Below are 72089 nucleotides of genomic sequence, written 5' to 3'. Positions count from 1 at the left end.
AACCTTCATTTCATTTGTTTGCTGTGCTGAACTATTCTTGCTTCCATTTTGTTGGATGATTTTCCTCCAAGAATTAAAAAAACAAAAAAGAAATAGCCATCCAAATCAATACACACACACACACACACACACACACACACACACACACACACACGTTTGTTTTTCCTACCTCTGTCATTTCATTGTTTTGAAGTTAATATTCTTTTATTTCCACAATGCTGTGCTTTTATGGATCTGAAACATAAGCCACACACTTCACAGCTTTTTCCCTATGTGTCTCTGAACTATTTCAGAGATGGACATTAAATTGATTACATTGAATTGATTCTCTACATATGAGAACTGATGAAGTCAGCATAACTTGGAAGAGCTTTATTATATATTCAAAACTATATATATATATGTGTTGATTTAAATTATATACAATTTAATATATAGCTTAATGTTAATATAATTATATATAATTTAATTTAAATGGCTAATTGGTAAAAATTATTTTTTGTAAAATTTTAAATATTACTTTATGGAAAGCAAAAGCATAAAAGTAAAAACTGAAATATGAATTTGAAGCATACAAGAGAATAGATCAGAAAACTAATACAGGGCAGTACATGAATAGATGGGTGCTCCTAACTTCCCTTTAACGGAGGAGAAGGTAGAAGAAACAGACAAAATCATCACATGTCTGGGAATTACATCTTGGGATAAAGTTTTCTATAGTGAGATTATCATAAAATTAGTATCTATGAGCATGAAGGAAAATTAATATTAATGAATTAATGAACCAAGAGCAGTTCCATAGAAAACATGGAAATAGTTGGGCGTGGTGTTTGCCACCTGTAATTTCAGCAACTGGAAGCTAACAGCAAGTCTGCAAAAAGTTGAAAACTATCCTGGACTATAGATTGAAGCCATGCAGAAAAATAAAAACACAGAAACAAAAAGAACATGGAAGGATCACAGAATGGGATAGAGAATTGTGACAGATAAACTGCAAGAATCACAAAGGTCAACATGGACTCCAGAAGACCTGAACATTACCAAAGCTGGCTTCTAGTCTTCAGATAAATATCATATTGGTTTCCAAGGAATATTAATATTAGGAGTATATTGAAATTAAGACGAATCAAAAGTTCTAAAGGGAAATAAACGTGATATACAACTATCTGGTGAATGATTTATAGTTCATGTCAAAATACACAAGGGTGATTCATAGAGTCACAAAGACTTGGCTCTCTTGGTCCCCACTGCTGTCTGACTATTTTGTACCTGTTTTCTTTGTTAGGAAAGTTCTCACACTCTGTGATAGAAAGTGCATGACTTTGGTTTCCATTCCTTGATGGAAGCTAAAGTCCCATGTTGGTTAGTTGGGGCTAAACATACCCCTAATTATCTAATAAGCTTAAGCAAGCACACCTTTCTTTGATGTTGCTTCTTTGTATATACCAAGAACTATGTCCTTCTTTCTAGTCACATAAACTCAGTACTTAATCTCAAGTAATTCCATCCAGCATTTCTATGCATTTAAAAAAGGACAATATACCTCACAGTTACTTTTAATTGCATTGCACTTTTTTCCACAACAAAATGTGATTCATGGATTCAAGAACTGATCACAGGTTCTTCTTCCTCAGATATATTCACAAATCTGTAATCTTTACTTTCTCAAGGCATTTTTATTACATTCCACACAAATATTTCTAATAATTTGCTTGTTTCAAAGTAAATTAAAATGTCCACAATGTTCCTCAGAGGCAAATACCTTGAAAAAATAACGATGTAGGAAAATTTTCACTAGGTAGAAAGGCATGAAGGAGAAAAATGGATAATGTAGCATATTGAAATATTTCAAAGTTATAGTCCTGTAAATTTACTTGCTATATAAAATAGACACACATAAAGCTGCTTAGTGTCCTCTGAAAAGAATATTCAAGAAAAAGCAGCTATAAAAAAATGAATGAACCATTTTCATCCTGTTTCAAATGCAGAGATGATTATGACTTTGCTTTTCAAATACAGGACATTTGGAAAGATAGAACTACAAAGTCATAAATTTCTGGAGTGAAACTTCTACTGAATGATTAAGAAATATGCTTCAAGTGAACTAATTCTTGTCCTAAGAACTCTCTACACAAGTACAAAAAGGAAAAGTCTCTCAAAGATATTTTATTTAATTTTATAATGCAATTTGATCTTATGAATTCCCCATACCTTCCCATTTTACTGTTGCGTTTTCCACTAGGGCCTCCTCTTCCCAGAGTGACAATTGTATTTTCTGAGTACATGTGAGACAAAACGTATTTGTCTTAGTCTGAGTCGTTTTTCTTAACATGATAACCTCAAGTTCCATTCATTTTCTTGCGATTTCATTTTGTATGGATGAATAAAACTATTGTATACAACATTTTCTTTAGCAATGATACGTGACAGACACCTAAGCTGGCCCTATAACGGTGGTTATTACTAACATTGTTATACATTATATGTGAAGAATATACTCATAAGGGCAATTCGATTTCTCCTTCTTAAACCAAAAACAAACATGAAAAGCCTGACGTTTCCTCAGTTGGAATACATGAATTATTGTGAGAAAATCTGTCATGCAAATTGAATCTGTTACCTTTTCTCATCCATCACCTAATAAATCTCAGTTTCCTGAAAGGACTTAGGATACAATTTTTGAACTTATTATTTTGTGGCAAAAAAAGATAATTTTTATATTTTCTTTTGGAAAACTTCCCCCTAACTTGTTTCCTAATTTCTTGTTTAATTTTTTTAAAATTTGTTCTTTTAGAATTTCTTAAATGTATACGATGTGTTTTAATCAAACCTACATCTCCCCCCCACAACTCCTCCCAGAACCCCACTGCTTCTCCCTTCCAACTTCCAGTTTTGTCTCGTTGTTTTGGTCACTGTGCTCAGTTGGCAGTGGAATTATCTATTTCCCCAATATTATTTTTTAAGATGTTGTTTTACCTCTATTGTGCATCTTTTGGCATCTTTATAAAAAATAATGGGGATGTGATTATGTAGATTTGTAATTTTAAGCATATTTTCTGTTTATATAAAGAATATAATACTTTTTTAATGTGATTTCATTGAATCAGAAAACTGCTTTTGGTAGGACAGTCACTTTGCCAAGACCTACCTAAGAACACCAGAGTTCTGTCCATCTTTTAGTGTCTTGTTCAATTTCTTTCTCCAGTAATTTAAAGTTTTCATCTTATAGGCATTCCATCTTCTAATTAATTTTTTCTAGTTTATGTTGTCTTTCTGGGTCTGAGTATTCACTTTTGGCGTTCATCCTTACTTTTGAAAATCTAGATTTAAATCTTGAGGTTACTTATTAGTGGTGTTTTACAGTGTTTTTCTGTGGGCATTTAGAACTGTAAGTCTCCCTTTTAGATCTGCTTCCATTGTTTCCCACAGGCTTCAGAGAGTTGTGCTTTCATGTTCACCTAATTCCAAGACTATTTTTTTTTAATTTCCTTTTTTGTTTCTTCGATAACCAAATCATTACACAATTGTGTGTGACTTAATCTCAATGAGTTTGCGTATTTTCTGGTATTGCTTTTATTGATTTAAAGTTTTATTCCACTGTGGTTGTGTATGATACATGGAATTATTTTAATTTTTCAACAGTTTTCTAAAGCTTTTGAATATTTCCTAACTTTCAAGTTACATTTTTTTTTTACTTATGGCTTTTGATTTTCAAATAAATAATTGGCTTGCAATAGTTTTCTTTTACTTTTAAAGGAGAGATTTCAAGATACTGTAATCCACATTCAGATAGCATTAATATAAATATTTTAATGTACAAATTAATGTCTATGCTAATCATGGTGTTAACATTCCTAAATTCTGCTTTCATTCAGACTATTTTCTCTAAAGATTCATTATATGTGATTATGAAAATTACCATATTTTGGTGGAACATAACAGATTTGTGTTTTTCACTGTGTAATTTAGTTTAGAATATTTATGAACCAACAGTTCTAGATGTTGGCAACTTTTCCATGTACAAGCTCTGTAACACACATAAGCTACAATTTTGTATAAAATAGAAGCTCTAGCAGTACATTTCTGAAATATTATTCTAGGGATAAGTACGGTCTGTTTTAATATTAACACATAGTGTACTGATCACATAAAATAACTCTTTAAATTTTACTCAATATTTAATTAAGTTCAAATTACATGAAGCTATTTACAACTGTAGGTAGATAAATACTCTGGTGCTTGCCAGCGTTTAAAAAGAAATGTTCTTCTGAGATCACAGGAGTAAAAGAGCTCACGTATGTGCAGAGAGCTGTCATGTAATAAACTGAGACATTAACTACCTGTATCTCAGTTCCAACATACTCACAAATGGAAACTTTCACCTAGTCTTCGCAGTGAAAATGCGTTTAGAAAAGGTAATGTATTGTTGGGGAAGAAAGGTGTTAGAGCACACCTAGGCCTCACCAAGGTAAAAAGAGGAAAATACAGGTAAGGGCCATAAAAGAACCATGTAGGACATGACTGGATCTTAATCATATTCTCCCTTATAAAACTGCCAAAAAACTTTAGAACCAAAAAAAAAATCTATTCCAAACTAACTTCTTTAATGATTTGTGTCGAGTCTGTGAACACAGAAGAAAGAGCAAAAGCAAAATGAGAAAACTACAAAGAAAGAGGGGGAGAGACGGGGAGGGAGCCAGGGAGGGAGGGAGGGAGGGAGGGAGCCAGGGAGGGAGGGAGGGAGGGAGGGAGAGAGGGAGAGGGAGAGGGAGAGGGAGAGGGAGAGGGAGAGGAAGAGGGAGAGAGGGAGGGAGGGAGGGAGAGAGAGAGAGAGAGAGAGCTTGTCGTCTTTGTTACTCTTGTCTTGCTTTCCTGATTTCTTTCTTTCTTTTTATTTCTTTTTATTTTTTTACTGTTTCGGTATTCTGAGCCAGAATCTCTCTATATAGCTCAGAATGACTAGAATTTATGATGTACTCCAGGCTTGCCTCTAACATATAATTTTTATGCTTCTGAGTGCTAGAATTATGGAAGTGTGCTCAAGATGTATGTTTAATGAACAAAGTGGATTTTGAAAAGTATAATAACAAAAGTATTTTTAGTACTTACACTGTAAAATAAAACATTGAGTCGTATCCCATTGAAAAGAAATAACGTTTCATCAGTAGAGAAATATCAATCTTAAATGAGACAAACTGATGTCTGTCTTCAATCAATTGGAATCAAAGGCATATTGGTTGGTCATCTTATTTAAATACTAAATAAAACCATAGGTTTCTGATATTACACATCTGTAGTATAGGCCAATTAACATGGAAGAAGGAGAAAGTGTTGGAGTAAGTTATAAATTGTGTGGTATTATTGTGGAGACAGAAAGATGAAGTAGCAAAGCATGGGATGGAAGCCGAAGTGTCTCTGGGCTTCAAAGACTGAGATGGTGGCATGACGTCTCTTCAACAGAGTTAGCAGAGCAAAGGAAGACAGGAAAGAGCTACAGAGAGAACTCAACAGACTGAGGATGCTCCACTTGAACTTAAAATGCATAACAGTTTATCACCACATGTTTATCATCTGAACATTTAGGGCTGAAAAAGAACCAATTGAAATAAACCAAAATCACAAAAATAAAATCACCATATCCTCCATCACCTCAGAAGAGTCCTCAAAGTTTGCACAAGGCTAAGAATACTTCATACAGTATCTTTATAATCGTCACTTACATCATGAAGTGACACTACATATCATGAACCCCACAGTAGTACCTAAAAATAATACCGTAGTAGAGTTTGCTAAAATTAATATTCAAATAGCTAGAATTATTAAGTTCATTGTGTTTTCAGGGGTAGAAATTAGGTTCAGGATGCAAGATATATGGACACATGGAAAATAACAAAAAAAAATGTGATAAAATGAAGCAAAATAAAATCTTTCGTGGGGACAAAATTATAGTGTTTAAGAGGAAAGATACATAAAACTGTGGGACAATTCCAAGAACCCTAATATAAATGTAACTGATACTTGAAGGCAATGAAAAATGAAAGAAGCATTTTCAATTTTTGAGGGAAAGATTTATTATTATTATTATTATTATTATTATTATTATTATTATTATTATTATTATGTTTTGAGACAGGGTTTCTCTGTGTAGCTTTGGACCCTATCCTGGAATTCACACTGTAGACCAGGCTGGCCTCAAACTTGCAGAGATCTGCCTGCCTCTGCCTCCCGAGTGCTGGGATTAAAGGCGTGTCATACCACCTTTATGGTATCTTTTATTATATCCCAAATACAATATAGACCTGGAACTGAAATTATTAAAAGAAAACAGGCAAATTCAGGATTTTAAAATAAGGACAGAAATGTAATTAATTGATTAACTTATTTTTTTTAAATTAAGAACCAAAGGCACATTAAACAAAAGGAAACTCAGTTGAGTAAAAGTCCACTACACTAAATGTTTTCTGCACATCAATGAAGTGACCAGTCAGTAAAGAAACATCTGATGGTGAGAAGAAACACAGCCAACTCCACAGCTTACAGAGTTAACACACTGAAAAGTTGAAAAAAATCAGGAATTAAAATTTTCTGAAAACTTCTGTATTAATAGGTCCAACAAAATAGACCATTGTCATACAAATATACACAAATATCCAAAAGGTATACAAAAAACAAATTTCAAAGCCCTTCACCATCCTAGAAATATATAGCAAAGAATCAATGTACTATTGGCTTCGCACTAGTAAGAGTAGTGATTACCTACAAAATAAAATAATGAAGTCAGTGATAACAAGAGAACTATTACACACCACTGATAAGGTTGGAAATAATTACAGTCAGTCTTTAAAAACAGTCTGGAAGCTTGTCTTATATGAATAAGAGAACTCCATTGTCATTACACTGTCACTTATACTAGAGGAAAACAATCTAAGTGCTCATCAACCAATAAATCAATCATGCCAGATATACAATGGGATACTCTACAATCAGAAAAAAAAAAACAGGTCTTGACATTTGCATTATGTTTAGTGAAACTATCCAATGTGTTAAGAGTTATAGTACATGCTCTTACTCATATGTGAACTTTGAAAAAGTTGGCCACTTTAAAATTATGATTAAAATAATAGTTTCAAGACTGAGAATAAGAGAAAGAAAAATAATATTCTGTTGCACAGTAGGTTTGTAAATATGTCAAAATTGTGCTAAATATTTTGAAATTTTAGATCAGCAATTCTCAATCTGTGAGTTATTAAGCCTTTGGTAAACATCTATCTCTAAAAACATTTACATTAAGATTCAAAAATTGTGGCAAGATTACAGCTAGGAAGCAGCAACAAAAAAATTTTATGGTTGGTGGTCACCACAATACGAGGACAATTTTTTAGAAGGCTGCAGCATTAGGAAGTCTGAGGACCACTTCTTAAGATGACAGTTTTGCCAGAAATAAATGATGTTTGAAGTGATAGATTATTTTTATATTGGTTTGAGCTTAATACAAGTTATAGTCTTATGGAAATACATAATCTATAATTATGTTCTATTATTACATGGCAGTTAAAATTAATGACTTTAATACATGGTGTCTGAATTAAATTATAAATTATACATATATATATATATACATAATTAGAAAACTAAAAATAAAATTAATATTTTTAAAAGTTAATAATAAACTTGAAACATAGTTTAAAGATTGAAATAGACACTAAATGCTGAAAATAGCATAATAAACATATAATAAATAAATATATTATATATCAAACAGAAAGAGTAAAAATATATTTTATATGCAGTAAAATATTTCTAAAATCTACACCAGAAATAATGAGCATCTTAAACACACAAAACCTAAAATAATTTATAACAGATGTTTTTAGATATAAAGGAACAGAAAGTATGTCATGAAGCTAGAAAATCTTACCAGATGGAATTCTGAATCAGTGCTAAAGTCTGATAAGTTCAGGAAAAGAGAACAAAAATGTAAATATTTTGAAATGTAATTGCATATTTAGCAATGATATTTAAATGTAATCCTCGGTGTTTGCAACATATGTGGAAATGAGAAGGGAAACTACCATGTTAGAAAGGAAAGGCAAAATCAAACTGTGCAGGTCAAGTCCTCTCTGTGAGTATATGTAACCAAACCCTTACCTAGTGTGAGTATATGTAACCAAACCCTAACCTAGTGTGAGTATATGTAACCAAACCCTAACCTAGTGTGAGTATATGTAACCAAACCCTAGCGTAGTGTGAGTATATGTAACCAAACCCTAGCCTAGTGTGAGTATATGTAACCAAACCCTAGCCTAGTGTGAGTATATGTAACCAAACCCTAGCCTAGTGTGAGTATATGTAACCAAACCCTAGCCTAGTGTGAGTATATGTAACAAAACCGTAACCTAGTGTGAGTATATGTAACAAAACCCTAACCTAGTGTGAGTATATGTAACCAAACCCTAACCTAGTGTGAGTATATGTAACCAAACCCTAACCTAGTGTGAGTATATGTAACCAAACCCTAACCTAGTGTGCTGACACAGACGTGGAAGTCCAGCACTCTGGGGGCCTAGGCTGTAAGACGCTAAGTCCTGGGGTACAAGTATGGGACTCATGGGAATAATAGATTTCCTTGGAAAAGTTAAGAATAGATTATTATGAATGGGCTGGGTTGGTGGAAACAGAAGGGTCAAGTGAGGAACAGGAGAGACGTGTTTCGGGGTGGAAGAAGGAGAGAGACAGCTAAAATTAAGGGCCATTTTAGAGGTAGTATGAAAATTTAATACACTAGACATTCTGTAATATATGTACGTATATGAAGGTGGACTACGTGAAGTTGTCAAATAAAGGGAGACAGAGTCCAAGATGGTAATTTCTTGTCACCAAATGAAACTGCCAGTATTGGAACTAGGTTACATGTATTTGAGTTGTTGGCTAAAGAGGTCCCATGGGAATCACCAAAGAACCTAGACTGTTGCCAGAACTATAGGTTGTCTTCCACAATTGTCCCATCTCTGAAGACAACACCTATACAACACACTGAACATGGATGTGTTGAGCTGGTGCCAAAGAGCATACAACCCTTCATTCTAGTGTCTTTGGTAAAGGAATGTACTCTGAACACTACAAAAAAAGGAAATGTAAACATAAGTCAGCCACAAAACCTGTAATCTGCAATGTGTCCTGCCTACAAAATGTGCTAGGTCAATGGTAGTACAATGCTTGTAGAAGTAACCAACAAATAACTGATTTGACTTAAGACACGTTTCAGATGGAATCCAAACCTGACACTACATAGGTGACCAAGAACCAGGGACTAGAAAGAGCAGGGACCAATGGTAAACCAATAATTCTGATCTAAAATTTAAAAAAAAAAAGTGGTAATGATAGAATGGTTCCTAATGATATCCTGACATACTCTTAGATCAATGCTTTGTTCCCCTCTCATCAAAGAAGCTTGTCTCGGTACACATGGGAACAAACATACAGACCCACAGCCAGACCTTGTGTAGATGCTGAGAAACAGTGGGACTCTCAGCACTAAATGGGATGTCTCTAACAAATCCTTCCCCTCAGAGCTCAGGGAACCAGTAGAGGAAGAGGCAGAAAGTATAAAAGCCAGGGCACTATGAAGGCCTTCTAAACATGAGCAAAGTTCATATGAACTCACAGAGTCTGAAGCAGTATGCACAGGGACTGCATGGGTCTGAACCAGGTCCTCTTCATATATAGTATGGCTTTCAGTTTAGAGTTTCATAAGATTCCTAAGTCTAAGAATAAACAGATGTCTGCTTCTTGTGTTCTTTTAGGCTCTTTTCCTGTTTGTCCTATCCAGTTTTTGTTTTATCTTAAATATATTATATTATTGTAGCACTTAAAAAAAGAATGAACTAATGGATGGATGGATGGATGGATGGATGGATGGATGGATGGATGGATGGATGGATGGATGGATGGATAGAAGGATGGATGGATAGAAGGATGGATGGATGGATGGATGGATGGATGGATGGATGGATGGATGGATGGATGAAAACCTAGCCACTAGGGTAAAGCTTCATAGCTCAACTGTCCTTTATACCTTCTACAGAGGGAAAATGAAGTTTTCTCATGAAGTGATACTATCAGCCACTCCTGGACAGGTTACATGTTCAGGTGTAACTGTCCAACATATAATGGACTCCCTGTCTTTTTGTGTGTTTTTATTGGTTACACTTAGGTGGGGGCTGGTTTTGTTTGTGGGAGGGAAGGGTGTTATTTCACTTTGACTGTTTTTGGGAGGCACTGCTGTTGTTTTGTTTGTTTTGAAAAATAATGTACAGTTCAGGTGGTAGGAGGGGAGAGGATCTGGAAAGAATTGGGGAAGAAGAAAAATTTTAATTTTTAAATTTAACAGTTGTTTTGGGGAAGCTATCTTTATGCTGTGGGAAAAATAAATGAGAATTAAATAATGCTGGAAAGTAAAGATTTATAATATAGATGTTAAAGCAATAAGTACAGATTTCAATCAGTGAGGGACATCTAGTATGATGGTCAGTCTTGACTGACAGAGAGAAGAATGTCTTGAACTCATTAAGAGGCAGAACTCTAGGCATAATTTTGAGACTACTTCCAGAGAGGTTTAACAGAAGAAAGGATATGTGCCCTGAATTCGGTAATCCTGTCCCTTACACTGTGGTGTCACACTAAATGCAAAGTGAGGCAAGGAGGAAGAAAACTGAGAAGTGGCACTTATTCCCATCTCCTTCCTGATCCAGGATGATATGTGAGAGCCACCTCAATCAAGGGCTTGCCACTGGATCTTCGCCACCTTGATGGTGTGAATGCATCCCCTCTAAACCTTGCCAAATGAGTCTGTCTCTACTGCTTTTTCAGTTATCACACACACACACACACACACACACACACACACACACACACACACACACACACACTTTTAAATAGTTATTGAAACACATAATTAATTACATTGTCACATCAGTGAGAGCAGACCATGTGTTTGAAAGATACAATGGGATCCTAGACACTTATTGTCCTCCGGGCGGTGGTGGTGCACACCTTTAATTCCAGCACTCCAGAGGCAGAGCCAGGTGGATCTCTGTGAGTTCAAGGCCAGCCTGATCTACAGAGTGAGATCTAGGATAAGCACCAAAACTACACAAAGAAACCCTGTCTCAAAAGACCAGAAAAAGAAAACATTTAATTTTTTGAACCTTTTGCAATACTGTTGTATATTTTGTGATTTATTAAAATAGTTAGTCATAAAACATATGGGAAAATGAACACTATCTCATTTTACAATTCTCAGACCCTCCATTCCCCCCATTTTTATGACATTTTAGAATCAGGATAATGCATCATTGGCATTTGCACAATTAATCCAGGTCTTAAGTTCTTAGTGCAATATATATCTTTATTATTGGTCCTCTGTAGGACAGATTTACTATCTTCCTTTTTATTACTAATCTTTCATTTCATCCCTAGTTATACACAATGAAATATCCATGACAGTTTCACATCATTAATAGCTATAAATCATTAAACAGTAACCCAGGTTAAAAAAATCAATTTCAGTATCTAAAAAAATAACATAATAGAAACTGATTATTCCAAAGAAGAGAATGACCCTCTTTGACTAATCCTGAGGCAAATGAGATGGCCGGGTGACAGCTCAGAAACCAAGGCGCATTGGCCCTTGCTAGTTCTTGGATCAGAGACAGCTGGGAAAGGCTCTGAAGCTCAGCAGGATCTAAACTGGTTAGTACGTGGATCAGAGATGGCTGGGAAAGACACTTGCCACCAGATCTGATGACCTGTCGTTAGGTTTGAACTCACTCCTCAATACCTAAGACCCCCATGGTGAGGGAAAAGAAAATGGACCCTACAGGCTTTTCTCCAAGACTTACATCTATGTCAGGTTACAACCCTACTAAATATAAACAGTTTTTAAGATGTAGTTTTGAAAAGTAAGGTTACCTTGGAGGGAGAGAAAGGAAATATGAGAAATTCAGAGTTCCTAAGGATTTGTATGTACTATAATTAAAGGTCCATTCTCCTGATTGAACAGTTTACCACAAGGATTGAAGAGTACTGACACTTTCATTGGTTAATCTGTTTTGTTTTGTTTAGTTTTTCCCCAAATGTATACTTCCTTAAGAGCTCGAACAGAGTCTTTTTACTGGTTAGTCTGACTTACTAGCTGCGAAGAGCTTCAGGTAGAAATGTTTAAACTGAAATCAATATTGAGTCCCTGGTTGTTGATAAATAATACCTGGCTGACCTCCACCTTCTAAGGGCTCTCTTTTCCTGCTTGGCAAATACAAGCAAGCAGCTAAGGACACTCACTGACAAACATTCCTTGGCTTCTGTAGGTCAATAGAAAAATGGAGGAAGACAGACATGCCACCAACTCACGTGCCAGGCCAGCAGGATTCCAGATTTAGGTTATGTTTATGTGACATTTATCTAATAAGCAAGGCCAAACCGAATGATGAATGCTTTTCACTATGTCTGTGCACAAATGGGTTTATAAACAAGCACCTGCCATAAATCACAAAAACAGTTTGTCAAATGTAACTAGAGGCTAGATGCATCTTTATAATTACTTGAGACATCTTGTGTTCTGCTTTTACATCTCTGACTCCACTTTTAGACCAACCATTTTATTCTGCTTCAATACAATTATCCCTATTCTTTTTAAAATGTGGGTTTCTGGCCAAAATGTTTCTAGGAACATTCCTTCATTCTCTCATGAGTGTCTGTCAAGATGTCTGATTTTAATGGCATGGTCCCAATAATAAAATATAGCAGATGAATTTACCAGCTACTCTCCAAATCTCCAGTTCTTTTATATTCATCAAATGCCAGTATTTTCTTTAAAACAGCCTTTGGCCTTCCCACATCATTTGAAAGGAATCAATGTCTTTTCCATTTGAAAAGAAAATGGTTCAAAGATATCAAGTTCTTTTGGAAGAGAGTAGTGATCTTAGTTTATCCTCAGTTGCTGTGGTAAACATCATGACCAAAAGGAACTTGGGGGTGGAGGGAGAATTGGTGTAGTTGATTGACATGTCTATATCTCAGTCTAACATGGAGTGAACGCAAGGGAAGAACACAAGCAGAGGAGTAATCTAGAAGCAAGAACAAGGACCATGGGGGAGTGCTGCTTACTTGCTTGCTCTCCAACCAAGGACCACATGTCTAGGGGTGGCACTACACAGAGTGGACTGGATCCTCCCATATCAATTATTAATCAAGAAAATGTTCCCACAGACAGGCCTATCAGTCGGTCATATGGAGGCATTTCTTCAGTTGAAGTTATTTCTTCCCAGGTGACTCTGGCTTGTTGACAAAACTCGAAACAGCACAGGAAAAATGGCTTACTGCAAATAGAAAGCATGTTGCACAATATGTAGAAGACTGGAACAAATGAATTTTAATATAAATAATGCTGGAGTGGTTTAAGTGCTTGTTTTAAAAAGTATACTATGTTAAAAAGTAGTCTATCAATTTCTAACAGTATTATCTATTATCAATAAATGTTCTGAGTATAATAACACAATCTTAGTAGACAGTACAACATAAGAAATACAGATGGACAAGAGCTTAGAGACAAATTTTAAGTTTGAATTTGACTTCCTTAAACAAGTATTTGTATTTGTCTTCCCCTGTAGTAACAATACCTAATTGACACACCAGGGCTTCTCAAGTCTTTTTTTACATTGCTTTACCAAATAGTTTTGTAGTAATCATAGAACACAAAGTTTAGAACAATACAACAAATGCAACAATGCTTGGGTCAAACCATGTAATTTTCCCATTGAATACAATTGCTCACTGTTGTGCTTATTAAACACAAGAATACTTTGTGTATTTGAATGCAATGAGTTGTCACGGCACACTCTGTGATCTCTGCTATCTCTAATGAGCTCCACCTCCATCACAGTGGATCCTCAGAATGCAGATTACATATTCTTTTCCACACATGTTTTTAGCTTCCTAAATTACTTTATAACTAATTCATAATCATGATATTCCTACTGACTAATCAACTTATTTTTATGTTGGCTTAAGGGACAATAAACATTGACAAAAGGAATAATATAAATTAGTCCAATTAGTGAGTTATGTATATCGCTCAATATGTTATGAACAATTACATATGACTTGGGTTTCGATACATTTAATGTTTGAGCATTTAGATATTGGCTGATAGATTGCTGTAAATGATATATTCATATTAAACAAATTGTGTTTGCCTAATTTTGTAGTCATAATTTTGGAATTATATATTCAAAAGCTTTATTTCATTAAAAAAATATTAGTATTGCTATAAATGAATGAGGGCAAGCAGAGTATTGATTATTACAGCTGGAAGGTTCTCTGCTCCCGAGTCTCCTGGTCTTGCCTGGCCCATGGTCTCCTAGCCGCCTTCTCCCAGCTGCTTATGAAATAATCACTTAAAGGCTTAATATTATTTACAAACTGTGTGGCCTATGGCAGGCCTCTTGCTCGCTAGCTCTTATAACCCATTTCTTTTTTTTTTTTCAACTTGATACACAATTATATCTTTTTATTGTTATTTTAATTTTATAATTGAATTTAATTTTACACATCAGCCACAGATTCCCGTCCTCCCTTCTCCCACCCCACCCCGTGCTTCCCCTAATTCACTCCCCATTCCCATATCTTACAGGACAAGGACTCCCCTGGGGATTCAGCTCAGCTTGGTAGGTTCAGTCGAGGCAGGTCCAGTCCTCTCCTCCCTTCACTCAGGCTGAGCAAAGTGTCCCTGTATAGGCCCCAGGCTTCAAAAAGCCACCACATGCACTAAAGCAGGTCCTGCTCCCACTGCCTGGGGGGTCGACTGTCTCACTTATCCAGAGGGCCTGATCCAATTGGGGGCTTCTCAGCTATTAATTCATTGTTCATGTGTTTCCACTAGTTTGGCTATTTGTCCCTGTGCTTACATTGTTGCCATCTGTAAACAATATTGTTGATATTCATAATATGTCTACTGAAGATAGGTTGCAAACAGAGTGAGTGCTAAAGTATATAGGGATTTGGGGGAGAATTTTTTTTTTCACCTTTAGAGAATAAGTTATTTAACCACATGATGTGACAAGGGATAACTGCAAAACAGCTGAAAGCTTTTAACTATAATCTTTGAAATGGTAAATTTGATATTATGGATATTCATTAAAAATATATTGCATGTATAATAAAGAAGAAAACAAAGCAATTCACATGAATGGAAATAAATTATATCAGAAACGTATCAAAGAAACTAGGCATAGCAATGCCTCTGTATAACAACTGCAAACACAGACCCTATCTACTTAAGTTTCTTGTACATTTTTTTTTCTTCAGAGCTGAGGACCAAACCCAGGGCCTGGTGCTTGCTAGGCAAATGCTCTACCACTAAATCCCCAACCCCTCTTGTACATTGTTAAGTTTGCAATAAGTAATATAATTTTAATTACATGTGTTTAGTGTGAGAGCAAATGTTTTAAATATGATTTGTCAACTGTCCTTGAGCTACAATAACTAAAAGCACATGGAACATAGATGCATTCTAAATCATAGCACTAGATTGCTCAGCAGTGTCAAAATTAAGCAAGGCTCAAGACACAAATCAAATAAAAAGGCTTAGACCTGACAAATACTAGCTGGATCAAAGCGTATGATTTTTTTTAATCATATTTATTTCTGAGAATTCTTGACATAGGTTTTGTTCCTTCAACTCTGTTTCTATCATCCATTATGGTACATTTAGAGAACAAATGCCTTGGTGTAACCTAGGTTTCTGTTGATGAAAACATGTACAACCAGAATAAGAGAATCCGTACATTTGGAAATTTTAAATAGCTGACACAACATCAGTGACTGTGAGAGTCTTATTCCCAGTTGACACAGCCACAACCCAACCTCTGCACATACGGCTCAGGAAATATTTCAGGAGAGAGAGAGAGGGAAATATGTTTATAAGAGCCAGAGGACCAGGCTGCCTCATCTTAGACACTGTCTAGACATGTAGGGAGCTTCATCATGGAGTCTGAACAATACAGTCACCTGAACAAAACCTGGAGAATGACAGCATCAGTTAATGTGCAACATAGACAAGGAGAACAATGGCTAGATGAGATTCCTGATAGGTTGTTCAGTCCCAAAGGTATATACATAGAGGTTAAATGAGATCAGTGGTGTGTGTGTGTATGTGTGTGTGTATATATATATATATATATATATATATATATGTAATTAAATTAATATCCATAAATTTGAGAGGGAGTGAAAGATTTGTACAGGGAAAAAAGGGGGATAGACATTATATAGATACAGTACACATGTATGAAATTCTCAAAAAAAGGTTTTAAATTAATTTAAAAAGAAGCTTAAAATTTTAATTGAAAATTCAAAGGGGTAAAATCCTACCAAAAGCAATGAAAAGTAATAATTAGAAATAGCAGGATAAACAAAAATATTCTTGGAAGTACTGAACTTGAAAAGAAGAGCAGAGATACACATATTACAGTAAAGTGCAAAATTGCACAATATAATTAAATATAATTTTGTCAGAAATAATAAGAAAATATGAGACATTGTAAAACATTTGCCATTAAGGATTGAAATGAAACAAAAAATGCACTACCAATTAGATATGAGAAGATGCATAGTAACCAGGATTACTAAAAGGTGACTGTTTCTTTATACCTTTAGTTCTCATGTGGAAGCCTGATTTCTCAGTAAATTCAGACTGTCACTGTACTTGGTGAATGTTCATTGGAAGAAGCAAATGCTTCAACTGTGGGATGAACCTTCATTAAGTCTGACTAATTATCTCTCTTATAAAACCAAAGGCTCTTGGTAGCAGAGACTTCAGGACATCCAAAAGGAAAGGAAAGGCTAAGCTGTCATTTTTCTATTTTTATGTTTTTAATTAAAATAGGATTGCCTTACTCACCCACTGTGGTGGCTTGAACGATATGGCTGCTGTATTTGAATGTTTGGTCCTAGTGGGTGGGAATTTGGGGGTGGCTTAGGAAGTGTGGCCTTGTTGAAGGAGGTGTTTCACTGGAGTTGGGCTTTGAGGTTTCAGAAGTCCAGGTCACCCCTAGTTAGCTCTCTCTCTCTTGTGCTTGTGGATCAAGATTCTGCTCCAGCATCATGCCTGCCTGCTGCCATTCTCCCTACCATGATGACCATGGACTACCCCGCTGGAAACATGGGCCCCAAATTAAATGGTTGCTTTTAATAAGTCACCATGGTCATGTTGTTTTGTCATGGAAATAGAACAGTAACCAAGACAGTTCCTTCCCGTTCCTTCTCTCTCTCAGGTCCTCCATCTCCCATCTGTCTCATGATCCTCTGCTCTCAATTTATATCATGTTTTTAAATGATTATTGTCTACACACAAATAATATAATACTACCTATTCAGTGCATTTTGGGATTTTGTGTGTACATGGTGTCAGTGCTGACCACTTTTATTAAATAACCAATTAAAGGACTCAAAAGAGGAGCAGGCTAATTCTTACTCTGTCCATGTGTGAGATTCTATGAAAAATTTCCCCTTTAAATCTAGACTGTCTATTGATATTGTTATTCTTATTTATGCAGCCATTTGTAGCAGAGACTGCTTCACAGCAGACTTCCTGACATTCTGGATGTTACAGTCTTTTTGCTCCCTCTTTTGTGATTTCCCCTGAATAATAGATGTAAAAGGCATGACATAGATATATCCATTGAGGCTGGACTCTCCACCATTCTGTGGATCTCAACATTTGTACCTAGTTACGGTTTTCTGTGATGGTCTCTATCTGCTGTAAAAAGAAGTTCCTTTGATATGGAAGTAGCTATACTTACCTGTAGATACAAAGATAAGACAATCTCATTTAAAGAATGTCAATGGGGTGGCATGAATGAAAATGAGACCTCTAGCCTCATATCCTTAAATACTTGGTCTCAAGGTTTTGGAACTGTTGAGAAAGGATTAGGAGGTGGGACCCTGTTGGAGGAAGCACGTTACTGGCAGTAACCTTGGGTTTCAAAAAGAAATCCATTTCATTCCAAATTGTCTCTCTGCTTCTCTTCCTTGTGGCTGTTGTCTCCATGTGTAAGCTGTCATCTACTGCTCCAGCGCTGTGCTGGCCACAGTGATGTCACAACTAACACCTTGAAACGGTAAGCCAGCCACCACCCTAATAAACTACTTCTTCTATGAGTTGCAAGGGTAAGTTAGACCACAAGAAATTTAGTATTTCTTGTATTGATACCCAGTCTGTGGTGGTTTTATGGCAACTTTTGCTGCCACATATTTGGCAAAAGGATACAGAAAAGATACAAAGTATCAATTCTTTGGATTGAAAGCATCTAAAATTTCCAATGTGAACATAAAACATTTAAAGCGAACATTGTGGAAGTTCTTCAAATTTCTAAATATATCATTATTGTATAACCCCAAATCTTATTTCTTGATATAAATCTAAGTTAAGGAAAGAATTTAAACATGTGACTATTTACATTCAGGTTCACAGCAACCCTATTTATCAAACCAGAATGAGTAGAAATGATTCAGTATTAATATCAACTAATTGACAGAGAGACAATTTTATCCAATGAAGAAAAAAATGCAGTTTGAAAATCAACACATTAGAATTTTAATAAAAATAATAGAAGCATCAATAATTAATATCACAATAAGATTTCAGATAAAACATCTGATCTCTTCTTCACAGATTTACACAGGAGGGTATTTGATCCCACAGATTTGCTAGCTCATATTTCCTAATAATACCATTTTATATGGTAAACAAACTGAAATTAATTCAAACCTTTCCCTAACAATACAAATAATGAATACATTATGATAATTTTGTTAAAATGTAGGCTGGGTGGTGGTGGTGAATGTCTTTAATCTCATCACTAGGGAGGCAAAACAGGTGCCAAGATGATACACAGAGAAACCCTGTCTCAAAAAAACAAAGCAAAACAACAAGAAATATAAATATATATGTATATATGTACCATTTTAATAATAATATTATTAAATATAAATACATAATTATAAATATATTTATTTCATTTATATGAATATTTTAAAAGAAAAAATGACAAGATAACATTTACTGTTTTGATAAAATGATGTCTTATAAATAATTAAGAAAATAATAAAAATTGTGTTTGTAATGGCTTCATCTTCCTGAATGAATAATTATCCTATTTGATAATGCATAGTTTACTTTAAATTGTACAATTTCCATGTATTTTATATTGTAGTGAAAATGTTCAAAACAAATAGCTATATCATAATAGTATTTATTTCAAGAAAGTCTTCCATTTTGCTTTGGGATTTACATGTAAATTTCTTCTTAATCTTATTATTTGAACACTAGTCCGTTCCATTAACATAATTTACCTTAATATGTAATCTATGTTTTAGGTAGTTGATCAAGAAATGGTTCAGTATCATTCAATTATTCCTTATATAAATTTTCCATAATTTATAGTAGCATTTTAAATTATTTCCAAATTAAAACTATGTAATGAGTAAGCTTATTTAGTACTATTTAGTCTTGACATGATTTTATAAGTGAATATAGCTAAAGACATATGACAAAGGTTTAAAATGATTATCTGCCCAGTTTTTAAGATACTCAATGAAGCTCAAATTGAAAAACATCTTTGTAGATATATTTCAATATGCTACAATTATCTTCATTATATATATATATTTTTTTTTAGTAATCATTGGAGTGAATTTAAAGCATTTCAATTCTCAGCAGCTGTTCAATAATTACATTTAATCATGATAGTACAAATAATTATTCACAAGAAAGATTTTAGGAATGGGAACACTAATACCATTTTGTGTTTTTTTTCTGTCTAACTCCCTGCTAAAATAACTCCAGACTTTGTGGGGGAAAAAAATGTTTTTGCAGGGGGAGGGATTTAACTGGAGATGTTCTAAATCATTTCATCCGAGCTTCATGACCTTGAATGGTCACAGGTAGCCTCGCTGCTATGGACATCCTATTTGTTCAGCACCCGTTCAGTTTACCCTAATTAGATGAATAATAACAGTAACAAAACTCATGACATTTGCACAAAGACTGAAGAAGTCAACGTCAACGCCAACCTGTCATTTATCCCTATAGTCACCTCACAGCTCTTAAGATCTCAGTTCACCAAATGAGACCATTCCTTTTTTTTTTTTCAATTAAGTAGTTTGAAATTGCTCCATGTGCTAACTCTTTAGACTGTATAAAACAATTAATTATAATTAAATTTTATTTTGTATGTATTCATATCCAAGATTTTGCAGTGTTGTGTGACTTATCAAAATTTTGGTTACTTTAGAGTTATGTTTGTTATTGATTTTGGTTTATCACAGTAGCTAAATTACACACTTAACACAGGGCAGTTTTATTTTTGTTTATTTATTTAAACAGTTTTAGTTTTGAGAATTTCACATATGAGCACCGCCTCTCCATCATTCCTACTCTTCAGCTCACCCTTCCTGTTTCCTCTTCCCTCCCTCTTGTTAAATTACTATTGTTACCTGAATATATGTCCAAATTAATCTGCATCCACAGAGCTCTAAGCACATAAGCTGTTTTTAAACATAGTTCACATACTGAGTTAAATATAGAAAATCATAGTACATATTTTTCAGTTGCTATGATAACATACCATGAGCAGGGCACCTTACAGAAGGGAGTGTCTCTTTGAGTGACAGTTCCAAAGGAATAAGAGTCCTTTCCCATCCCAGAGTGGAGGCATGGTAGCAGGAAGGCATGGTGGTCCTTTCTGAAAACTGAGATCTCATGTTGTGGAATGCAAAGCATGAAACAAAACCTTCAGACTAGATATGGCCAAGACTCGTTCAATTCTCAAAAGCAACTTCCAGGAACATGAAAGGAAATCCCCATTGCCCCAGATATCTTCATCCATGATTCTCAATATCTGTCTTTCAAATCCACCTCCTCACTGTTTCTCTCTGAAAAAAAAAAAAAAGCCTCAATCCTGTGTAGTATTGTGACAGTTTGGCACTTAAATTTGAAAGTGTAAGAAAAAAAGCACAAAACTTTTCAAAACAGAACCAGTGGAACACATTGCTCCCATGAGCAGAGTGTGGAGGAAATTCTTGCAATGGATCTATTAAATTAGTGTGTGAATAGACACACCCGCTGAACTTTGCACCACAGGATACATGTATAGAGATAATACAAGAAGCAGAGGAAAGACTTGGAGAACTGAACTGCAAGAGTAAAATGGCTGAGCCGTATACCAGGTCATAAGTAGGGTATCAAGGATAAACTCTCATACTGACTGCAAACGATTTAAATCTTTCATAATGTCATAGTTCTGTAACCTTTCCTTTTGTCAGAAAATGTTACAATAAAATATTTACATAATAGCTAGATTTTAAAAGAAACTCAAACTTATGGATGAATACACAGAAATACATTCTATGTTTAAAATTTTAAAAAAAAATATATTCCTATGAATATAAATTTTAAAAAGTGACTAGGATAGAAAGAAAAACAAAACTAGGCAATGTCAGGGAACATTGAAACTGAAACAAAAATTTCCTCTCATTGGGAAACAACGCCTTATGTCTGCTGAGATTCCAATTGTTAGTATCAATATAGGTTAGAAAGCTGGATCTCATATAACACAGATGAAAACATTTCGACATAAACATTAGTAAGTCAAGTTTAAGAAGAGGCCTTAAGAGTATAAATGTTAAATGGCTGGGGCTATATCAGAATTTATAATCACTTCATTAGAATAAAATTAATGGGTATAGGAAGACATAATTTATAAAATAGCATCTTATTAATGTGTTTTAAAACTAAAAATATGTGTCAATATAAAATTGAAAATGGAATTCCTTAGAATAATAAACATATTCATCAAGATGCTACCACCTGCAGGGCACTATAGTCTGGAAACATTTGTGTGTAGATAAGGATAGGAACAGTTATGCAGCTACAGAGAAAAGGATGGGCATTTATTCATTTTGGGGTACATATGATTATTTATACAACAAATAAAAAATGTTGAGTCAACAAAAAGTCAAAAGGGCCTGGACAGATTCTGTGCTACAGAATCTAAGAGACATAGATGCCATCTAGACTACTATACCCAGCATAACTTCCAATCACTATATAGGGAAATATAGATATTTCATGATAAAACCAAGTTTAAACAATATTTATCTGGGGCAAAAGACACTTGAAGAAAAATACAATCTAAGGAGGTTACCAATAACCATGAAAACACAAGGATTAAATTACCTCAAACCAGCAAAATCAAAAGAAGGAAAACAGGCAAACACACACACCACCACCACTACCACCACCACCACCACCAACAACAAAATAACAGAAATCAACAACCATTGGTCATTGATATCTCTCAATGTTTATGGTCTTAATATTCCAATAAAAATACACATACTACCAGAATAGATGTGAAAACAGAAGCCATTCTTCTGCTATATCTAAGAAACATACTTCAACATCAAAGATAGGTACTACATGAGGGTAAAGAGGTGGAAAGGATATTTCAAGCAAATGGACTAAAGCAAACTGGTGCAGCAATTTTAACATCTAACAAAAAGATTTATTAAATTATAAAATAAATAAATAAAAATAAAGACAAAAATATTTAATATCTAACAACAACAAAAATTAATCAGATGAGATAGGAAAGGATCATCAAAGGAAAAATCAAAGTTGACATTTCAATTATTGACATCTATGCCGCAAAGATAAGGACACTCACCTTTCTAAAAGAAACACTACTACAATTTAAATCACATATTTACCTCACACATTGATAGTAGGAAGCTTCAATACCCCACCCTCACCAAGAGACAGGTCATTCAGACAAAAACGAAACAGAGAAATGCTGGAACTAACAGACCTAATAGATATTTACAGAACATTTCACCCAAATATAGAAAATTATACCTTCTTCTCCTGAACCTCATAGAATTTTCTCCATAGTTGATTACACACTAAGTCAAAAAGCAAGTCTCAACAGAAAACAGAAATTTGGAATAACTTGGTGCATCCTATCATAATAAATATGCATCCTGTGCATCCACCACAGACTAAAGATGGATATCAACAACAACAACAAAAACCAGAAAGATTATAAACCCATAGAAACTGAATAACTTCCCACTGGAAGAAAAATGGGCCAAGAGAGAAATTTCTAGAATTCAATGAATGTGAATATACTAAACACCATAAATCATGAGAAACAATGAAAGTGGTTCTAAGGGGCACATTTATAGGCCTACATTAAAAAAATAATTGTTAAAATAAGTGGAACAATGTCATACTAGTCACTTAATAGCACCTCTGAAAAAGGTCTACCACAAAAAGAAATTAAGTGGAATAGAAGGCATGAAACAATCAAACTGAGAGCAGAAATCAGTACAATAGAAACAAAGAGAACAATAAAAAGAACGAAACAAAGTGTTAGTTCTTTGAGAATCAACAAGATTGATGAACAGAATATCAAAATTAACAAAATTAATGAACACTGAAGAAATCTAGAGAATCATAAGAAGAAACTTTCAAATTCTGTACTTCTCCAAACTGGAAAATCTGTAAAAATGAATATTTTTTTCAAATGTACCACCTACCAAATTTACATCAATATCAAGTAAGCAATTTAAATAGACCTAAAACCCTTAGTGAAATAGAAGCTGCCATTAAAATCTCTCAACTGAGAATATTCCAGGGTGGGATTGTTTCAGTGCAAAATGCTACCAGATCATTAAGAAGAGTTAACACCAATACTCCTCAAAGTATTCCATGACATAGAAACAAAATGAACATTGAAAAATTAATTTTGTGAGGCCACAGTTACCCTAATACCCAAAGCAAAGAAGGTCACAGCAAAGACTGAGAATTACAGACCAATTTCTCTTTGAACATAGATGCAAAAATACTCAGTACAGTATTTGCACTGAATTCAGTAACATATCAAAAAGATGATCCACCATGATCAAGATTTCATCATAGGGATGTAGGAATGTTTCAACATGTGTAAATAGAAAATGTGATCTACCATATAAACAAATTGAAAGACGAAAACCACATGGTAATGACATTAGATGCAGAAAAAAACCTTTGATAAAATTCCACAGCTTTCCATAATATAAGTCCTGGGGGATTACAAGATACAAGGGACATGCCTAAATGTAATCGATATAATTTACAGAAAGCCCAGAAAAAAACGTTGTCTGCTTCATTTACATCAAATTAAATGGAAAGAAACACAAAAAAATTCTACTAAAATAAGAAACAAAATGAGGTTTTCCACTCTTTATACCTATTCAGTATAGAACTTGAAATTTTAGCTAAGAGTATAAAACAGCTGAAGGATACAAATTAAAAAGGAAAAAGTTAAAGTATCTTTATGTGCAAATGATGTGATAGGAAACATAAGTCATGCTAAAATTTCACCAGGGAACTGCTACAGCTAATACATACTTTTAGTAAAGTAGATGAATACAAATTAAACTAAAAAAAAAATCAGTAGCCCTCTTATATACAAATAACAAACAAATGAGACAGAAATTAGTGAAACAACACCTTTCACAGCCTCTAATAATATACAGTATCTTGGAGTAACTATAATCTAGTGTGTGAAATAGCTGATGTCTTTGAAGAAAGAAAACGAATAAGATATCTGAAGATAGAAATATCTCAATGCCAATGGATCAGTAAAATCAATTCCACATCAAAGCAAATAGCCTACCAAAAACAATCTACAGTTTCAATCAATCCCCACAAAACTTCCAATGCTATTTTTCACACATTTTTGAAATGACAGTTTCACATGGAAAAGCAAAAAACCCAGGATTGTTAAAAGAATTCTGAAAAAAAAAAAAAACCTGCTGGAAGTAACAACATCCCAATTTCAAGTTATACTGTAGAGTTACAACAATAACCACATGGCTTTGACATAAAACCAGACATGTTAATCGATAAAATCGAACTGAAGACCCAGACATAAATCGACACACCTATGATGTCTTAGTTAGGTTTTTACTGCTGTGAAGAGACACCATGACCACAGCAACTCTTATAAAGAAAACATTTAATTAGGTGGCTCGCTTACCATTACAGAGGCTCAGTCCATTATCATCATGATGGGGAGCACGACAACATGCAGGCAGATGTGGTGCTTGTGCTGAGAGTGCTACATCTTGCAGGCAACAGGAGGTGAGCTGCCTGACACACTGATGAGGCTGAAGAAAAGAGACTTCAAAGCCTGCCCCCACAGTAACACACTTCCTCCAACAAGGCTACACCTCCAAATAGTGACACTCTCTTTGGGGGCCATTTTCTTCCAATCCATCACATATGGATACCTGATCTTTGATAAAGAAGCTAGATGTACACATTGGAAAAAAGTCTGTGTTTTCAACAATTGTGCTGGTCAAACTCAATGTCTGCAAGTAGAGGAATACAAATAAATATATAATTATTACCCTGCACAAAACTCAACTCCAGGTGTATCAAAAAATTCAAGATAAAACCAGATACACTGAACCTGATAAAAGAGAAACTGGGGAAGAGCTTTGAAGACACTGACACAGGAAAAGATTTCGTAAAAAACTGAAAGTGCACTAAGATCAACAATTGCCCTTTGAACAAAGCGACAGCTTACAGAGCAAGAAAAGATTTTCCCCAACTGTGTATCCAATAGATCAGAATGCAAACTTATACAGCCACTATAGAAACCAGTATGGGAATCAATGTACCTCAGGATCTAGTTATAGCACTCTTGGGCATCTACCCATTGAATGCTTCTGGGATACTTGCTCAACCATATTCATTGCTGTTTTATTCATAACAGCCAGAAATTGGAAATAACTTAGATGTCTCTCAATAGAAGAATGGATAAAGAAAATTTACATGATGGATTATTATTCAGTTATTAAAAAAATAACATCATAAAATTTGCAGGCCAATGGATAGAAAAATAGGATAGAAAAGCATCCTAATTGTGGTAACACAGATGCAGAAATAAAAATATGGTATGTATTTACTTACATGTGAGTATTAGCCATTTAATAAATGATAATGAAGCTATAATTGAAAGACCCAGAGAAGGGTAGGTATAGAGGAAGGGTCTAGGGGAACACATAGATCTCCCTTGGAGGAGGAAATAGAGTGGATTTTATGGGTTGACTGGGGTTAACAAGACCAGGAACAGAATGATTGAGTAGTTAGGGATGGGGAGATGGAATTGAGGGAGGGAATAAGGTGAGAATGAACTAGAATTAAAGCACATTTGAGGATAGGTATGGAAACCTAGTACAGTGGGAACTTCCTAAAATAAAATGAAGGAGATACCAATGAAGTCTCCAAATGAGGAAGGAGATGGAGTCCTAGTTGGCCATCCTTGTGACCAAATGAAGCTTTCAGTAACAGGACTGTGTTACATCTAAATGAGTTCTTGACTAAAAGGGCACCTTGAAAATCCTCCTAAAACTGAGGCAGTTGCCAAGAGAACAGATTACTCTCCATAAACTGACGTCATTGGTTTATGATTGCTGAAGACAACATTTATACAACTCATTGAACATGCAAAGATCGATCTGTTGCCTACAAAGAACCTTCATTCCTACATTCTAGTGTGGAAACCTACTGTGCAATATATCAAAAGAGAAATGTAACCACCAATCCAGCTACAAAATCTTAGATCTACAATCAGGCTTTGTCTGCAAATATGTAAGGTCAGTGGAGGTACAATGCTTGTTGCAGTAACCAACCAATAGCTGATTTGATTTAAGGCCCATGCAACGAGATATAACACATACCCAACACTCTTGGGCATCCAAGAACTGGAGACTAAATATCCCAGAATCCTAGTGCAAAGCCAAATACTACTTGTGGTGGTATTGTGTTCCCCAAAATATTGTGCATGCTAATAAACTTGTCTGGGATCAGAGATAGAACAACCACAATATTAAACATGAGGATAGGCAGTGGTAGCACACACCTTTAATCCTAGCATTCCAGAGGCAGAAATCCATGTGTTCAAGGATACAGCCAAGCATGGTGACTCACACATTTAATCCCAGAAAGCGAGCCTTAAATCCCAGGGAGTGGTGGTAGAAAGCAGAAAGGTATATAAGGCGTGAGGACCAGAAACTAAAAGCATTTAGCCTGGTTAAGCATTTGGCCTGTTTAAGCTTCAGGCTTTCGATCACCAATTCAGCTGAGAGCCATTGGGATTAGGACACAGAAGCTTCCAATCTGAGAAAATTGGATCAGCTGAGAAGTTGGCCAGGTGAGGTTAGCTCATTCTGGTTCTCTGATCTTCCAGTATTCACCCCAATAACTGGCCCTGGGTTTGATCTTATAAATAAGAACTGTTAAGATTCATGCTACAACTACTGTTTTTTACTATATCTCAATAATAGATCTTGAATCAGAGAGGGTGATACATCCAGAAGTTCTTTTATTGCACAGGATTGTTTTAACTACCCTATGTTTTTGTTTGTCTGTTTGTTTGTTTTCCCATATGAAGTTGAGTATTATACTTTCATGGTCTGTAAAGAATTGTGTTGTGATTTTGATGAAGATTGTTCTGATCTGTAGATTGTTTTAGGGAAGATGGCCAATTTTACTATGTTAATCTTACTGATCCAAGAGCATGGGGAATCTTCCTATCTTTGATATCTTCTCCAGTTTCTTTCTTCAAAGACTTGAAGCTCTTGTCATACAGGTTTTTCAATTACTTGGTTAGAGTTATACCAAGGTATTTTATATTATTTGAGGCTATTGTGAAGGGTGTTGATTCTCAGATTTCTTTCTCAGACCATTTATTTTAGTGTATATAGAAGGGTTACTGATTTTTTTAGTTAATCTTGTATCTAGCAACTTAACTACAGGTGTCATAAGCTCTAGGAGTTACCTAGTATAGTTTTTAGGGTTGCTTGTGTACACTATCGCATCATCTGCAAATAATGAAATTTTGACTTCTTACTCTCCGATTTGTATACCCTGGTTCTCCTTTAGTTGTCTTATTTCCAATCTAGAACTTTGAGTACTATATTGGTAAGGAGATATAGAGGGAGGGCCTGTCCTTTTCTAATGATTGACAGAAAGAGAGTGAATGTGGATGGGAAAGGAAGAAGGGAGTAAATGGGAAGAGTAGAGAGTGGGAAAGTATAATCAGAATATATTGTGTGAGAAAGAAGTCTTTTTTAATAAAGGAGAAACGTTGAGTCAAAATAGTTCATATATTTGAATGAAGTAAATTTTCTAAATGCAAATCCATAATAAAATAATTTAAAATAATTATAATTGATAGGAATTAGATTGAGCATGAGGAAAGCTGAATTGCAGCTTTTTGCTATGGGGCACAATTATCGCTATGTAGCAATGATTACGTTAGTACATTTTAGAGAAGTGGACTCTTCACCAGCAGTAATTCATTTCCTTAGAGATAAATTGCAGCATGAACACTGATCACATTTTATATTGTACAATAAATGAAACTTGAATTTAAGCATCCAATGATACCATTGTAAAATCAGTTATTGACCTATCAATTTTTGTAGCATGTTTTTAAAGAATTTCATGTATTTTTTAAAGCTTTTAAGTAAGTATCTTGAAACATTTATTTAGAAAAAATATCAAATGAAGAAAATTTATATCTGAAATACAAAATATGATAAAAGTGGGAAAAGAGACAACTGAATATCATTAGAAATTAACAGGTACTTTTATTATTAATATTAATGTTAATCTATAGTTGTACTGGATAGTGTAATAGAGTATATATAATAATATACTATAAAATTAAAACAAAATATATATTTGATATTTAAAATGATAGATGTGGAATAATTTTTTTGTATGTTGTGAAGATGTTTTTCTATCACTGATTATAAAAGAGCTAAATGGCCAATATCTAGGCAGGAAGAGATCAGGCAAGACATGCAGATGGAGAGAGTACTGGGATGAAAAAAGGTGGAGTCACCAGGAGATGCAGGGAGAAGCAAGATGAACATGCTGTACTGAGAAAAGGTACCAAGCCATGCAGTAAAATGTAGATAAGAAATATGCGTTAATTTAAACTTAAGAGCTAGTTAGTAACAAGCCTAATCTATCGGCCAAGCACTTATACTTAATAAGTCATCTCTGTGGTTATTTGAGAGCTGGCTGGAGAGACAGATAATTCTACCAACAGATACACAAATAGCATACCTGTAACAGCTTGCAAATTATGTTGTAGATTCTATTTAGTACCTCAAGATGTCCCCAACTTCAATTTCCTGAAGAATTATAATAAGCTGTGTGGTGGTAATCTAATTATACTGAAATGTGATTTTGATTGTATGTTAATAAATAAAGTTGCCGGGGGGTCAGAGCTATTAGAGCCATAGCAAGAGTGTGGCGGTGGTGGCACACGCCTTTAATCCCAGAAAGCCAGCCTTTAATCCCAGGGAGTGGTGGTAGAAAGCAAAAAGATATATAAGACGTGAGGACCAGAAACTAGAAGCCTTTGGCTGGTTAAGCTTTCAGGCTTTGGAGCAACACAGTTCAGCTGAGAGCTATTGGGATGAGGACACAGAAGCTTCCAGTCTGAGGAAACAGAACCAGCTGAGGAACTGGTGAGGTGAGATAGCTGTGGCTTGTTCTGTCTCTTTAAATAGACTAACAGACAGGAAATAGAGCCCTGATTCGGGAAGCTGGGACACCGCAGGCGGAAGGGTGAGATTTCAGCTCTGAGCTCTGACCTCTCGGCTTTCTCTTTTTCATTGTTTCTGTGTTTCTTATTTAATAAGATGGTTGGTTACATCTATATCTGGTGCCCAACGTGACAAGAATCCATTGAAAACCGCTTGGCTTGGCGGCGGGTCCGCTTTCCCCGCAAGGGCGGCAGACCGGGCGGCCGGCTTCCTAGTCCGAGCTGCCGGCTACCTAGTCCGAGCTGCCGGCTTCCTAGTCCGAGCGGCAGCTTCTGGCCGGGCCTAGGTCTGTGAGCAACTTGCTTAAAGCCGGTGCTACAAACAACTCAGACCTGCCCTGCCGAACAGGGCCCTGCCTGTAAAGCCAACGCAAGTGGTCAAAGTTTAAGGAAGCCAGACCCAAGCCTTGACTCGGCACAAGAGGGAACACGTGGCTGCATTTAAACTTTAGCCAGCTACGCTTTCTTGTTCTCTCTTTCTTTCTCTCCTTCTCTCTCTCTCTCTCTCTCTCTCTCTCTCTCTCTCTCTCTCTCTCTTTCTCTTTGGATTTACACCTGGGACACTAGGTGGCTGTTTTGAATATCCCCTCGGATTTCTACTGTTCTATGCAGATTTAATTCGCTGGGATTTCTACTGTTCTACGCAGATTTGGTAAGTCATAAAGGAAACTATTTAAAAGACAATTTTTTTCCACATTTAAAAAAAAATGGGCTTTATGTGTACATTGGAAGAAAATTGGTTTTTGTTCGAAATATTAGGCAGTCTGACAATGGAACAACTATATAATATTAGTATTGGGGGAATTATGCACCTTATCACTATGCTAATCCACATTTTAATATTTAAAAAGATAGTCAATTTAAGTGCCAGGATAACAGCTTTAGAAGATAACAGTGAAGTTGTTTCAAGTCGGGATCATAAGGTTGTAGAAAGAAAGCCTGTTTTCACACAGTCACCCTTAATTTATCCAATTAACAGTGAAGTTGTTTCAAATTGGGATCATAAGGTTGTAGAAAGAAAGCCTGTTTTCACACAGTCACCCTTAATTTATCCTGTAACTGTACAGCAGATGCCTGATCAAATGATGGCTACACAAAATAATTGGGCTCCAATTGAAATGTTGGATTTAAAAAGGTTTAAGGAGGCAATAGTATCTTATGGCATGCATTCCCCATATGTAAAGCAAATGTTAAACTCTTGGTCAACATATAATAGGATAATACCACAGGACTGGCGGGACCTGGCACAAGGTGTTCTGGAACCCAGCCAGAGACTTCAATTTCTGACTTGGTTTAAGGAGGAGGCTAAAAATATAGAAAAACAATGGAGGGATAAAGGAATACAAGTTTGCCAGGATCAGCTTATGGGAGAAGGTCAATATGCTTCAGCACAAACACAATGTTTATATGATGTCCAAACCCTAATTTTATGTCGAACGGCAGCCTTGAATGCATGGGACAGAGTTGAGGAACCAGGAAAAAAATCTGAGTCATTTACAAAGGTGAGGCAAGGCCCAAAAGAGTCTTTTACAGATTTTTTACAAAGACTGGCTTCAGCAGTAAAGAGAATGGTCTCGGATTCAGAAGCTGGTAAGGCAATAATTGAATCTTTGGCCTTTGAGAATGCGAATGCAGCATGCAAAAGAATAATCAGGCCATTAAGGGCAAGATCTGCACCTATGGAAGATTGGATTAGAGAAACAATTAATGTTGAGGTTGATGAGCATGATGATACGTGGGTAGGAGAAGTAATTTCAAAAGGTTTGAGGAATGTTAGATGTTTTGGGTGTGGAAAGCAAGGACATTTTAAAAGGGACTGTAAATTTTGGCATCCTAGAAGCAATGTTTATTCAAGGAACAAGGGCAACAGAATGCCCCTTCCTTCTGGAGTATGCAGAAGGTATGGTAAGGGAAAACACTGGACCAACGAATGTAGATCAACAAAGGACAGACAGGGTAATCCTTTGCCTCAGTCTTCGGGAAACTCCCAGAGGGGCCTCGCACAGGCCCCCAGTGCAAATCCAGTTCAAACCTTTCCTGCAGCTATAGAGGAAATGCCTGCTCTGGAGAGCGATTAAATAACCAAATGACTATTGGAATAAATCATGCTGGTCAGGATGATGAAACAGAGAGAATAGAAAATTCAGGAGAAAACATAAAGAAAAATTTTTGGCAAACTTCTATTAATGAACAAAGACCAAAATTAATGATAAAAATAAATGGTGTTTTGTTGTCTGGTCTGGTAGACACAGGTGCGGACGTTACCATAATTGCACCAGAATTTTGGCATCCAACTTGGCCTCTTCAGGAGGTAAACGTTCAACTGTTAGGAATTGGGACATTATCTCAGGTGAAACAGAGTGCAAGATGGCTTGAATGTATAGGTCCAGAAGGACAGAGAGGAAAATTAAAACCATATGTGGCTAACATAACTATGAACCTGTGGGGTCGAGACTTGTTGCAACAATGGGATACTCAGATTAACATCCCTCCAATCTCAGAAACAAATCATAACCTAACACATGTTACTGAGAGAAATATTAGAAGATATTATTCTAATGAGTGGTCACCAGCCATCCATATTATACAAGAACAGGGCACAATAACTGATGATCTTCCAAAGACACCAATAGCTCTACCTTTAAAATGGTTAACAGACAAGCCTGTATGGGTCCAACAATGGCCTTTAACAACAGAGAAACTCCAGGCTTTAGAAGAGCTGGTAGAAGAACAGTTAAATGCTCAGCATATTGAAAAATCAAGTAGCCCCTGGAATTCTCCTGTCTTTGTTGCTAAAAAGAAATCTGGCAAATGGAGAATGGTAACAGACCTTAGAGCAATTAACAAAGTAATTCAGCCAATGGGCTCTCTACAACCTGGGATGCCTTTGCCTACTCTGTTACCAAAAGGATGGCCTCTCATAGTTATTGATTTAAAAGACTGTTTCTTTTCAATACCCTTACAAGAAAAAGACAAAGAAAGATTTGCTTTTACAGTGCCTACTTATAATAATTCTCAACCGGTTAAAAGATTTCAATGGAGGGTCCTCCCACAGGGAATGTTGAATAGCCCAACTCTGTGCCAATATTTTGTACAACAGCCATTGGAAGTGATACGTAAAAAAATTTCCTAAATCTATAATTTATCATTATATGGACGATATTTTACTAGCTGACTCAAATGCAGATACTTTAGAAATAATATTTGAAGAAGTAAAGAAAATTTTGCCTTGCTGGGGATTACAAATTGCTCCTGAAAAGATACAAAGAGGAGATTCTATTAATTATTTAGGATATAAAATAGAGCTACAAAAAATTAGACCCCAAAAGGTGCAAATTCGGAGAGATAGACTACAGACTCTTAATGACTTTCAAAGATTATTTGGAGATATTTCTCATCTACGAACTATTGTTGGGGTAAAAAATGATGAACTGACTAATTTGTTTAAAACTTTAGAAGGTGACAAGGACTTAAATAGTCCAAGAAAATTATCACCTGAAGCTGAGAAAGAATTAGCCTTGGTAGAAAAGAAAGTGCATGAAGGACACGTGGATCGTATTGATCCAAAGCTGGATTGCATTTTGGTTATTTTACCTTCTAGGCGTTCTCCTACTGGAATATTAATGCAGAGGGAAGATATTATATTGGAATGGATATTTTTACCAAATAAACCAAATAAAAAATTAAAAACTTATGTGGAAAAAATCTCTGACTTAATTTACAAAGGAAAATTGAGACTTTGTCAATTAGCAGGCATAGACCCAGGAGAAATTGTCGTACCATTAACTAAGGAGGACATTGAAAAATTATGGACAGAAAGTGAACCTTGGCAAAGAGCTTGCAGTAATTTTTTGGGAGAAATTAACAGCAAATATCCCAAAAGCAATAGAATTGACTTTGAATTTTCTGAATGCCAATGAGAAAGGAACAACAGCTGCAGAGAGACATTGGATAATAGAAAAAACTACAGAATTAAATCAGCCTATATACTTTAAGGATGTGCTGACCTCAGAATGGAAACCAGGGTATGTATTACATTGGGGATGAGGTTTTGCTTTTGTTTCTACTGGAGAAGATAAGCTGTGGGTACCATCAAAATTGATAAAGGTTCGATTTGAACAAGAGAGACCTCTTAATTAGAGGAGGTCATAGTTCATCAGCCAGCATGAACATCCAATTTAAACTAACTGGTATCAATAACACATGCCTTTTCATTTAATCAGATAATAACTTGTCAAAAGGAAACATCCCCAAAATTAGTCTTGGGGAAAGGTTTTTGTTTTTGTCTTTTAGGAGAATGAAGGTTAAGGAATCTGAAGAACACTGGACAAATGAGACAACTGAAGAAAAGGGACAAATCATCTATCCCAAGAAACAGAATGAAACGGTGTATGGGTATATATTATCTAAAAATTTTTTATGTCTTCCTAAATGTTTGTTTCTGCTTTTCTCTAAAGATTTAACACTATTGGTTTTCTAATAGTCCCAGTTCAATTAAAATTTAAAGCTGACTTTGGAGTTGGAGAATGGCTCTCTCCTTCTTTAAAATCAAGCATGTTGTTAAAAGAAAAATGCAAACTCCCTGTATCATGCCAGAATAAGAGCCATCTTCTGCTATGGTACAGGACAAAAGCAAAATTAATTAAGGGACTATTCTATTACTAATCTCAACTCTTTGATTCTATTCTGATTCTTTAAACTTTTCTTAAAGTATGAATTTTATATCAAAATTTACAAGATTAACATATAAAGATATATAGATATATATGCATTTTAAACTTTGTTAAGATATGAATGGTCATATAGAGTACTAACTAATTCTAGAAAAAAGGCTAGCTGCATATATATGTTTTTGTGTTCGAGTCTCTTATCAGTTTTCTGCAGGAAATCATGGCCAGGCCTAACATCAACTGAAGTCTCCAGAAAGAAGATGGGGCCCCACAACAACAACAATTCCACGTGGACAATAATGATATCATTAAGCTGACAAACATCATCCACAGATCAGCTTTGAACTACAAGGTGCTCAGAACATTCTTTCATGATAAAGAAAATTTCGCCCATACCCAGCAGGAAGCAATTTTAAGACTACGTCACCAACATTCCCAAAGAGGTGGTGTGGGGTGGGTGGTTTTTTGGTCTTTTTAATGGGTTTTGGGTCTGGGATAATTTTCAGTATTTAGGGGGGCTGGTTACAAGTTATTGTCAAGGGTTAAGAAAAAGGCTAAGCAAAGGAGATTAGATTTAAGGTTCTTGTTAAAAAAAAGAGAGAACGAAAGAAAGAAAAGAAAAAGACAATTACTAATACTTTACATTGGATTGAATTGTTTTATATTGTACAAAAATTTGAAACTGATATTGTTAAAAAATGTTATATGTATATTTCTAATTGTATTTATACCATTCATTTAACAATGTAATACAAATTTCTGATCCTTGAATGTTATTATTACCAACTACTAGGATATAAAGAAATGAAAGTTAGTAGTTAGACATTACAATAGGACTTGTAGTCATATTAGATATGTTTTAAAAATTGAGCAGAGATGTTTTAGACAGGTCATCTTCAAACCCTTCAGAGATCTACAGAATATGGCATTTAAAATGCTTTAATAACTTAGAAAAAAAATTTTTTGAGACATGTCGGCTCCTGGCAGTACCAATCTACTTTAGAGAAAATATGGGCATTGAAGAAACTGCATATGGAGTCAACTTTCATTTTGGCAAAAGTTAGCCACTGGACAACAAAGTATCCTCGAATCAACAGGACAAAATGGACAGACAGATCACGAAATAAGGGACTACTGATTCTTGCCAAAACAAGTGTGGTTATGGCTTTATCAAAAGGCATCTTCTGAGGCCAGGACAATATGGCCCCATCCCTGAAGTGGCCTTCGCATCCGGAAAAGGTACGGTGCCCTTTTCTTCGAAGGCAGCTTAACAGGCAGAGGGCCGATGGATTCTGTTGTACAATGGAACAGCAGCTGAAAGCTCATGCCTCTCAAAAGTAGACTGGCATTTAATAAAGGGATGTGGAGAAGAAGGGGATGCTGAGATGAAGCCATATATACACAGCCAAGAAGAATGGACAGCTGAATTTAAAAACTGTCAACAATTTCCAGAATTTAAAATCCTGAATCATGACAGGACACTAGTGGAATCCAGGTGTTTCTGGTACATGGACTGCTCTCACCCAATGTGAGATTGAACTGTTGACCTTGTGTACATCCTACTTCACAAATGAGTCTGTCAGATATACTAAGCCTATAGGCTGAAGATGATGCCCCAACACTGGAGAAACCTCAGGTGACTGCCCAGGCAGCTGGCTGTTTCTGTCAACTCACAAATTTTTTGGAAGTTGCTTGCATGCACTTCCTGTTTTTTATTTTTGTTAGCTAATATTATTTCCTTCTTGGGTCTCTGAGGGAGTTGAAGATTAGTTAGTTATGGTTGAAGATTAGTTACTTATAGTTGAAAATTAATTAGGATAGAAAGTGCATTAGATACATCTTGGATTTCCAAAATAGGATAGATAATGGAATTAGTTTCTCTAATTTGTCCAATACCTGTTTAGGTATTTATTATTTGTATATATTGTATATAGTTATTGTACTTTTGTATATAGTTTTTCTTTTGTTAGTCATAACCTTTTGCTTTTTTTTTCTTTTTATTAAAATAGAAAAGGGGAAATGTGGTGGTAATCTAATTATACTGAAATGTGATTTTGATTGTATGTTAATAAATAAAGTTGCCGGGGGGTCAGAGCTATTAGAGCCATAGCAAGAGTGTGGCGGTGGTGGCACACGCCTTTAATCCCAGAAAGCCAGCCTTTAATCCCAGGGAGTGGTGGTAGAAAGCAAAAAGATATATAAGACGTGAGGACCAGAAACTAGAAGCATTTGGCTGGTTAAGCTTTCAGGCTTTGGAGCAACACAGTTCAGCTGAGAGCTATTGGGATGAGGACACAGAAGCTTCCAGTCTGAGGAAACAGGACCAGCTGAGGAACTGGTGAGGTGAGATAGCTGTGGCTTGTTCTGTCTCTTTAAATAGACTAACAGACAGGAAATAGAGCCCTGATTCGGGAAGCTGGGACACCGCAGGCGGAAGGGTGAGATTTCAGCTCTGACCTCTGACCTCTCGGCTTTCTCTTTTTCATTGTTTCTGTGTTTCTTATTTAATAAGACGGTTGGTTACATCTATAAAGCTGTTGAGTCATATTTTGTTGTATGTATATGGTGTCAAGATTGAGCACTCTACGATGAACAATGGTGGGAAATATTAATTCTTCTCCAGCAAAGCATTCATTCTGGAGTTCTTTGTGTAGAGGGTGAATATGCTCAAAATACAGTTATGAAATTCTCAAATGCTTATTAATAAATAAATTTAAAAAGAGAATTATACTAAACACATTGAATGCAAAACAAACAGACCTGCAAATAAAAAATAATATTCATAAATGTTCGCTAGACATAAATTATTTAGAACTGCATCAAACTTAAACCACAATGAATTCTTACGATGCAATTTTCTTAAACCATGATTTTATTCCAGCAGATTTAGATTACATGTATGCTTAACTTTGCACATATGTTGCTGTTGTTGAAGACCATTTGTTCAAAATGGCAAAGAATGCAGTCTTCATACATATGCAATTAAGAAGTCATGCAAACTTTTCTGTCATGTGTCAAGGTCATAGCTAATTTTGTTTTGTTTTTTGATTTTTGTTTTTAGATACAGGGTTTCTTTCTGTAGCTTTGTGCCTTTCCTGGATCTCACTCTATAGCCCGGTTTGGCCTCGAACTCATGGAGATCTGCCTGCCACTGCCTCCCTAGTGCTGGGTTAAAGGTGTGTGCCACCACCACTCAGCCATAGCTGATTTTATAGTCCTTTGAGAGTGAACAGGTTTCTAGAACTGAAGGACTATAAGGACTAATCACAACTTGGAGGAAGATGCATGAAAGGGGATTCCTACATAAGTAATTTTTTGGGTAATTTGTTCAAATTTACATAGATTAATGATCCTAAAATAAATTTACTTGATATATTGACTCTAGTCAATAAAACATTTTAGTTGTGATTATTGACACATTATTTTGATTAATGGGATTCACAGTAACATTTTCTTACATGCATATGTATTCCTGCTTTGTAATTTCACCCCTTTGACTTCCTCTCCTCCCATACACCTACTCAAGCCCTGAAAATACTTCAAGATAATCTAAAATAATATATTGTAAATAATTCTCATGTCCCTTTAATGTGGAAACAATGACTTGTTCTTTACTTTTTAAACTTTCATTTATGTATTCATTTATCTAACTTTTATTCTCTCATGAGTTGCATCGGGGCCACAGTTTCCGCTCCCTCCACTGCTCCCTGTCCCTCCTCTTGTCCACTGTCCCCCAGACAGACTTCTTCTTTCTCATTCAGTCTCAACAATAGAACTTATTTTTAATTTAGGTTAATGAATGAATAAATATAAACAGCTTTTGTTTATACTCACTAATATTTAGAACAATGTTAAAATCTGATTGAGTAGGAATGTTATGCTGATGACTATATCTGCTTTAATTTATTCATACACAATAGTCCATAGATGTCCTTTTAGGTAAATAAACTGACTTGGGACTGGGTATGCAGCTCTATTTAGAGTAACCTACTTGCCTGGCATGCTCAGAGTCTTGAGTTGAATCCCCAGTTCAACAAAAACCCAATGTGGTGGTGTAAACCTAAGCTCCATACTTGGAACCGGAGGCAGAAGAATTGGAAGTTTAATGTCCCATTCGGTTATAGAGAGTTTGAGTCCAGCCAGGGATAGATGAGACCACATCTCAAAATTAATTAACACGTTAATTTTTTTTAAAAAGTAACTAAATAATTGACTAGTTTCTACCCATTGCAATGAAATGATTCTTAATGTATTTGTTATGCACTCTGAATTTCTCAATGATCAATCAAGCTAATCTGAAGAGAATCACTTGTTTAAAGACACCCAAGATATTTTTGAGATATCACAGCATTTGTTCCATAATATAGTTACTTTTGTAGCATTACTGCTGCAGTTCTTTTTGCTGCAGTTCTTTTTAACAGAGTCTTGCTATTACCCCGGCTGTCTCTGAATTTGGGATTCTTGTGCCTCAGTCTGTCAAGTGCTAGGATTACAGTAAGAATCTACCATACATAGAAAAGACTTACAATTCAACTTTGTATAACCAATGGTGTCACTTACCCTAAACAAAAGAATAGTCTAATACCCTAAACAAAAGAACACACACACACACACACACACACACACACACACACACACACACACACACACACAAATATATACATATTAAAGAATATCTATATACTTCTTGTGGTCAGTGCAAGCTAACTTTACAAATAAACTTTGAAAGCAAATATAAGCATTAACTGTAGTATTTTCTCTATTTTTGACTTTTGATATAGAATATAGAAATACTTTGTCTGTAAATAAAAAATGTTACATATTGATTTATAAAATGTAACCAATCTACTTGTTTGGTGGTTAAACAATGATTATCCAACAGGGGGATGTTTTTGTATTACTGCTCAGGTAGAAAATTTGCCTGACATTTCCACAGCACTTCTCCCAATTAAGAAGACAGCTGTCATACTGAAGGAATTGATAATCTATTCACATGTCACCTGAGAATGTTTAAGTTTAACAGATGTTAATTCACTAGAGAATGTTCAAGTTTAGAAATGAATGTCTCCTTGGAGTTTTGTCACTGGCAACAAGAAGAAGATAATTTATCTTGATTGTCTTTCTGGGTTTGCAATGTCAATCTTGCATGGGTGTGTGGGAAATCACAGGAAAAAAAGCAGTTTTAAAAGCAGTGTTATATAACGATAAGGAAAATTTATGGTTTACCTTCTAATATCTGTGAATAAACTGAAGTCTGATACATGTGATAAATATTTTATTAGGAAACTTTTTATCAATCCTTATAATATCTCCACAGAATCAAACATAATTTCAGAAAGCAAGTTAAAAAGTGACATAGCAAAATATAGTCAATGACCCTACATTTCTCTTAGTCTGTATCCCCTGGTTTTCCACAACACCTTCAATGCTAAATACCATTCTCCTCTCTGACTCTGTCTCTCTGTCTCTGTCTGTCTCTCCGTCTCTGTCTCTCTCTCTCCCTCTCTTCCCCCTTTTCTCTTTCTCCCTGACTTTCCCTGTCTCTTTGTTTCTCACATACACATGATAATATAGCTGTTTCTGAGTGGTTTGTAGTAATGCATTATTTAATTTTCTTTCCTTACATTTCTGTCAGCTGCGAATCTTCATTTCCGCTTAATGACCAGACACTCTGGACAGAAACAATTACAACAGAAAGCAATACTAGAATGTGAAATGAAAAGAAAAATGAGAAACAGAAACAAAACAGGATAAACGAGGTGGAAAGGAAAAAATGAAGCAAGTAACTGATTTAAGGGGGGAAGAAAGAGTGAAGTATGTAAAGCAATAGAACCCTTCTGAACATTTCCCTTGGACAAAAAGCATTTTATATGATAGACAAGCAAGTGTTTAAATAATGTTTTTAAGTTGAATTATTTCAACTGAAGGTTTCAACATTTTATCATTATGTCTTTTTGTCATTACATTTCTCCATATAATGTATATCCCTTCTATGAGATAAACCTACCTTTGATAAATCTTGGCCAATGACAGAATACAATAAAATCTATTAAAATGCTAATCTAAAAATCTATATTTCCATTTTTGTACACTATGAAATTGAATATTGGAACATCAGTATTAAGTGAACCAATGTGGTATGGAACTCAGTATTTAGCTCATACCTACCTAGAACTAGTGACAGTCATTTTGCAAAGATGTGCTTCTAGATGTGCTCAAGCACACCCAGCTTTATTTCCACACGTCTATGCCTACCTCCAGTTGACAGCCATTTTAGTTTCACATCCTCCATTTTATCACTACTTTTATGATGAACAGTTACCCAAGGTATGGAACAAAATAATTTTCTGCTATTTTATGTGCACCTTTGCTTTATGCAAATATCTTTGTATACATTCATATTTCACTTACAATTCATGGCTAATTGAATAAAACCTTAATTCTATAAAAATGAATGGAGCATTTTATGAACTGAAATTGGTCTAATATTACCTGGACACATCAACTTAAATACTAACACATAAAAGTTTTTGCATTCACAGTTCTAGGCAATTATCACCTTAACAATAGTATTGTGAAATTGTAAATGATTTCCTTTTTTTTCTTTTAGTTTTGATATCAGAATATAACATCATTTCCCCTCCTTCCTTTAAGTCCTCCTATGCACTCTTCCTTTCTCTTCCCCAAATACACAGCCTCCCCTTTCACTTATTCCTGTGATTAAGCATATATGTATATGTACAGATATATTGCTAAATATACCCTGTTCGGTCTGTACAGTGCTACTTACATGCCTGCATTCAGGACTGACCATCTGGCACTGGAAGGAAAATTGATGCACTCTTCCCTGGAGAAGATCATCTTTCCTGCTCTCAGCATTTCTCAGTTACCAGGCATTATTTTTTGTATGGTTGAAGCCTCCTGGGCTATCCCAAGCTCATTTGGTGTGACTGCTGTTGTTCTTGTAACGCTCATGTTTAGGTAGTCCTATTGGTGAAAATTTCTGGTACATAGTCATGATGGCAAATCCTCTGATCCTCTGTTTCTTAACATCTTTTTTCCATATGCATGTAATTATACACTGAATTATGTGTATTGTAGGTTTTTTTTAAAGAGAATAGTTAATGGTATGGTTACTTATGAATTTTTCAGATGTGCTTATTTTCCATTGAACTTAAGAAATAATATGTTTGAAGAAAAATCTCAATATTTCTTTCACAATGTTCTGCAACTTTATCCCATGAAACTAGAAATATAAAACCAAAGGAAATCCAAAACAAGATGGAAGAAGATGATAAGGACACAGGCAATGACCAATTACATATAATTGGGGAAAAACTGAACAAAATTGAGCAAAAAATCAAGATGATCATTTGAAATCATCAATAAAATTGATCCGAAAAAAACAGACAACAGTAAATAAAATTAGAGGCACAAAACACCATTAGAGGGAGATAAAGAGGATATATCATCATAAACTCTGAAGACAAAGGAGATGAGTGAATGCGATCATTATTTTCTTTCTAGCCTGTGTTTTGTATGTACCTAATTCAGCTACTAGTCATCCTTTGGTTAGCTCCCATTCTTATCACAATACTTCTGACCTAACAGCAACTGACTTACCATAGGCATATGAGAGTCCAGAGTGAGTAAAAAGTGATTTGTCTATGCATGAAGAACATTTACATAAAAAGGAGCTCCTATGGGCCCTAGCATTTCTAACCCAGAGCTTATACTCCTGGAGATAGTCACACATTGACTCCAGGACACATGCATGCCAGTGATTTGTATTCTAATATTAACTGGAACAAAAATAAAACAAAGGCAGCCCTCATTATCAAACTTTAGCTTTCAGTTGCCACTGAACCCTCTCTTTTGTTCTCCATGTTGTCATAATGACCACCGGTAGTAACAGCTCCCCTTGTCCCTCTCCCTCATTGAACTGTTTCCCTTTAGAAGATCCAGAGTTCTCCAATGACTGAAACACTCCTGGTTTTCTACAGTAATGTGTGACTTCCATGCACATGCATCTCATTTCCATATGTCAACACAATGACTATTATTTTACATTTTTCTATCAATGCTAGCAGGCTTGGAACATGTTTTCTTGCATCTATAATTACTGAGCCTAATTACAATTAATTCCTTAAGCATTTTAATCATCCTAAGCACTCACACCTCCTTTTAATATTAATATTTCATCCTAGCAAATCATCTCTCCAGATTAAAATCTCTCAAATTTTCCTTTCTCTTATGTTAAACAAACTACCCCCAGCAAAATGACCGAACTTCCTGCCATAAAACAAACCTTGTTTATAACCAAATACATTGTTATAAATGTCTACATAACATCTTTACTCCATATTAATATATTCAACGTTACCGTTCATTTGATAGATATTCATTGGAAATCATAAAACAAGTAGAATTTACTCTGGATGCATTTCATTCAAACAACACCTAAGTCATTGTCACAATTATAAGCTATATTTTAAATCATGTCTATCTATTTGGTATTTTCTCACCTGTAATATCTCCATCATCTGAATTGTGATACTCATTGAGATTTTTGTCTCTCCCATTCCCCCCTCACTGGGGAACAGAAATTAACATGAACAATTAACTTATGAACATTATGACTTACCATTGAGCTATACTTCAAATCATTGCTCTACATTTTTATTTGAAACCAAGCTACCTTGAACTACCAAGTAGCCTATATTATAAGCCTGGTATAGACCGGGAGGCTTAACTTAATTTCTTTTTCTTTTTTATTTTGATTTTATTATTGTTGTTGTTTGGTTGTGGTTTGAATTTGCTTAACAATACAATACATTGGTACCCTCAAAATTTAGTCTTTTCTCCTGCCATCTGATCACATTGCAAATAAAGCAGTCATGGTACTATACATCCTGCTTTAAATGCTCCATCTTTCTCATTGGTAGGTCTTCCTTCATGATGCATTGTTCTGCTATTTCTCACTTCTCAGAGAGTGATAATCTACCTTGCTATGGACTGTAAACTGTTTTGTTTTATTCTCCTTCTCTACCCCATTGCACTGCTTCACAGTAATGGTTCTGTCCCTGTGTTCCCCACCCTGTAGTTTTCTTATTCTATTCTTACAAATTATATGGAATCAGTAAATTCCTTCCCTAGTCACTATTCTCACAGTATCTCTGGCCACTGGAGCTTTTCTTGGTCAGGGATAGGATTCTGTGGGAGGCAATACTGTTTCCATTTAAAATCACTTTTGTCAAAAATTGTCATTTTTTATAATGCTTGAGACTAAATCCATTTTTCACTTGACCATAGTAACATTTAGACAATAATCAAAATTAGAAACTTGTGCTTAGCCCAGGGATTATCTTCTGTAATGTATGTTCATACTAACTGCTGTGAAATTAGAATATATTTAGGTCTAATTTTGATTCATATAAATGTTATTTTGTTACTTAATCATCTAGAAATACAAATCAAATAGAAAACAGATCAACCCTTTTTCCCCCAAATACTACATTGTTAAAGTTCATATAATTTTGCCCTCGTTTGTGAAGTACGTATGATTTCATATTTTATTTGGCTTCTATGAAGATGTACAACATTCCCGATGAAAAAGACACTTGATTTTACAAAGCAGTATATACTGAATTAAACTCTGTATTTAAAAATATATTTCAACATCATTTAACTTGATTGAGAGACTGTGCTTAGACCACTTTCATGTTCATAATCCATTTAGGTAACAATTAGATAATTTAGTTTCCCATTGTTTCCTAATGCATTCTATTTAATTATATTGTGCATGCACTTAAACATGTTTTTATTTGGTAAGTGGAAAATGAGTAAATGTAATGCACTCATAAAATATAGAGATGTTTTTCACATGTTGGATTATTTGTCATGAAGCAACATAAATTAAATTTGAACTTTAACATGTTTTATATTTTATTAGTTTGTGGTAGCATTAAGATAACATTTATTTTGTTTGAAGATGAAGTTTACACAAGGAAGAATAAACTGAACCAAATCTTCCAAATTTCTGATTCATATTACAAACTATGAGGGAAATGATCCAAGAATTTTTGTCATGAAAGCTCTCTCTCTCTCTCTCTCTCTCTCTCTCTCTCTCTCTCTCTCTCTCTCTCTCTCTCTCTCTCTCTCTGTGTGTGTGTATGTGTATCCAGTTTACAGTGTGCAAATTGACTTACAAATATACACTCTAAAAACAGCATACACAATTTTACTTAATACTCCTAACATTGTTGCATATTTCATTCTTTATCTCTGTTGATATCTAAAATCTAATGAATTAATGAATTCTATTATATATTACCGTACAATGCAGGGCTATATATGCATTCCTGGTTTTACTAATTTTCTTTCATATACACCTTTGCGATCTACAGTGCTATGCTCTCTTCTTCATGGAGTATATGAGAGATTCTAGTAGTATATATGTAGACATGATTTCACTATGCTATTGCTACATCATAATTTAAAACACTTTTTTTGTGTGATTGTCTTACAGGGAAACATATCAATTAGCCTTTCATGAATGATTTCATCATAAACAACTTATTTCAGACAAGCTATGTTTGGGAGAAATTAAGAATACATTATAACTTATGATAATATATAGAAATGCTTCCACTGTTTCATGGATATAATGGATATAAATCAGTGAATATAATCACAGATTTCTCTGCGTGAAGATAACATACTATATACTTCCTCATATACCTATCATGTTTTGTTGACTAAAAGCTACTTTTTGATTCATTTTATTTTTATTTTAAGACACATTGTAACTAGAAATAAAATAGTGATTATTTACCTATAAATAAAGCTTAAATGTAGTTTTCATAAATATTTAAGACCTTAATCAGTTTGACATTCCTACACACCAAAATGGGTATATTACCTTATTCTAAATCATCATTGAAAATTACTAAGTTTGGAGAATATTCTGATTTTCCATAAAGTTTGCATCAGTTAAAAATATAGTTACATTATTCCTCTATTTGTATTTGTGAAAAATCACTCTGAAAAATTCAAACAATGTCAAATATTTATAATATGACAAAATTTTGATTAAAATTTATTACAACAATGATACTTCATCTAAAGATTTCTGAATAGTTGGCTTATTATAATGAATAACAATCAATTTTTGATCTTAGAAATTGTTTAACTTTTCCATTAGGCAGAATCCCTGATATTAATGCTGGAAGAGGCAACCCATTAGGAGGAAATGGGTCCCAAGAGCCGGCAAAAGGGTCAGAGTCAGCCCCACTCCCACTGTTAGGAGTCCCACAAGAAGAACAAGCTATACAATATAACATATATGCAGAGGACCTAGTGAAGAGCCACACAGGCATGAGTGCCACTTCAGTCTCTGTGAGTCCCTATGAGCCAAGCCTAGTTGATTCTGTGGACTGTGTTCTCATGGTGTCCTCGACCCTGCTGGCTCCTGAAATTCTTCCTCCCACTCTTCCAAGGGGTGAGATTTTATCCCAAAGAGGGAGAAGATGTTTCACCTGGCACGGTGTTTGCGGTTAAAGCATTAGGACTTGAGTTCAATCCAAGGACCCACACTAATGGAAGAACCTGTCAAACAAACAAGGATGAGAGAGGTAGAGGAGACACTTTAATTCACCTTTGCCAGCACACTCAAGTGCATCCACGTGAACATGCACTCCCCCCCCCACCCCGCACTGCATGAAAACACATACACAGCAAAGAAAAACTATCCTCAACAAATTTCAAAACTGTAAACCATATTTTATGACTAATATTTACAGTTAAGAACATTCCTTGAATGAAATTTCATGTTATTTCTTCCTTCATAGATCCAGGAAGTCACCATTCTACTGTTTAATTCAAAATACCTGCCTCTACTAAATGTACCTCCCTATGGGAGCCCTTGCCTTCCTGTAGGAGGCAATGGGGGGTGGGTTGGGAGGGGAGGCTAGACAGGGGTGGGAGGAGGCAAGAGGGGGATCTTTGATTGGTATGTAAAATGAATAAAAATTTTCTTAATAATCAAAATATCTGACTACCGTATACTCATTTATATATATATTATATATGTGTGTGCATACATATATATGCATAAACATATATATGTGTCCAAGGTATGTATATATATATATATATGTCTGTGTGTGTGTGTGTGTGTGTGTGTGTAGTATTGGGCCTCCTATAATTGACATATTTATTGTAATATTCATAAGGTTCATTCAAGTGGCTGTACATTGCAGAAATCTCTTCATTTATAGGATCAGATAGTGAACCCTTGCCTGTATAAATGACACTTCCCTTCTCTACTCTTCCGTGCTGATGGACATTAGGTTGGTTGTACATGTTGCTTATTGTGAATCTTGCTCCAATGACAAAAGTATTGTCAACACCTTTGGGGGCTCCTAGTGTCCCTTCCATTTCATGAATATTCAGAATGGGTGACTGGAGTATCATCGGGCAGTTTTATTTTTAACCTTTAGGGGGATTTCTACACTGTTTTTCACAGGAGCTGTACTGTTGGCATTACCACCAATGACGGGCCTGCTGTTCAGAGGCCACGTGAGCTACTGTTCACCTGTTCCTTTGCTTAGCGACCCCGGGGTGCTTTCACATCTAACTGTTGGACACCGGGATGATTTCTTTAAAGATATACATGTTCGTTTAATCTTTGTACATCTGACTATGTGTGAATTTTTTTAAAATGTACACATATTTTTTAAATGAAATGTTCCATATCATAGGAGAAGGAAATATGGGGTGATGATCCAAAAACTCATGGAGTTATTGGCTCACAATTGATTCTATGCCTTTTTAAACTAGAATTTAATATTTCATGTCATATAAATATTATTGTGAAAAGGTACTTAATATGTAGATCTTATTGTGATTTTTTTGATTTTTTGATTTAAATTAATAAATTATTTTATTCACTTTACATTCCAACCACATATACCCCTCTCTTCCCTCCTCCCACCCGTCATTCTCTCCTCAGACAAGGTAAGGCCTCCAATGGGGCATCAGCAGAACCTGGTACATTCAGTTGAGGCAGGTCCAAGCCCCTCTTTAAAGAAGAAACTCTTTGTTTCATTGATTTTTTGTACTGTCCTCTTTGTATTATTTTACTGATTTCAGTCCTCAATTTGATTATTTCCTGGCATCTATTCCTCCTGGGTGACTTTGCTTGTTCTTGTTCTAGAGCTTCCAGGTGAGGTGTTATTTCACTAGTGTGAGATTTCTCCTTCTTTATGTGGGCATTTAGTGCTGTGAACTTTCCTCTTAATGCTGCTTTCATAGTGTCCCATAAATTTGGTTATGTTGTACATTCATTTTCATTGAATTCTAGGAAGTCTTTAATCTCTTTATTTCTTCCTTGACCTGTTGGTGATTCAGTTGAGCATTATTCAGTTTTCATAAGATTGTATGCTTTCTGTAATTGTTGTTGTTGTTGTGTTGAAATCTAACTTTAAGCCACGGTGGTCTGACAAAATACAGGAGGTTATTACATTTTTTTTTGTATATGATGAGATTTGTTTGTTACTAAGTATGTGTTCAATTTTACAGAAGGTTCCACAGGGTGCTGAGAAGAAGGCATATTCTTTTGTTTTAAGGTGGAATGTTCTGTAGATGTTTATTTAGTCCATTTGAATCATAACATCTGTTAGGTCCCTTATTTCTCTGTTACGTTTCTGTCTGGCAGACATGTTCATTATTCATAGTGGGGTGTGGAAGTCTCCCACTAGTTGTGTGTGGGGCTTGATGTGTAATTTAAGCTTTGGTAATGTTTCTTTAACGTATGTGGGTACTCTTGTATTGGGGGCATAAATGTTCAGAATTGAGACCTCATCTTCATGGATTTTTTTCTGTGATGAATATGTAATGTCCTTCCTGATCTCTTTTGATTGATGTTAGTTTGAAATCTATTTTTGTTAGATATTATAATTACTACACCAGCTTGCTTCTTAAGTCCATTTGATTGGAAAGTCTTTTCCCAGCTTTTTACTCTGAGGTAGTGTCAATCTTTGAAGTTGAGGTGTGTTTCTTGTATGCAGCAGAAGGATGGATCTTGTTTTTGTATCCATTCTGTTACACTGTTACATATTAAGAGCAGTAAAGGAAAAGGGCCAAGTGACTTTAAAAGGAGGACCCATCAGAATAACACCTGATGTCTCAATGGAGACTCACTCTCTCATTAGAGGTGAATTGAGTCTATTGATAGTAAGTGATATTAATGACCAATGATTGTTAATTCCTGTTATCTTTTGGTGGTAGTATGTATTTATTTCAATTCTTTGTGATTTTCTGCTGTGGGGTTAGCTATTTCTTCTTTTATGGGTGCATCTAACTACCTTAGGTTGGAGTTTTCCTTCTAGTGCTTTCTGTAGGGCTGGGTTTGTGGATAGGTATTGTTTAAATATGGTTTTGTCTTGGAATACCTTGTGCACTCTGTCTATGGTGATTGAAGGTTTTGCTGGGTATATTAGTCTAGGCTGGCATCCATGGTCTCTTAGTATCTGCATTACATCTGTCCAGGACCTTCTGGCTTTCAGAGTCTCCATTGAGAAATCCGGTGTTATTCTGATGGATCCTCCTTTATCAGTCACTTGGCCTTTTTCCTTTGCTGCTCTTAATACTCTTCCTTTATTCTGTATGTTAATAGTTTGATTATTATGTAGCAAGAAGACTTTTTGGGGATGTGGTCTATTTGGTGTTATATAAGCTTCTTGTATCTTTATAGGTATTTCCTTCTTTAAGTTGGGAAAGTTTTCTTCTATGATTTTGTTGAATATATTTTCTGTGCCTTTGAGTTGGTATTCTTCTTCTATCCCTATTATTCTTAGGGTTGGCCTTTTCATTGTGTCCCAGATTTCCTGGACATTTTGTGTTACGACTTTTTTGGCTTTATGTTTTCTTTGACTGATGAATCTATTTCTTCTATTGTATACTCCATGCCAGAGATTCTCTTTTCCATCTCTTGTATTCTGTTGGTTATGCTTGCATCTATAGTTCCTGTTTATTTACTCAAATTTTCTGTTCCCAAAATTCCATTGTTTAATGTCTTCTTCATGGTTTCTTTTTAAATTTTCAGGTCCTGAACTATTCCCTTTACCTGATTAATTGCTTTTTCTTGGTTTTCCTCACTTTCTTTAAGTGGTTTATTGATTTCTTCTAATTTTTTGTTTGACTTTTCCACAATTTCTTTAAGTGAATTTTTTATTTCTTCTTGAAAGAACTCGATCATCTTCATAAAGTTATTTCAAAGGTTGCTTTCTTCTGTTTCTTCTACATTGTGATGTTCAGGTCTTGCTGTTGTAGGAGGGCTAGGCTCTGGCGGTGCCATATTGCTCTGTATGTTCTTGTATGTATTTCTGCACTGGCATCTACCCATCTCTTTCTCTAATAAGTTCAAGAGGTGTCTGTGTCTGTGGGAGCCACTCATGGTCCAGTCTTCACTCTTGGTCCAGTCAGAGCTGGCAGATTCTCTGTCTCAGGAAGCTGCTAAGGTCAAGGGAGGCTGGGTAGGTTTGGGTTAAAACTGGATCTTGTAGGTTGCATGATCGAATGGGGCATGAGTATTGGTGGGGAAGCATGCCCACAGGAGTCTTCCCTGGTGGCCTGCAACTGGGGCAGCAGCAACTGAGGGTTAGGGGGTGTTATGCCTAGATTGCAGGGACCTCCAAAAGACCACCATGGAGACATAATCACTTATGTAAAAGCAAAGAGCCTTTATCTTTCAAGCTCAGAGCTTGGACTCTCTTTCTGATGCAGCAGGTTGAACAGAGAGCAGAGAGCTCAGGCATGGTGGAGTTTGTTTTTATCATAACAGAGGTTAGGGTGAGGGTATTTCCAATGTTCAGGATACTGATTGGTTGACATTTGTCTAGGGGTATAGTGAATGTTTGGTATGTCAGGTATTTCCCCTTACACACAGGCCTTCCTGGGAAGGGTCATCTTATGGTTTTTTTTTTTTCCTGGATCCAGGATTGTCTGGGCTTCTGAGCCCGTCATGACAGCTATGTGGTCAAGCTGTTATGGATCCCCCCACAGGGGCATGGGTTGTGCCTCAGGGACTAGGTACTAGAGTTAGAACTCTCTGGGTGGTAGAAAGTTTACTCATCTCTGGGTCCAATTAGAGCTGGCTGATTCTGTGTCTCAGGGAGATGGGTAGGTTTGGGATAGGGTGTAGGTCTTGTAAATTGCAGGTTGGAATGGGGGATGTTGGTGGGGAAGCATGTCTGTAGGAGTTCCCTGCTGGCCCTGCAACTGGAGCAGGGATGTATGGAGTGGGGGTGGATCACAGGTTGTTTCTTAGAGCTGAGGTCCTAGAGGCAGGACTCTCTGGGTAAGAGAAGAGTCACTCACCTCTTGGTTCAATCAGAGCTCTATCTCAGTAAGCCAATGAGGTCGCAGGGCAATGGATGGGTTTCAGGGTAGGGAGTGGGTCTTGGAGACTGCAAGGTCAGATGGGGAGTCTTGGTGGGGAAGCCTGCCCACAGGAGTCTTCCCTGCTGGCCAGCAACTGGGGCAGCTGTGATTTTTATTTTAATTTTTATTTTTTAATTATTATTTTATTTTATAATTAATTTAATTTTACATATCAGCCATGGATTCCCACCTCCCAGCCTCCCCCCCCAATCCACCCCCCATTCCCACTTTTTCCAAGGCAAAGTCTCCCCTGGGGATTCAGCTCAGCCTGGTAGATTCAGTTAAGGCAGGTCCAGTCCCCTCTTCCCTACCCCAAGGCTGAGAAAAGTGTCTCAGCAAAGGCCCTAGGTTCTAAGAAGCCAGTTCATGCACTAAGGACAGGTCCCGGTCCCACTGCCTGGGGGCCTCCCAAACAGTTCAAGCTAATCAACTGTCTCACTTATCCAGAGGGCCTGGTCCAGTTGCATGGGGGCTCCGTAGCTATTGATTCATAGTTCATGTGTTTCCACTAGTTTGGCTATTTGTCCCTGTGCTTTTTGATTTATAAGGAATCAACTGAACAAATTTTTAAACAACTCGATATGTTAATTTAAAGTCAATTAACAAATCCATTTGAACAAAAACCAAGGATTCTTTAAACTTAGTTGGTATTTATGAAAGCTAGTAAACATAAATAATGAACCAATTATTCCTCATTTCCTAGTACCTTAATGACACATAGTCATTTCGTAGAGAGTAATTCTTATGTTAAAATATCTACATTTAGTTGAGTAAAACAAAATAGAAATTTCTGTAACAGTATCTTGCCATTTATTTCCAAACTATGAATAAGATCTATTAACTGCTTTTCTATCTTTACTATGCAGATATGGAAAGTTTTCAAATTTGCAATGCAACAAAAGCAGTCGTTTGTCATGACACTTGGCCTGCTTTATTAGTCTCCCAGCTTAATGTGTCTTTTAACTAAATGACAGCAGTTTATTTAACTAAAGACTTAATTGGTCAAATTAAACTCAAAGCACTGGGCATTAGTGTACTTGTTAAAGCTCAGTCCTAATTATACCGATGTATTAGCTGAAATAACTAAACAGATGAGTTTCTTTCTAGTGAAAATATTGAAGACAAACACGAACCAATTTAATAAAACTGTCTAGCATGTTAATTTGGTCTTCATCACCTACATTACTTGTTAATGCCACCCTACTGTAGCTAAGAGTCTAAGAGAGTATTCATAGTAAATTCTTACTTGCAGAATACTAAGTATAAGTTCAACTGGGCAAAGCTCCCTGCCTAACTCTGAACACAGATACATTTATTTCATCATTACCTAGTGATGAATTCCCTTCCTATTTATATACCCTGTATCTATTTTGCCTATATCTAAAATATATATATCAACTTCATGATACCTTTTCTTTAAAGAAATACTTCATATATTCTTAAAATGGAAAATGTGATAAATTTTGTGGCACCTCAACATATTCTGTTTTTTAAAGGAAGAGAAATGTCTCACATTTTTTCATACTAAAATTCTAATTCACCTGTTCATAATAATTGAAAAAAAGGTGAAATTTAACAAGAGAAAACAAAGATCCTGAATAGACAAAATAATCCTCTACAATAAAAAACATGGCTGAAATTATCACCACCCCAGTTTTCAGATGCATTGCAGAAATATAATAATAGAATATCATTGTACTTTCATGAAATCAAATTTTTACATCAATGGAATAGAACTGAGGACCCACATATAAGCCCCCACACCTACAGCCACCTTGTTTTTGACACAAATATAAAAAAAGAATACATATTGGAGAAAGCATCTCCAACAAATGATGCTGCTAAGCTAGAATTTCCGGAAATAGAAGAATGAAACCAGATCCTTATTTTTCACCTGTACAAAGTCAACTCCAAATAAATCAGGGACATCTACATGAGACTTGATACCCTGAATCTGAGAAAGGAGAAAGTACAGGTAACATTTGAAGTTATTGGCACAGAGAAGAACTTTCTGAGAAGGACCCCAATAGTGCAGACATTAAATACAATTTATAAATGAGACCTCATGAATGTGAAATATAGTAAAAGACAACATTATCTGAGAGAAGAGGCAGCATACATAATGGGAAAAAGTCTTTAGAGGCTGTACATGTGAAAGTGAGTTCCTATGTAGAATATGTAAAGAAATAAAAAAACCTAAACATTAATAAAATAAACAACCCAATTTAAAATCAAGCATAATGATAACAGAGATTTCTTAAAAGATGAAATATGGGTAGCCAATGTATATATACATATGTATATATATAATATACATAATATATATACATATATATTTAATGTTCAGCATCCTTAGACCACAATGAAATACCATATTAAAATACTTTAAGAAATTATCTTTCCCAAGCAAGAATAACTATGGTTTAAAACAAATAATGATTTTGATAAATGCTGGCATGGATACAGTGAAAGGTTAACTTTGTTCACTGTTGATGGGAGTGTAAATTGGTATAGCCAATTTAAAAAAGCAAAAATAGATCCACCACATTTTATGCCACTTACTTTGCCTAATATTTGTTCTGGTATGGAGGTGTTTTGTTCAGAATTTATTTTCATTCATATTTTTAATAAAGTTACTAGGAGATATTTTGAACTTTACTAATGGTTCCTGTCCATAATATTTGCACCACATTTTTCTTTTTGGACTAATTTTTTTTGCATCACATAATGCCCAAGGGTGACAAACATACTCAATATCCAAACATATCTACAGACAATGCACAAATATAAGAAGTTAGATTTTATGTAATCAAAAGGAAAAATGTGATTAAGGTGTTTAAGTCCAGGATCATCCAATATCAAATAAGATAAAGTAAAATAATAAGTTATATATTTTCAATATTACATTATATATAAAAACAAATCAGGTTATATTGTGCAAAAAGAGGACATGAATTTGAAGAAGAGTTGGGAGGGGTATGCTAGAGGGTTTGAGTGGGGGGAAGGGAAAAGTGAAATATTGTAATAATATTATTATGGTGATATTTTATTTGTGCACCCCAATAAAGCTTATCTGAAGATCAGAGGACAAAGCCAACGACTATATGAAACATAGAGGTCAGGCAATGGTAACACATGCCTTTAACCTTAGCATTCATGAGGCAGAGATCCATCCAGATCTCTGTGAGTTCAAGGCCACACTGGGAACAGAGTCGAGCCTTTAATCCCAGTACTAACCATGGAGGTCTGTAGGTCTGGACAGACAGACAGAAAGTGACCTAGCTGTGCAGAAAGAGGAAGTAAGATGGCAGGAACAGAAAGGCATATAGGCATGGGTATACAGGAAGTGGGTCTCTCTTTGGCTGAGGATTTCCTAGGGTAAAAATGTGGCTGGCTTCTTTCTGTTTCCCTGATCTCTCAGTTTTTACTACAATATCTGGCTCTGGGGTTTTTTTTTATTAATAAGACCATTTGGCTATTTGCCTTACATATTATAATCTCTAAAAAATATTATCACTTGCAAAAATAACTATGGTTTAAGAACCTATGTAATTGTATGTGAATATTAATTGACAAGATTTTATGTGCCTAAACAGGGTATGAAAAAATTATGTAGGACAAATGTAATAGCAAATATATGAATGAAAATATATTGAAGACATAATGTTATACTTATATAATGACATTTCAAAGTCATTAACTAAATAATTTTAGGAGAAATAATTTTCTTTGCAGTCATTCTCAAGGGCCTAAAGTTTTTCAACTAATGGGACTAGAAAGTAAAATAAGAATATTCAGTCTATATCATATTTAAATAAATTATTTCATATTCATCATAGATTTATGTGGTGCATACTTTGTGTGCAATTGTATAAAGGAGAATAAAAGTGATTCTGGCAGGTGTCAAAGTTCTTACAGATTCTAAATTACCATGCTGAAACTTCAAAGCATGTGTAGTTGATTACAGAATTGTCATTTAGCAACTATACAAAGTAAATTAATACAAAACAACTAAACTTTGAAAATACTTTGGAAGTCACTAATTAGCTAGAGTCTCATAAAACCAGTACATTTTATTGCTTTCGTATAAAAACTCCATTAACATTATCTTATTACATGCAAAGATTGATGAAATTAAATATAAACAATTTATTCTTCCAACATTGCTTATTTTAAAGTTATTGCCTCTTACATACTTTTTATCTCATAATACAAAAGCAGAATAATTAGATACATTTTATATTACATAAACTAAATTTGATTTCTCTATTACTTTTTGTTAGATACATGTTTTATTTATTTAATATGGGTAAAACAGAAAGATTAGAAATTATTTATGAAAATATTCAGCCAGGTAGCGGTGATGCATGCCTTTAATCCCAGCACTTGTGAGGCAGAGCCAGGTGGATCTCTGTGATTTTGAAGCCAGCCTGTTCTATAGAGCAAGATCCAGAATAGGCATCAAAACTTTACAGAGAAACCGTGTCTCAAAAAAATGAAAAAGAAAGAGAGAGAGAGAGAGAGAAAAAGAGAAAGAAAGAAAATATTCTTCCTCATGAGTCAAGACCACAAGTAGTGAGTTAGTTTTCCAAGTTGGAAATTTCACTAGATATCAATAGACTAGACAACTTTCTATATATTATGAGATGCTGTGTTCCATAGATTTGTGCATTAAAAACTCTTCCCCAGCTATCAACACTGTTGAGAAGTGATTGGACTGGAGATTGGGACAATAACTCATCAATGAGCTAATCAGTTGATGAATTTGCCGTGGTTATTAAGAAGTTGAATATGAATGGATGAAGGGGTCAGGTGGGTTTGTCCTTTATGATTATAACTTGCCCTGCTGCCTTTATTTCTCCTTGCTTTCTGTCTGCACTGTGGTGGCAAATTGTCATCTAACATGCTTTTCTGACTTTTGCTTCTGAATTAATGAAGTTTCAAAAGCAATGGAGCCAGCTGGCTGTGGAATGAGATCTTTGACATCATAAGCTAAAATAAATGCATCCTCACTGAGTGTTGCTTTCTTGTGTGCCTGGTCAGGGGACCAAAGTTGGCCAACACACTACAATCTCTATGTACTTTATTTACCCCACTTTCCAGAGATTCTGACAAAGTCCACAAAACAGAAGGGTAAGGCAAAAATTAAAAGAAAGAAACCAAGAACTGGAAGACATGGGACAGTGAACAGTAGTGGAAGGACACAGTGGTGTACTTCATAATGTAGATGCTTCTCAGTCCAATAAAGTTGATAATTAAGCTTAAAGATAACTTATTAAAAGAAAAATTTAAGGAGCCCCATTAGGATGATAAAGAACCCTGCCAGTCTCACACAACATCGAAGAAAGAGAATAAACCTGTGCTCTTTAACCGGCAAATACATAATGAAAACATGGTAAATTCACACTCTGAGATACTACCTAGACATTAAGAAAAATAGAATAATGAAATTCACAGGTAAATGGATGAAAGTAGAAAATACTCCATTGAATGAGGTAACCCAGTATCAGAAAGACAAACATCCCATGTTCTTTCTCATCTACCACTCCTAGCTCTTCTGATGTGAGTCTCCTAACTCCAAATCTTCAGTTGTGAATAAAGTATTGGAGTAATTGCTGAGACTAGGAAAGTAACAGAGGACCGTTACAGAGGACGGAGGAAGGGCAACAATTCCAGAGCAGCAGAGTATAAGTGTTCTAAAGAGGGAAAAGAGAAACAACGATGGCCGTCCAATGAGAGAGGATGAAGATAAACAAAAATGTAGAGTTAAAAAGAAAAAAAAAGATGTCTGAAAAAGTCATGTATTATACCTATAATACACATAAATATATATGCGTGTGTATATATATATATATATATATATATGCACACACACACACACACACATATATATATATATATATATATATATATATATATATATATAATTTAAAACACATTTTTGTATTTAGGATGACCATGATCCTTTGAGGAACCAAAGACCATTTAACAAAATCCCCAACACCAGACAGAAGGAGCTCTCTTCTGAGTCATTGTTCAGAGTTGTCCAAGAGAGTCCCAAAACAGTATCATATATTGGCATTACTCAAAATTGCCCCAGCCCCTAGAAGAAGAAGGCAAGTCCCTATTTTTGAGCATATTGTGCACTTTTATCACAGAGTCAAAAGGCCCCTGAGTTGGAACATAATTGAAAGCTTCTCCCTAAGGACTAGCTTTCAAGGTGCATTAAGGTACCATGTAAGCTTCTAAAAGGGAGAAGCAACTGACAACCCTCTCCATTTATGAGGACTATGGACAACAATGACCAGCATGGCAAGATAAACCTAAAGGTCCAATTTGGAAGGCATGCCTTGGTGTAAGCCAAAATTCTCTCTTTGGTTTTAATGATCACAAAACAAAAAATGAAATCCTCCATGATAATGGAAATCTAGCTAGCTACTTAGGTTTGTGAAGTCATGCATATTAGAGAAGAACCTTCACCACCTACTTTAATAAACCAGCATATTTCAAAATTACATTCTTAATATTTGTTCTTATGCTCACAGATTAGTGTAATTACCTGCCTCCATTAAGGGAACATCTTTTTTCAGTATTACAGAAAACCCCAACTGTAGTGGGTAGCCATTCCAGCTTTGATCGGGAAGTTCCAACCCCCATTGAAGCTTCAGTAACTGTCACGCCTACAAGGCGGGGCCAAGAGAGGGCCCTGAAGACCCCAGATGTGCTGCCCTTTCTTGTTTCCTGTACCTTGGACGCTAAAGGTAGACCGAGCAGAGTTCTCCAGAGAACACTGCCAGACTGCGCTACGTCTTCCCCAGACCCTGTAACGCACCTATCCCTTCATTTGTAAGTAATGTCACTAATAAACCTCCCTTTTAACTATGTGGAGTGGCCTTTATAATTTCACCAATACCCAACTCATCAAAATGCAGAGTTATGGAACCGAGTCCCAGTTGATATATCTGTAATCCAGTTCTTGAGGCTTAGAGATCATTGCAGAAGAGACAGTGGAAAGCTTGTTAGAGCTTGTAAATCAGTTTGCTATGAAATCATATCTCCTAGGAATGTCAGAGGCTACACTCATTAAGTCTCACTCACATGACTGCATAAGCATCTGAACAAGGAAGACACAAATAGACATGCAAACAGGGATCATCGTTAGCTCACACTCTTCACTCTGCACATAGAACTGCATGCAGCTAAAGAATGCTGGTAGTTGGAGAAAGTCTTCCTTAGGCAAAAGCAACCAACTGGTTATTCGGTTCGACACTAACCAACAGTCAGTTGGAAGCATAAAAGTAATAAACAAACTGAGAAGGTCGTGTTTTGTGTTTAGGAGTACACACACACACACACACACACACACACACACACACACACACACACTTGTCTGTAACAACAATTAATTTAAAAGAGGCCAACAAGCCGGGCAGTGGTGGCACACGCCTTTAATCCCAGCACTCGGGAGTCAGAGCCAGGCAGATCTCTGTGAGTTCAAGGCCAGCCTGGGCTACAGAGTGAGTTCCAGGACAGGCACCAAAGCTGCACAGAGAAACCCTGTCTCGAAGAAAAAAAAAAAAAAGAGGCCAACAAATTGGGCAGAACACCTGGGCAGGTCTGAAGGGAGGAGAACAAAGGGGAACATGTTGTAATTATTTTATAGTGTAAAAATTAGCATAGTAAACTGTAAAAAAAAAGAGAGAGAGAACTTAATTCTGAAAATTATAGGAAATTTAAAGGCTCCACAAATCTCTAAGTTTTCATACAAGGAAACTGAAGATATGGAATTCATAAAATCAATAAAGAAAAAAAGCAAGGGAGGAGGCAGAAAAGAAATGATAAATGAGCCTCAATATGATATTAAAGGAAAGAAATGTGGTTTGAAATTCCTAGTGTAAAGTATGCTGTGAGACACCAGAATGTGGGAGACATGCTCACACTCACATTCTTTCAACTTGCTTCACCAGTGTATTCCTATGAAAAGCTACACACTGAAAAAAAGAAAAAACAGTTAGATCATGTTTATGTTTGTGCTGGATAGTTTTATGCCAGTTTGACACAAGCTAGAGTCATCAGAGACAAAGGAACCTGTCTCCATCAGACAGGGCTGTATGGAAACCTGTAAGGCACTTTCTTAATTAGTGATTGATGGGGGAGGCCCCAAGCCACAGTGCTATTCCTGGGCTGGTGATCCTGCATTCTGCAAGAAAGAAAGTTCTGTGAGCAAGCCAGTAAGCAGCACCCTCCAGTAAGCCAGGCCTCTGCATCAGCTCCTGCCTCCAGGATCCTGCCCTGTTTGAGCTCCTGACCTCTACTTTGATGATGAACAGTGATAAGGAAGTGTAAGCCAAGTAAACCCTCCCTCCCTTAATTGCTAGGTCATAGTGCTTCATCACAGCAATAGTAACCCTAAATCTGACAGTGTTCAATGTTAAAATTGAATTCCACCTGAAATGATACATGGAATCAAAGAATCCCTACATGATATTTATGTGGAGAATGTGTTTTAAAACAGAATAAAAAATTGTGGTAGTTTTTCTTAACTTCAAAGATTGGAGTAAACATTAAATGACAGATGCAGTATGGCAGTGGCAAGAGATGAAGAGAAGAAGCTCTGCCCACCCCATGGAGTCCTTGGCAGCTGGATGAAGCACCAAAGTCGATACGTAGAGAAATGACAGATTATTGCAACGTGCTGGAGTAACAATAATCATAAGGACAAAAAAATAAATAAACCTGTTTTTTCACCCCTACTATGCTTAAATTAATTTCAAGTAGGTCATAAACTCAATCATATAGCCATGAAAACATGAACAAAACACAGAATTTAAGACAAAAAAATTTAATGTGCCATACTGTTATTCACATTTATGTATATAAAGTAAAGATTGCCAAATTATTCTGCATTAATCCTCCTGAAATCTAATCTGTGAATAGGGACTGATTCCTGCAATATTTTGTTTCTCCCTTTTCCCCTTTTTGGTGAAGCTCTTAAAATCAAACCCATTCCTAATTGAGCTGTTGTTATTTCCTACCTGTGGCCAAACAAAAAATGCCAATTATTCCTAAGCACTGATTCCTCATAACTTGTTTTATAATGCCAATTATTCCTAAGCACTGATTCCTCATAACTAGTTTTATAGGTACAATTGTAGATGATTCAAGAATAGATAATAATTTTTCTTATTAATCTTTGACATACACACTAAAATACAGAAAATTTATTCTATTATTTTCTGTGTGCTCTAATTTCATTCATTTACACATATTTGTATATATGTATAAATCTGTAGTATAAAATAATTAGATTTTGATTTTAATTTTACATGTTCCTCTTTTTCTTCAATAATATTTAGTATGCTTTCCAAAGCCCCAAGTCATGGTGGATTAAAGATTAAAAAATAATCAAGTTGTCATTCATAAACCAAAAAGTACTGATAAGTTTATCCCTGAACTACTATGTGCTGTCTTCATAGCCCATTCATACATTAATGGCCAAATTTTATCTAAACATTGTGGATTTACACTTTTTACACACTAGCCATATGTGCACAAATAAATTTCTACACTAGAAATAAATTTATGCCTCTACTAATTGCACATGGATTAATAATTGAAGTATCTTATTTTTCTCAAATCTATAGCTATATTTTTATTCACAATCTATTAAAAATAAAGTCATTAAAAAGTCAGATTTTTAACATAAGTAATTACATGCATTTTTCCTTTGATATGGATACAAAATCTTATGAGCCTTTCCAAGATTTCCAAACTTCTTCTAATGGATTGAATCGGTACAGATAAATTTTACCCCTGTGCATGTAACACCCACTGAAGAGTGCAGTCTTAGACTTACATTGTAACTGGCTGTGAGTTAGGTCATTCCCATAGAAAGTAATAGAGAATTTGTAAGCTACATGATTTTGAAATGAAGTTTTTTTCCCCCTACTGTATAGAGAAGAAAGAGGATGAGAAGTGTGGGTACACACCTCTAGGTATAACACAGACAGACAAGTAACACTGTTGCCTTCAGGAATAAAACGTGCTGTGCAGGCTGCGTGGGTCTGTGGCTGTGAATAATTCACTTTGTACTTTAAAATTAGTTGATTGGGAAGTAAAACTGGAGTTCATCCAAACAGCAAATCTACCTGAGTTGAACTGTGCAGAGGGCTGTTTGTAGCTACAGCTGGAGAATGGCTCCCTCAGCCTTGAGCACAGCAAGGTTTTCTACTCCTGCACACTGACTTTCAATTCAACATGAGCAGACTCACTAACAACTTCTACTAACTGTTCTGTCTTGCTTCAAACATCCAAGAGAACTTGCATCAACCATAGTTTAGATCTCAATTATAATACACCTATGAATATTAACAGAATATGAATATATGTCAACAACATATTTTACTATATAAACATATTTTAATTCTGCTATTACACTCATAATAACAGCAACATTGTTCTTTCTCCTAATCATCTCATATTTATTCATTCATCATACAGCGTATATTGTATATAATAGGCCTTCATAATATAACAATGGAATTGGCAATTATAACATACGTTTTCTGTTCTTAAAATATATAACTGGATCAGGCCCTCTGAATAGGTGAGACAGTCGATTGGCTTGATCTGTTTGGGAGGCATCTAGGCAGTGGTACCAGGTCCTGGGCACGCTGCATGAGTTAGATGTTTGAAACCTGGGACTTATGCAGGGACGCTTGGCTCAATCTGGGAGGAGGGGACTGGACCTGCCTGGACTGAGTCTATCAGGTCGATCCCAGTCCTCGGGGGAGACCTTGATCTGAAGGAGGTGGGAATGGGGGTGGGCTGGGGGGAAGGGGAGGGGGGCAGGAAGGGAGAGAACAAGGGAATCTGTGGCTATTATGTAGAACTGAATAGTATTTTAAAATTAAAAAAAAATAAAATAAAATAAAAGATTATTTAAAAACACACAAAAAAAAATATATATATTTGTGCTTGAGATAGTGGTGCATGCCTGTAATCTCAGCATTTGGGACACTGATACAGTAGGATCATGAGGCCCATGTTATCTGGGTCACATTAACATGATTTTGTCACAAAAAAAATATTTATGTGCACATATTTTCATCTCATGCTTCACTTGTGCTGTGTGGCTAGACCCCATTTGTACGTTCTTGAGAGATGGGTATGTCCTACAATAGTAATACAATACAATAGTAAGTCACTCCTTTCTATCTCCTAGAAGGAAATCTGTACACTTACCCAAAAGCCAATAGAATAACTGTTTTCAATAACTTGTACTATTTTAGGCCATTTATATATATTTTATGACACCCTCTGAATGATACAAATCTGAAGTATAAATTCTTCATGTACTCATTGTTAAAATAAACAACTCTAAATCGCCATTCTCATCCCAGTGTGTGTCTCCCACACTGCTGAGACCTGCCTCTATTATGGTTTCAACAAAAGCAAAGAATGGGAAATACAACAATCCCTAAAGCTCCAGCCTGAAAGCCTTCAGGGTTTATTCAACAACGGTCATGAAATCCAACCTCTCAGCAGGTGAAGAGAGTGTACAGCATCTTACAAAGAAGCATGGGACACAGTCACCTCTACTTGAACTGCTTTGAAAGCCAGCAATGGGATATTCTCCACGTTTTACAGAATTTTAGACTGCCCCACGCTATCAACGTTAGCTGATACAATTCTGTGTATTAGTCTCCTATTATACTTTGGCCTTGGAGCCTTCTGTTGTTTACCATCTCATGGAAGGAATGGTTACAGCTTCAAGATAAATGGAAAGAACTTGAATTTCTGAAGAGAAAGAAGAAGAAAAAATATTTAATATAATGTGTTCTAAAAAGTACAGTTTTCTCAGATATAGCATGATTAAAGTGTTAAGGTAAAAGTTAACAATATGTTGTTAATCAATTTATTTTATTGAATGACATTTGCATGGTTTTATTGAGATAAGTTTTTTGTTGACTTTAAGTACAAAATAGCAAAAACCACTCATCAACTAAAATTGTTTATCAGAACATAGAAAATCATAATAGGTAAAGTATTTACTTATGGGATGATGGTAGAAGTTATGCAGTATTTGTTACAGTTAAATGTTTATGTTTAACAGGTTTGTCTTTTTTGGGAGGTGGGGAATGCTGGATCTCAGGTACCCATACTGGCCTTGAACTCTTGCTGTATAACAGGATGTCTTTGAACTCTCAGCTCTCTGATGGCCACCTCAGTGTTGAAATTACAGGTATGCACAACCACATCCAGCTAACCTATTCCTCTTAAGTCTAGCACTCTTCCAATTAAGAAGTACCTAAGCTTAAATTAGATTATGAAAATGAGTCTTGCTGCAGTAAATTCACTGTCCTTAAAATGACACAGCTGAGGAATTGGGATTGTAGCTCAGTTGGTAGAGGACTTGATTAACACAGACAAAATCCTCGGTTGAACCCTTCTAAAAACTGAGTGTGGAAAGGGATGCAGTGAAATTCAGTCTTTTGGACATGGCATGATCACTGGGCATATGAACAACAGCAGCTATGGCTACCTGAGAAACATCTGTGTACGACTGGGCCTTTCAACACTCCATAATGTAGAGCAAGGCATTCATGATTGCCCACCACTTCCTGAGGAACTGTTAGTAGTTAATGTTTTCGAAGGGAGTCGTGGATTCCTTTTCTTCAGTGGAATAGCCACTGGGATGTTGCAGGTGCTCTAGTAAATAACAATGTATCCATATTCATGTAAGCAACCCTAATTAAAACCTTTGAGAGAGAACAACAATTAAAAAAATAACATGAAAGTAAAAGGAAGTGTGATTGGAAAACAGGAGAAATTCATTGGGAGTGGGAAAGGACTAAGAGAAAGCAATGGGAGGGTGAAAATAATTGCAGTCGATTGTAAATGTTTATGAAGTTGTAGCATTTAAAATAGAATAACCAGAGTTTCGGGGCATGCCTGTGATTGTAGCATTCTTTATGGAGTGACAGTAGGATATGAGTTCAAGGTCATCTTTCACTACACAGAGAATTTCAGCCTGTCAAAGCACATAAGACCCTGTTGCTCACTCTGTTTATACACAAAGTAAAGTTGTTTGAGTCCATAGCAAAATAGTCACCTGCCTAACAGGAAGGTACACTTTGAACTCAGACTTCTTCTTTTCCAGAATTGAGAGACATAAACAACTACTATTTAAGCCAGACAATCTATGGACTGAGTATCCAAATCCCTATTGTAAATGCCACAAGTCTCTTGCTTTAAATAATAGTTATTTATGTGCAATTTATTATTTTTCTGCCCATCATATCCTAAGAATTAAAAATCAAATTGTACAAGTGATAAAAGTTGTATAGTGTACTAATACTTTTAACAATGATTTGAAAATCTTTTACTCTCTTTATGTTTTAAAAACCAATTTCTAAAAATCCTTAAGGGTACAATACATATTCATAGTATTTTCAAATTGCCAGTAAACCCTTATTCTTTTACAAGTATCATGTCCAATGTCATTTACATAAGCCTTTAAAATCTGCAAGTTTCTTGATTTAGTGGAAATAGGGCAAGATTGTAAAGACACAATTTACAATGACTTCCAAAAATACATAGACATTTCAGTCTTTTAAGAGCAAGTCAATATTATACCCACTCTGGATATTTCTGCTTTGAAATAATCGTTGTAGTAAACACCTTTTGGTTTTGAACATCTAGTCACTTTAGTGGATTTTTCTGTAATTTAGGAAAGATTGTTGTGGCTGTTTGCATAGGAATGGCCCCCATAGACTCACATGTTTGAATAATTGGTCCATAGGTAGTGACACTATTAAAATGTGTGGCTTTTTTTGGTGTAGGTGCAGACTTATTTGAAGAAGCTTGTCACTGTGGAGGCAGGATTGGTCTTATATGCTCAAGCTACACACAATGTGGATGACTACACACAACAGTTCACTTCCTGTTACCTGTGGATCAATACATTTTTTTGTTATAAATACCAACCACAGATTCCCCCTCTCATCCCTCCTCTTGCTCCCCTGCCTGCCTTTTCACCCTATCCCACCCCTAATTCCCTCCTGAGGACAAGGAAGTTGTAGAACTCTTAGCTCCTTCTCCAGCACCAGATCTGCCTGCAGGCTACCTTGCTTCTCTCCATGACAATAATGGACTAAACCTCTGAAACTATAAGCCATACCCAATTAAATGTTTTCCTTTATAAGAGTCTTTGTGATCAGTGTCTCTTGACAGCAATAGAAATGCTAACTAAGATAATTGTATAACTTCTTGATGTCATTTAGAAAGGAAACAGACAGATACTATTTCCATTGTTGGGTAAATTATTCAATCTGGACTCCTGAATTCATGCCTACTAAATATGAAATTGGTATCTGGAATACAGGAGGAAATAGTGAAGAGTGTATGCCTGAGTAGTACAGAAGGAGAGATATATGCTCCATGGTTTACAGCAGTATAACATCCCTGAATCAAAGACACTAGTGTATTTAATTTTAATCATGAAAAAAAGATCCTAGTTCCCACTACTTTGCTTATTTATTGACCCTGCTATCATGAATCAAAGCAATACAAGCATCCCTATGCTACTGAAAAATACTGAAATCACAAAAGTAACTGGATGTCTAAACCCAAAAGGTGTTTACTGAAACAATTACTTTAAACCAGAAATATCCAGAGTGGGTACATTATTGATTTGGTCTTAAAAGACTGAAACCTCTGTGTCTTTTTGAGATCATTGTGAATTGTGTCTCTATAATCTTGTCCCCATCATGCTTCGTATTGATGTACAGAAAGACTACTGGTTTTTACCAGTTGAATTTTTTGCTCTGCATTGCTGAGCAAATTGTCTTTTATAGAAGTTCTCTTGATATATTTTTCTCTTGTGTTTGATATATTGTCTGCAGAGATGGATTATTAGACTTTTTCTCTTCTTGTATACTTTTAATAGTCTTTTCTTATCCTATGACTGTAGTTAGTGCTTCAAGCACTGAATTTAAAAAAAATGTAAATACAGGGCAGCAGTGTCTCATTCTTGGCTCTAGTGTTGTACATAGTAATTGGAAAAATTATAAACTAGAACTGACCTGGAAGATTTTCAAGAAGAACTAGCTCTTACAGTATACAAAGGTGCTGTGCAAGCTGCCAAGGAACAAAAGTGAACAAAAATACTATCTAGATATAAAGAATGCATCCCACAATGACCAGCAGGGAGAGATATCCCCAAAGCTGCAATGTTGGCACTTGTATCATGGAGGTAACCAGAAGTAGTTATCTGTGCTGGATAGTTTTATGTCAACTTGACATGCTGAAGTTATCTGAGAGGAGGGAACCTCAATTAAGAAAATACTTCCATAAGATCTGGTTGTTGGCAGGGCTGTAAGGCATTTTCTTTCTTAGTGATTGATGGGGGAGAAACCATCCCATTGTGGGTGGTACCATCCCTGAGCTGGTAATCCTGGGTTCTATAAGAAAGCAGTCTGAGCAAGCCGAGGAGAACAAGTCAGTAAGCAGGACCCCTTCATGACCTCTGCATCAGTGCCATGTCCCTGATTCCCTCACTGATTTTGATGTTTAACCGTGGTATTGAACTATGAATAAAATAAACCCTTTCCTCCCTGGGTTTCTCTTGGTCATGATACTTATCACTGCAATAGAAACCCCAAGACACTGTCTAACTGGACTTAAGGCCTGATCAATTGGAGGGGATTCATGACCAGTGTTAATGGGAGTAACTACTCAATACCAGATTCCATTTAGGGCCCACTCTATGAGACGGAAACTATACCTAATGCTGCTTGAGTGACCAAGACCCTAAGACCAGCTAGCCCAGGGACCTAGGAGAAAACCCAAACACAGCAATAAACGACTACTATTGACAATTGGATATGCTTATAGATCAGTGTCTTATTCAACCATCATCAAAGAAGCTTCCCCTACAGCAGATGGGAACAATTACAGAGATCTACAACAATGAAATAAGGAGATAATGAGAGGCCTTAGAACACTCACTCCTAAATGGATGTTTCCATCAATTCTCTTCCCTCAGGACCCAGGGAACTCTGTGGAAAATAGGTATGGAGATTTTTTTTTCCTCCTTCAATTGTGCCAGATAGTATGGGTGAATATATAATTCTAGGTTGGCCATCATAGACTTTTAGAAATTGGAATGCATTATGCCAAGTCTTCTAGTTTCCAATGTTTCCACTGAGAAATATCCTTTTAGTTAAGTTTATTCCTAGAGATATGTTGTTGTTGTTTTTGAGTCCATTATAAATGGAAGGGTCTATAATCTCCTTCCCTTTATGCTTGTTGTTGAAGTAGAGAAAAGGATTTGATATGTGAGAGTTGATTCTGTATCCTGTCATGTCACTGAATTTGTCATTTCCAGGTAGAATTTTCTAATGTACACATAGTATTATATCATCTGCATGTAGTTTGACTTCTTCTTTCCATGTTTGCATGTCACTGCTTTCTTTCTCTTGCTTCGTTGCCACAGCCAGTACTTTGATAAAAACATTGAAATGGGAAAAGATGGTGGACACCTCTGACTTCAGTGGGATTGTAACATGAAATGTTAGGTAGAAGGTCTTATTAATAAATCCTCATCCAGAATGAATCTCAGCTGAACTGCTGCTCAAAAGCCTAAAAGCTTAACCAGACTCTATTTCCTTGTCCTCATGCCTTAAATACCTTTCTGCTTTCTGCCATCACTTCCTGGGATTAATCTCTTTTGTTACCAAGCCTAGCTGTTTCCAATGTGGCCTTGAACTCACAGAGATCCAGATCCACATGGATCTATGCCTCTGGAATGCTAGAATTAAAGGCGAGTGTGCCACAATTTTCTGGGTCTGTATATAGTGGCTGTTCTGTTCTCTGACCTGAGATAAGTTTATTAGGATGCAAAATATATTGGGGAACACAGTATCACTATACAGATTACTTTATGCCATTTTCCATTCAGAAAACGTGACTTTTAATTGCGGTCCTCATCTTATTGATTTTTGGTTGTGTTGTTTACATTCTCAATGGTATTTTGGGTTTTAATAATTATAACTTGTAACGGTCTCTTTGCTATGCTCATTTATCTGTTCCTCCTGCGAATAATGGATCTTGTGTTTTCTTCAGGTTTTGTTTGTTGGCTATTTTTAGGATGTATTTCATGATATATACATGAGTTCAGTTTTGTTTTTTTTTTCTCTTTCAATGTTCTTTCTGTGCAATTCGTACTTAGTATTTTAACTATGATATGCCCCAGAGGTTTTCTTGCCTGCTTTCAAGTAGTTTATGTTCTAGGTGCTTCTTGATTCTGTATAGGTATGTCCTTCCTAAGTTTGGGGAAGTTTTGTATGATTCTGTTGAATATTTGTTTTATGCCACTGACTGGATATTTCTTTCTCATCTTTCCCCTATTCCTATAATTTGAAGCTTTGTTTTTTTATTTTATTTTCATCATGTCCCACATATCTTATTTGTTTCTTTTCTGTTTAATTTCTTTGTTTTTGTTTTTTATGTTCCTTGCTTATTTCTAGATTCTGTAATTTTTAAATTTTTTTCTTTCATAATATATCCTGATTATGATTTCCTACTCCTCCTAATTCATCCCCAGCTCCCCTCTCATCATCTAAATACACTCCCTTTCTTTCTCTCCTTAGAAGACGAACAGCCTTCTAATGGCTAATAATAAAATAAAATGTGATTAAAAACTAACACATTGAGATGGGAAAAAAGAAGAGAAAAAAAAAAAGGAAACAAGCACAAGAGAAGCCATAAGCCTCAGAGACCCACTCACTCTCACACTCAGGATTCCCATAAAAACACAAATCTGGAAGTCATAATATGTATGCAGAGGACCTGGTGCAGACTGAAGCAGTCCCTGTGCATGCTGCTTCAGTCTCTAGTTCATATGAGCTTTGTTGGTGTTGTACTAGAGGTTCTTCTTTTCCTGGCGTCCTCCAGCCCCTCTGGCTCTTTCTGCTTCCTCTTTCTTGTGGTTGGTTCCCTGAGCCCTGAGAGGAGGAAGTACGGGTGAGTTCTCCAAGGTCTCTCACTCTGCATAATGTCTGGCTGTGAGTCTCGGGATTCGTTCCCATCCATTACAGATGGAACCATCTCTGATGATGGCCAAGTATGACATTCATCTATGAGTCAAGCAGAATGTAATTAAAAAATAATTTTATTTCACATGGTTTGTTTTGGCATTGGTTTTGTGTGTTGGTTGGTTTTATTTTAGATCAGTAGTGTTTGACTTTATACTCAGTCCCTGGTCTATCTAGTTTCAGGATCTTGGTCACCTGGGCAGTGTCCAGTATAGATTCCATCTCATAGAGTGGGCCCTGGGTCAAATCAGATAATGGTTGGTTATTCCCACAAGCTTTGTGTCACCATTGCACTAGCATAACTTGCAGGCAGGACAACATTGTAGACCAAAGGGTTTGTGTTTACACTTCTCTTCTGGTAGCAAGCCAAGTACATACATGTAACAAAGAATCTAGAACAGAACCATGAACATGTTGGGGAATAACATTTTTGTACACTGTAAAGATATGTCACTTGGATTGGTTTAATAAAAAAGCAGATTATATAGTCCAAATGGTCTTATAAATTTGATAGATGCCTTTCAAACATAAAGCAAAAAATCATCTTTAACTGACTTGTGCACACCACAGGTTCCATACTTGTGTTCATGCAGATATGTGTGTTACCTTTGAAAGTTTATATGTTTTCAGAGCAAGAGGACCAAATACCAATAAATACGGAGGGCCTAGGTGATCCAGCCTCTCAGAATGTCCCTGTTGCAGCTTCTTCAGAGTTCTACAGTCAGAATAGCTTCAAGGCTGCTAGTTGAGAAGGTCCTGCCTCACAGACTACTCCAGTCAGAACTTCAGACAAGCCTTGCAATTTTGCATCACACAGAGACTAGACAACAAATAATAGAGGTAACTTTCCCAGGATTTCACCATTATTTCAGATTTCTCAGGGTCTCCTAAAGATGCCATTGCTCCCAGACAACAGGAAGCTTCTACTGCGTTAGTTTCTAGACTACCCCTCAAATGTCTCTTAATTTTACCTGCCCCTGTATGGTGATATTTTATTTGTACTGAAATGTGATTTTAATTTTATGTCAATAAATAAAGTTGCCCTGGGGTCAGAGCTATTAGAGCCATAGCAGGAGCGTGGTGGTTAGAAGAGCTAGGTAGATTTCTGTGTGTTCAGGGATACAGCCAGTATTGGAGACATACGCCTTTAAGACCTGGAGGGCGGTACTTACAGGCAGTGATGAGGCAGTCATGTGGTTGGGTTTACAACCAATGAGAAGGCAGAACAGAAAGACTATTTAAACACAGAAAAACAGGAAGTAGCTCTCTCTCAGGGAAGTTAGGAGCACTGCAGGAGGTAAGATTTTATCTCTGAGCTCTGACCTCTCGGCTTTCTCTTTTACATTGGCTCTGTGTTTCTTATTTTAATAAGACGATTGGTTACATCTACACCCCTGTCCATATTCTCTCCCTCCTCCCCCTACCCCCTCCTGCTACCTAGTTGATCCTCCCATTCCAACCCCCCATTTATCCAAAATTGTTTATTCTATCTATTCATATAACTATCTATCTCCTTTTACTAAGAAGATCTAGCTATATCTAGTAGACCCTTTCTCTATAGTCACCCTTTGTCTTTCTATGGATTGTAGCTTGGTTCTCATTAACTTAACAGCTAATATATACATATAAATGAATGCAAAGAATATTTATCTTTCTAGGTACAGGATGCCTCACTCAGGATGATTTTTTTTAGTTCTACACATTTACCTGGGAATTTGATGATTTAATTATTTTTAACTACTGAGAAGACTCTGTTGTGTAAATTATCCATGCTTCTCTTTATTGACATCTAAGTTGTTTTCAATTTCTTGTTATCATGAATTGGCCAGCATTGAACATAGTTGAGCAATTATCTCTATGGTAGATTGAGGTGACTTTTGGCTACATACTCAAGAGTGGTTGTGGTAGTTTGAATGTATTTGGCCCCCATTAGCTCATAGGGAGTGGTACTATTTGTAGGTGTGACCTTGCTGAAGGAAGTGTGGTCTTGTTGGAGGAGACTGGATGGCACATGCCTTTAATCCAGACCTTAACACTGGAGAGCACACCTTTAATCTGGGCCACACCTTCTGTTGGAAGTGTGTCACTGTGGGGGTGGGCATTGAGGAATTTTTTTCAGTCTTCACTCAGTGTGACAGGCAGTCGACTTTCTGTTGCCTGCAAGATGTAGGACCCTCAGCTATTTCTCCATCACCATGCCTGCCTGCATGCTGCCATGCTCCCTGTCATAATGGACTAAACCACTGTAATGTAAGTGTGCCCTCTCAATTAGATATTTTCTTTATAAGAGTTGTGTGGTCATAGTGTCTCCTCACAGTAATTAATAATAAAAACAACTAAAACAGTGGTATAGATATATCTTGAGGTATATCTATTTCCATCTTCTTGAGGAACTGCCACACTGATTTCCATGTGGCAGAACATGCTTGCACTCCCACTAGAGGAGTGTTAATCTTGCTCTACATCTTTGTTGGGATAGGCTGACACCTGTTTTTATTGATCTTAGCTATTTTGACAGGTGTGAGATGAAATTTCAAAGTAATGATGATTTGCATTTTCCTGATGGCTAATGATTTTTAAACATTTCTTTAAATGTTTCTTGGAGTTTACTCTGCTGAGAATTCTGTTTAGAACTGTACCAGATTTTATTTATTCACTTATTTATTTTGACTTTTTTTTGAGGCAGCATTTCTCTGTGTACCTTTGCCTGTCCTGGAACTTAAATTCACAGAGATCTGCCTGCCTTTGTCTCTGCCTCCTAAGTGCTGGGATTAAATGTGTGTACCACCACTACCAGGCTACTTGTTTTCTTGATATCTACTTTTTATTTCTTTATGCATTTTGGATATTAGCCCTATATTTGTTGTATAGTTAGTAAAATATTCTTTTCCCAGCTGGGTGGCAGTAGCACATGCCTTTAATCCCAACACTCGGGAGGCAGAGGCAGGCAGATTTCTGTGAGTTGGAGGCCAGCCTGGTCTACAGAGTGAGATCACGGACAGGCACCAAAACTACACTATGGAGAAACCTTGTCTCGGGGGAAAAAAAAGCTCCCATTCTGTAGCATACTACACTGTTCAAATGACTGTGTCCTCTGCCTTATAGAACTGTTTCTGTTTCATGTGGTCCCATGTTTATTAGTTGTTGAT

The 72089-nt window shown here is 35.9% G+C and overlaps 1 long non-coding RNA gene across 1 annotated transcript; it reads right to left on the bottom strand.

The window, feature by feature from the left end:
• Positions 1–20411: 20411 nt before the first annotated feature.
• On the bottom strand, positions 20412–57516 carry LOC143268238 (uncharacterized). The gene is made up of 2 exons (XR_013043924.1): positions 57402–57516; positions 20412–20991 (listed from the first exon to the last, which is right to left on the bottom strand). It is a non-coding gene; the product is annotated as an uncharacterized LOC143268238 (long non-coding RNA).
• Between the last annotated feature and the right edge of the window lie 14573 nt (positions 57517–72089).

This window comes from Peromyscus maniculatus, chromosome 13 (assembly GCF_049852395.1).
Source record: "Peromyscus maniculatus bairdii isolate BWxNUB_F1_BW_parent chromosome 13, HU_Pman_BW_mat_3.1, whole genome shotgun sequence".
NCBI classification, from domain to species: domain Eukaryota; kingdom Metazoa; phylum Chordata; class Mammalia; order Rodentia; family Cricetidae; genus Peromyscus; species Peromyscus maniculatus.
The sequence above is the reverse complement of the archived record's forward strand: the minus strand, read 5'-3'. Positions and strand labels throughout refer to the sequence as shown.